The following is a 72,089-nucleotide window of genomic DNA, read 5'->3' on the forward strand; positions in this document are numbered from 1 at the left end:
CATGAGCATCGATCCACGCAATTGGGATCGATGACATGCATCAACCAAGTCAGCAAGTCAGTCAGTCGCCTCTTAAGACAAACACAGTCGCCTTTTACAGCAAGCATGGGTTGCTACCCCCGAATCTTCACTGGGCAGTTGGGATGTTTCCACATGGATGGCTTGATGAAATATGCATTACCAGATTTAGTGGTTGCTTTTACAAACGACTAGGGAATGAATTGGCATGGACTTTCTAATGAACAAAACAGTGTTGGTCATATTTGTGGTGGCATGTTTATTTCAAATCATCAATGAATATGAAATATACACTACAAAAAGCAATAAGCAATCATGGCCCCTAATTATTGCTGCTCGAGTTTGTTGTGATAAGTGCCGGTGTTTGAGCCACTCAGTTTCCTTAAAGGCAGGGCTAATGTTTTTTGTGTAATACTGTCAAACCTATCCACAATTTTGTGAAAGTAAAACAAATATTTAATAAAATGATGTTTGATTGAAGTAAAAGCTATTTCAACATTTTGTGCTCTTATATTTCAAACACTTTTTTGGGAAATTATTCTCAAATCAACTCTGATAACATATTTTTGTATTTTGCCTTTGGGTACATTGACCAAGAAAATTTTATAAAACAAAAAATTTAGTTTGGCCTGGCTTAATGTGTTTATATCACAGCAATAACACAAACCCAGAAAAATGAAAAAGAATCCATGGTCCAAATACGATTGAGCTGACAAGCCTCAAATCATTACTACTCAAAAGAACACCTGATTCGTTCATATTAGTACAGTTAATCTGCCATACATGAGTGAGTGAGTGAGTGAGAATGGTTTTCGTCGCTTTCGGGGACACCAGAAATGGGCCTCACACATTGTACCCATGTCGGGTATCGAAACTGGGTCTTTGGCGTGACGAGCGAACGCTTTAACCTCTCGGTGAATGAAAGAATCAGGAGTTCCTTAACTTGTTTTGAGTAGTACATAACCATAGACAAACTTCAGGGTATAACCTGCAATATTTCTTGCTATGTACAACTGCTCTACAAAATGTTGCTGACAAGGCTCAAGTGACATTTACCTTACACAACAAACATGATCAATGAAGCTCAGTTCATTGCAAATGGTCTTGTTAGAGCTGTATGACACATGTATATATATTTGACACATGTAATGTATTAGTAATCATTTATTTGTGATAAAAAACATATAAATAAGGACATATTTACATTATCAAATAATACTCCAGATTTGAATACATAAATATTTATCCTTAAGTCTGAATTTTGTGGTACATGTTTTCAGCATATTTCAGAAAAAGGTTGCTGGAACAGGTCATTAAGAGCATTGATATGTACTAGTTGGTTTCAATCACTGTCAGTTTTGTTTGTGAAAATGAAATACTGTAAATCGTGAAATTAATGCGTCTCCAAAAGAATGTGAACGCTGGCCCTGGCCCCCAAAATGCGACTAAATATGAACACCCCCCTCCTCTCAAGCATCAGTGGATATGTTATCTAAATAAAATGTCCTCTGTCAGGACATGCATGCGCGCTGGCTCATGTCGGCCTGTGACTCAGTCGCAAAGAACAAAGACAGTGTGTTGCGTGGGTGGTGTCTGTCTGGACTTGGTGTCTGTCTGGAGGTGTGATCAGTGATGTCGTAAGTGAGAAGAACTCTTGTCTTGACCCCAGTAGTGACAATTCACAGAATGTAATTAGTGTCTGAATGACATTGTTTATATACTTGTTACAAGTGCTGCTCATTAGACAGTGATGTGGAATACATAGTTGTTTGTTTCCAGCGTATGTCTATGTTGGTATTTCTGCTATCCAAAATGTCTTATTGTTGATATAAATGCGATGTTTAATAATGCGAGCCAAGACCACTCGCATTGTTCGCATTTAATTCACGCTCGCGTTAATTTCAAGATTTAAAGTATATGTACTTCCCACAATAATACAAAAATGTTTTCAAAGGAATAAACTTTGTACATGTGCTTCACAAACATTCCACAGTAAGCACATGGTAATAGCACAAAGATGGGGACCAGCAAGTCCTTAAAACACTTTTTTTCAAGCACATGATCTTAAACGAGGAAAAATAATCATGTTTAGCCCATGAAATTATAGTGAATGCTTAGCAGGTTAATCCATGTGGCAAATGTAAACTTTGAGATAAAGGTACAAGATTCTATATTAAAGTTTGGACCAAGTCCAAGGTTTGAGATGCGCTTTGTATTCTTATCTCGAATTTGAGTTAAGCTGTCAAGTTTATATACCCATTTATATAGTGAGGCGGTTAGGGCTGGAGAATAGGTTCAAAACATCGCTGCAATCGAGATAAAATATTTTGCGATAATGGTGTTTGACTGTATTCCACATTATGTACAATATCACTATCAATATTTATATACATGGACAAACAAATTTACACATTTACAAATTACACTTTCTCATAAAGAGAGTATTGTTTGTTTATTTGATGCTTATACACACTCAGCAATATTCCAGCTATGAGACGACAGTCTGTAAATAGTTCAATCTGGACCAGACAATCCAGTGTTTGACATCAAAAGCATCGATCTATAGAATTGAGATAAGATGAAATGCATCAACCAAGTCAGTGTGTCTGACCATCCTATCCAGTTGTCGCCTTTTACAAGAATCCTGTGTTGCCGAAGACCAACATTCAGTGAGTAATGAACATATGAGTTGAACAAGTTTTACGCATGCAACACAGAAAAAAACGGATTCCAAAATACCAATAACAGGAATTCTTTAAGCTTAAATAAGTGAGTTACAATTGAATAAAGCTATGGAATTGTTTCAGCCATGCAATCTCTTAAACTGAAACACCAATGACAAAGCAAACATCTAATAAATAAGGTAACCATCTGATAGTCATTTACATGTGATAAAAGATCGTAACTATCTTTACGTATTAATCATTTGGAGTTATGAATTACATCAAATCAAATTAATGAGATAAAAGAAGAAATCAAAATAGAAGTAAATTTACAGAAAATAAATACACACCAGAATTCCAGTTTGTTCTTGTGCTCATGTTCTTTTTGCAGAAAGGAAACATTACCTAAATGTTTTCCTTGAATATTTCTTTCATCACTTTGAGAAACTGATTTAATACTAAACATATGCAGTGATACAGGTCCCAAACTGTGTACCTTTCTTTTAAAAAATATGCCTGCTGCATATTTAAGATGTAATTTTTATTCACATCAGATGTAGCTAATTGTGACATAGTCCAAAGGCATTGTGTCTAGCCGCGAAGAAGGTCTTCATCGTCACTCTCATCAAAGTCATCCTCGTCAATTTCCCCATCAATTGACGACTTTCTTTTCTTTATCACAGCAATTATGAACCCAAGGACATATATCTGGATAAAGATAAAACAATCATTGCAGATTCATATATTTCTCGCATGGTCATTGAACAGTGCATTTTCTAGGATTCAAAACTGAGTACCCTTGTCAGATAAATTGGGATTATTGGGTTATTTTGTTCTAAATTGGAACTTTTTTAGTACTATTTTAACAATGTATTTTAACATTGCATCGATTGCACCACTGTAATGCAAACATGGCACAAAATAAGTATCGTGATTGTATTGTTTTGTCGTACACAAACTCCACAAGAGCAACAACAACACGTCTTGTCTGGACTTAATATAATCAGGGGTCTAGAGGTGCAGCGCAGACACAATGATGTCATCAGCTTGAGTCATGTGACTTGATAGTACGTAAACACAACAGCGATATGCATCGCTATGTGAGATAGACACGTGATGACATCCAGTTGCATACACATATTCTGCAACGCTTTGATATTTTGTCATTTTTGGCAAAACGGCCAAAAAAATCAACTTAAGTTGTTCTGGATACTCAGGCATGAGATGATCAAACATCACATGTCGTCATATGGTTTTGAACCTCATTTGATGTGTTTGGAGACAAGCACAAAAACATATCTTTTCTGACTTTGAGTTCAAGTTGATTATGCATTTTCATTGTGTTTCAACAGTGTTTAAAATTCTGCAATGTTTCAGTCAGACAACAATTGCAATGTTACCAGACCAGATAAAATGTTGCCAGTCCAGAATTTTCTAGATTAACGAACAAAAGTAACAAAAGGGTTAACATAAGAATCGTATGAGACCAGAAACTTGACATCAACATAAGTGGAAGTGACTAAATAATGTGCTTAATGTTTACAGTTAATTTAACCTTTACATTGAATTAAAACTAGAATGCTTAGGTAACCAAGTGAAAACTATAGTACCTCGACCATTGTGTGTGCAACTTTTCAAATTAGACCGTCTGGGACAGTCAGGTAGGCGCTACTTTAAACTCTTGTTTCAGTATAGTTACTGTGCATTGCGCACTGCTCTGTGTATACTGACCCCAAGGAAGACCCAGGTGCCCCAGTAGTAGGCTGCGCCAAAGAACCACATCTTGTAGAAGAACCGCGTCAGAAGCAGCGCCATCCTTGTCACCACACAGTCCTCTGAAGAACCACAAGCACATGCTGTCATGTTACAACTCTCTGAATCGAAGGTGACAGAATCATTCTCTAGATTTTTATGCTTGTTGAAAGAGGCAAATAGAAAGGGGATTTGATGGTCAAAATATCTGAATATTACTATGAGGGTGAGGGTGAAGTCAAAGTCTAAACTGCAACCTGAGCAAATGTACATTGTTGCTCACACTATCTACTACTTGTTTGTCACACGCTCTTTCTATGAGCCATCGTCAGCATCATACCCTTGCTCATAGGTTTCACATAAAGGGGTAAACGTCTTAAGACCTGCATCACTTTTCGGGCTTTCCTCCCACATCAAGCTGACACGATGTGATACAACTGGAATACTGTATAAACAAAAGTCACTCACTCATCCCTATCAGCCATCACACTCACCTGCCACCTCCGTTGTGCACTGATGCAATGGAGCAGATGTCGTGTTTGATGCTCCAGTCATGTTGCCCTTTAAACAGAAAGCAGTATTAATAAGTCTATTCAAACATGAATGCACCATTACACACTTTACACCCCCTCAAATATTAATCATTGAAACTATCTTACTCCAAGAAAGCTGGTTGTTACAAGAACGTATCACTCATTGTCTTCAGCCTAGGGGATGGTAAGAATGCAGGAGGCCAACTCCTAAACCAGAGGTGACACCATGCCTTCTCTTAAGCTCTGACTGGGCTAAATCTTTTAAGGACATCCTCTGGATGTTACGTCAACTATAATATCCATGCTTGGTTGGTTGGTTTCTTGTTTAACGCCGTGTGATTAATGTCGTGAGCATTGATCCACACAAATGGGACCAATGACAGGCATCAACCAAGTCAGCGAGCCTGACCACCCGATCCCATTAGTCGCCTCTTACGACAAGCATAGTCGCCTCTTACGACAAGCATAGTCGCCTCTTACGACAAGCATAGTCGCCTTTTACGACAAGCATGGGTTGCTGAAGACCTATTCTACCTGAGATCTTCACGGGTCTAATATCCATGCAATTTAACTGTGTATAAACTGTTCTTAAGATAATTTAGTATTGAAATAATTAGAAAAAAGAGTGGAACAGTGGAATAGCTATTGTAACAGAATTGTGATAGTAAGATGAGTACCTTTTGTTTCTCATAATACAGAATACTCGCATTATTCAACATTACAGAACAGAGGTTGTCAGGTATTATTGCTTTATGTAATTCATGAGTCATTCTAAATTATTATTTGTTTGTTTGTTTTTTAACACTGCATTCAGCAATATTCCTGCTATATCCTGTAAATCATCAAGTATGGACCAGATAATCCAGTGATAGATATTGTGAGCATTGATCCACACTGTCAGGGTACGAGGACACACAATCAACCAAGTCACTGAGCCTGACCACCAGGGCCCATCTCCTCAAAGCGATCTTAGCACTAAGGTGATCGTAAGTCCCATACTTTAACATAGGTTTACGATCATCGTAGCGCTAAGATTGCTTTGAGGAACAGGGCCCAGGTCCATTTGGTAGCCTCTTATGATCAGGATAGGTTGCTGTGGACCATTCTAACCAGGAATCCCCACAGGGATCTGAATGATTACTCACATGTCTGTTAGATAAGGTATCTTTTGATACAAACAAATGGAAAAGTTAATGACTGAAAGGTGAGGTGAGGTGAACTAGGGTTTAAAGTCGCACTCAAGATTTGTTCAATGCTGCACTTAACATTATTTCAGCTACATTAAAAGCTGTCGAGACTGGATCAGAATTTATTTTTTCATATCATGAGTAACGATACATCCAATCAACACTGACAAGCACAGGTTACTGTGAACCAATTCAATTCCAGGGTGGACTTCTCTAATGGAGAATCTCACCGTGTGAGTAACAAAAAACGGACTCACATATTTCTGGCTGCCAAAGGTGGAGTATTGTGGCGTGAGTTCGTACACGATGATGTTGATGGCCAACACGATGAACATCAGTATCATGCACAGCATCAGCAGCCCCTGGGGGCGTGTGCGACGGGGACGGATCTTGTACATCTGATACACCAAGACATGCTCGATTATTGGCAACACCTTAGGAATGTGTAGTTCAGGTACAGTTTGACCCTCATAAGGCCAATATAATTTCTTGTCTTAATCACCCTTTTGCTAAACATACCAAAAAAACATGAGGCAAATACGCAATGTTATATCTTTCTCCACATATTTACATTTTGCTTCCAATTAAAAGAATTTGTTTCTTTTGAGACACAAACATATCTACTTCAATAAAAGGGAATCAACTCACATTACATTTAAAGATAGATGCTCTTTACTTCAGCTCTATAGTAATTCAGTCTTAAATAAACTACTGTAATTTAATGGCGCTGCTTCTGAGTGATCTTTCTTCACATATAGGGAATATGAAGGAGGAAATGCTGACCCTGATCCACAGGAACCAGACGCCGATGTTGCGGATGCCGGACATGGAGCAGAAGACGAAGTACATGATGATGCCAGACATCAAGATGTAGTCCAGAGGGAACACCTGCAGAATAACAACAGCTAGTGTTGGTGACGTCATCTATCACGGACGTATTGATGCTTAAGGTAACTGGAATTCTAAGGTCTGAAGTCTGACTGTGAAGTACGTACCATCTGACAGAAGACCAGCACGATGTCTATGGGGTTAGGCAGCTTCCTCTGAGCCAGGGCGTAACCGATCTTGTACCCTTTACTGTGCATAGCTTTGTCAATACTGTAAAGAACATTGGTCATTGATTAATACATATGTGCCCCTTACGAAATAGCACCAAGCACCAAGGCATTGCTGCTCACCAGGTACAATCAAACTGAGCTGAATGCTGTGCATAGTGAAAGTTGTAGCCAACAAATAAGAGGTGATGTGATTTGAAATAGGTTAAATATCACATTCAAGATTACGGCACTTAAATAGTGACATACATGCACTTGTGTGTGGCTGCTTGTACTAGTCCGGACGGTTTAATAGAGCTAGCCCACTGAGACACCATGCTGCAGTTAAACATGAATACCCCACTCGGACACATTATCTGATTCCAACCAATCCTTGTTTTATGCCTATATCACTGAGTGCCAGGCAGGGTAACAATTACAATCTTTTAACGTCTGTGGGTAAGACACAGTGTGAGTAACACTTGTGTCTATTATGAATAAAGCATGTGTCCATTACGAGTAAAACTTGTGTCCATTACGAGTAAAACTTGTGTCTATTATGAGTAACACTTGTGTCTATTATGAATAAAGCATGTGTCCATTACGAGTAAAACTTGTGTCCATTACGAGTAAAACTTGTGTCTATTATGAGTAACACTTGTGTCTATTATGAATAAAGCATGTGTCCATTACGAGTAACACTTGTGTCCATTATGAGTAACACTTGTATCTATTATGAATAAACCTTGTTTCCATTATGAGTAACACTTGTGTCCATTATGAGTACCACTTGTGTCCATTATGAGTAACACTTGTATCTATTATGAATAAAGCATGTGTCCATTATGAGTAACACTTGTATCTATTATGAATAAAGCATGTGTCCATTATGAGTACCACTTGTGTCCATTATGAGTAACACTTGTATCTATTATGAATAAAGCATGTGTCCATTATGAGTAACACTTGTATCTATTATGAATAAAGCATGTGTCCATTATGAGTAACACTTGTATCTATTATGAATAAAGCATGTGTCCATTATGAGTACCACTTGTATCTATTATGAATAAAGCATGTGTCCATTATGAGTAACACTTGTATCTATTATGAATAAACCTTGTTTCCATTATGAGTAACACTTGTGTCCATTATGAGTAACACTTGTGTCTATTATGAATAAAGCATGTGTCCATTATGAGTACCACTTGTATCTATTATGAATAAAGCATGTGTGCATTATGAGTAACACTTGTATCTATTATGAATAAAGCATGTGTCCATTATGAGTACCACTTGTGTCCATTATGAGTAACACTTGTATCTATTATGAATAAAGCATGTGTCCATTATGAGTACCACTTGTGTCCATTATGAGTAACACTTGTATCTATTATGAATAAAGCATGTGTCCATTATGAGTAACACTTGTATCTATTATGAATAAAGCATGTGTCCATTTTGAGTAACACTTGTGTCTATTATGCGTAACACTTGTATCTATTATGAATAAAGCATGTGTCCATTATGAGTAACACTTGTATCTATTATGAATAAACCTTGTTTCCATTATGAGTAACACTTGTGTCCATTATGAGTACCACTTGTGTCCATTATGAGTACCACTTGTATCTATTATGAATAAACCTTGTTTCCATTATGAGTAACACTTGTGTCCATTATGAGTACCACTTGTGTCCATTATGAGTACCACTTGTATCTATTATGAATAAAGCATGTGTCCATTATGAGTACCACTTGTATCTATTATGAATAAAGCATGTGTGCATTATGAGTAACACTTGTATCTATTATGAATAAAGCATGTGTCCATTATGAGTAACACTTGTGTCCATTATGAGTAACACTTGTATCTATTATGAATAAAGCATGTGTCCATTATGAGTACCACTTGTGTCCATTATGAGTAACACTTGTATCTATTATGAATAAAGCATGTGTCCATTATGAGTAACACTTGTATCTATTATGCGTAACACTTGTATCTATTATGAATAAAGCATGTGTCCATTTTGAGTAACACTTGTGTCTATTATGCGTAACACTTGTATCTATTATGAATAAAGCATGTGTCCATTATGAGTAACACTTGTATCTATTATGAATAAACCTTGTTTCCATTATGAGTAACACTTGTGTCCATTATGAGTAACACTTGTGTCCATTATGAGTAACACTTGTATCTATTATGAATAAACCTTGTTTCCATTATGAGTAACACTTGTATCTATTATGAGTAACACTTGTATCTATTATGAATAAACCTTGTTTCCATTATGAGTAACACTTGTATCTATTATGAGTAACACTTGTATCTATTATGAATAAACCTTGTTTCCATTATGAGTAACACTTGTATCTATTATGAGTAACACTTGTATCTATTATGAATAAACCTTGTTTCCATTATGAGTAACACTTGTGTCCATTATGAGTAACACTTGTGTCCATTATGAGTAACACTTGTATCTATTATGAATAAACCTTGTTTCCATTATGAGTAACACTTGTGTCTATTATGAGTAACACTTGTATCTATTATGAATAAACCTTGTTTCCATTATGAGTAACACTTGTGTCCATTATGAGTAACACTTGTGTCTATTATGAATAAACCTTGTTTCCATTATGAGTAACACTTGTGTCCATTATGAGTAACACTTGTATCTATTATGAATAAACCTTGTTTCCATTATGAGTAACACTTGTGTCCATTATGAGTAACACTTGTATCTATTATGAGTAACACTTGTATCTATTATGAATAAACCTTGTTTCCATTATGAGTAACACTTGTGTCCATTATGAGTAACACTTGTATCTATTATGAATAAACCTTGTTTCCATTATGAGTAACACTTGTGTCCATTATGAGTAACACTTGTGTCCATTATGAGTAACACTTGTGTCCATTATGAGTACCACTTGTGTCCATTATGAGTAACACTTGTATCTATTATGAATAAAGCATGTGTCCATTATGAGTAACACTTGTATCTATTATGAATAAAGCATGTGTCCATTTTGAGTAACACTTGTGTCTATTATGAATAAACCTTGTTTCCATTATGAGTAACACTTGTGTCCATTATGAGTAACACTTGTGTCCATTATGAGTAACACTTGTGTCCATTATGAGTACCACTTGTGTCCATTATGAGTAACACTTGTATCTATTATGCGTAACACTTGTATCTATTATGAATAAAGCATGTGTCCATTTTGAGTAACACTTGTGTCTATTATGCGTAACACTTGTATCTATTATGAATAAAGCATGTGTCCATTATGAGTAACACTTGTATCTATTATGAATAAACCTTGTTTCCATTATGAGTAACACTTGTGTCCATTATGAGTAACACTTGTGTCCATTATGAGTAACACTTGTATCTATTATGAATAAACCTTGTTTCCATTATGAGTAACACTTGTGTCCATTATGAGTAACACTTGTATCTATTATGAATAAACCTTGTTTCCATTATGAGTAACACTTGTGTCCATTATGAGTAACACTTGTATCTATTATGAATAAACCTTGTTTCCATTATAAGTAACACTTGTGTCCATTATGAGTAACACTTGTGTCCATTATGAGTAACACTTGTGTCCATTATGAGTACCACTTGTGTCCATTATGAGTAACACTTGTATCTATTATGAATAAAGCATGTGTCCATTATGAGTAACACTTGTATCTATTATGAATAAAGCATGTGTCCATTTTGAGTAACACTTGTGTCTATTATGAATAAACCTTGTTTCCATTATGAGTAACACTTGTGTCCATTATGAGTAACACTTGTGTCCATTATGAGTACCACTTGTGTCCATTATGAGTAACACTTGTATCTATTATGAATAAAGCATGTGTCCATTTTGAGTAACACTTGTGTCTATTATGAATAAACCTTGTTTCCATTATGAGTAACACTTGTGTCCATTATGAGTAACACTTGTATCTATTATGAATAAACCTTGTTTCCATTATGAGTAACACTTGTGTCCATTATGAGTAACACTTGTTTCCATTATGAGTAACACTTGTGTCCATTATGAGTAACACTTGTGTCCATTATGAGTAACACTTGTGTCTATTATGAGTAACACTTGTATCTATTATGAATAAAGCATGTGTCCATTATGAGTAACACTTGTATCTATTATGAATAAAGCATGTGTCCATTATGAGTAACACTTGTGTCTATTATGCGTAACACTTGTATCTATTATGAATAAAGCATGTGTCCATTATGAGTAACACTTGTATCTATTATGAATAAAGCATGTGTCCATTATGAGTAACACTTGTGTCTATTATGCGTAACACTTGTATCTATTATGAATAAAGCATGTGTCCATTATGAGTAACACTTGTATCTATTATGAGTAACACTTGTATCTATTATGAATAAACCTTGTTTCCATTATGAGTAACACTTGTGTCCATTATGAGTACCACTTGTATCTATTATGAATAAACCTTGTTTCCATTATGAGTAACACTTGTGTCCATTATGAGTAACACTTGTTTCCATTATGAGTAACACTTGTGTCCATTATGAGTAACACTTGTGTCTATTATGAGTAACACTTGTATCTATTATGAATAAAGCATGTGTCCATTATGAGTAACACTTGTATCTATTATGAATAAAGCATGTGTCCATTATGAGTAACACTTGTGTCTATTATGCGTAACACTTGTATCTATTATGAATAAAGCATGTGTCCATTATGAGTAACACTTGTATCTATTATGAATAAAGCATGTGTCCATTATGAGTAACACTTGTGTCTATTATGCGTAACACTTGTATCTATTATGAATAAAGCATGTGTCCATTATGAGTAACACTTGTATCTATTATGAATAAAGCATGTGTGCATTATGAGTAACACTTGTGTCTATTATGCGTAACACTTGTGTCCATTATGAATAAAGCATGTGTCCATTACGAGTAACACTTGTGTCTATTATGAATAAAGCATGTGTCCATTATGAGTAACACTTGTCTCCATTATGAGTAACACTTGTGTCCATTATGAATAAAGCATGTGTCCATTATGAGTAACACTTGTGTCTATTATGAATAAAGCATGTGTCCATTACGAGTAACACTTGTGTCTATTATGAATAAAGCATGTGTCCATTACGAGTAACACTTGTGTCTATTATGCGTAACACTTGTGTCTATTATAAATAAAGCATGTGTCCATTATGAGTAACACTTGTGTCTATTATGAATAAAGCATGTGTCCATTACGAGTAACACTTGTGTCTATTATGCGTAACACTTGTGTCTATTATAAATAAAGCATGTGTCCATTATGAGTAACACTTGTGTCTATTATGAATAAAGCATGTGTCCATTATGAGTAACACTTGTGTCTATTATGAATAAAGCATGTGTCCATTACGATTAAAACCTACTTGGTCAGCAAGAGTGAGATGAAGATGAGCAAGGCCACAAGGAGAAACAAAAAGCCAAAGAGCATCTCAAACGGACGTAGCACCAGCAGACATTTCCGTATACAGCTTCTATCATTGGCTTCCAGGTGGCGCAGCTGTCTTTCCATCAAACGATCCTGCTCATCAGTATTTTGTTGGTCACGGTTGCCAAACCTTTTGCGACTTGAATACTGGAACAAAATTTCATCCATAAATATTTTCCGCATGACACCCCTGGGACGGCCCTGAGACACATGGCTCAAGGTCATCCTGGAAACTGGTACTTACTGGTATTTGTTTGGTTATTGCTTACAGTGCACTCAGCAACATTTCAGTTATATAACAGTGGCCTGTAAATTGTAGAATCAGGACCAGACAATCAATCCAGTGATTGACACTGTGAGCAACGATCCACAACACACTATCAACCAAGTCACCATGCATGAGGTTTCTGGGTAATGTAGAATCTGAATAACAAGTACATGCAGAATTTTACCAGAAACAAAATGTGGAATCCTATCTTGATATTTTGACAAATTCTTGATTAAAAATTTGAAAACTGAACAAAAAAATATTCTGGAATGGCTAATAGATGGTCTAGATTGTATGGTTTCAGGCGTCAAACCCGTAACTATCGTTCGGTATGGTAAAGTTTTCGAGATTGCATGATTAGAAATCACATTCCGAATGTCACTTTCATAATCTAGTAAGCGACACACTTATAGGTCGGATGAAAGGTCATTCTGACGTGACCCCGAATGGTCTTCAGATCTTTGTTTTGCGGTAGCAAGACATAAAGTCTGATTTTAATGAGATTGTGCAATGATAAGACATCAATACGATTCTTGGAAATCAAGTGAAGAATACCATGTGCTGTCAGTATGGAACCCCTTGGACAAAGATTTCTGATTCCCCTGGACTTGTAAATAGATCGACCCAGGCAAATTTGTGTTTATGTCTTATTTGTCTGGACCATGTGGACCAACAGAATGACACAGTGCACAATAAGGGGATGTAATGACACACCTTGTCATGATGCAATGTATGTGATGATAGTAAGGTTGCACTATCAAGCATGCTAGAATACAGATTCTATTAAGTGTAAGGATGAGCCAGTTGGTTTCCTGTTAGAGTTTCTGAATGTGGTGCTCTTGCTATAACCTTGGACAGTACAAATACAGCTGTGTCACTGTGATTACCTTGTCCAGTACAAATACAGCTGTGTCACTGTGACTACCTTGGCCAGTACAAATACAGCTGTGTGGCTGTGATTACCTTGTCCAGTACAAATACAGCTGTGTGGCTGTGATTACCTTGTCCAGTACAAATACAGCTGTGTGGCTGTGATTACCTTGGCCAGTACAAATACAGCTGTGTCACTGTGATTACCTTGGCCAGTACAAATTCAGCTGTTTGGCTGTGATTACCTTGTCCAGTACAAATACAGCTGTGTCACTGTGATTACCTTGTCCAGCTATGTGGCTGTGATTACCTCGGCCACTACAAATACAGCTGTGTGGCTGTGATTACCTTGGCCAGTACAAATACAGCTATGTCACTGTGATTACCTTGTCCAGTACAAATACAGCTGTGTCACTGTGATTACCTTGTCCAGTACAAATACAGCTATGTGGCTGTGATTACTTCGGCCAGTACAAATACAGCTGTGTGGCTGTGATTACCTTGGCCAGTACAAATACAGCTATGTCACTGTGATTACCTTGTCCAGTACAAATACAGCTGTGTGGCTGTGATTACCTTGTCCAGTACAAATACAGCTATGTCACTGTGATTACCTCGGCCAGTACAAATACAGCTGTGTGGCTGTGATTACCTTGGCCAGTACAAATACAGCTATGTCACTGTGATTACCTTGTCCAGTACAAATACAGCTGTGTCACTGTGATTACCTTGTCCAGTACAAATACAGCTATGTGGCTGTGATTACCTCGGCCAGTACAAATACAGCTGTGTGGCTGTGATTACCTTGGCCAGTACAAATACAGCTGTGGCACTGTGATTACCTTGGCCAGTACAAATACAGCTGTGTGGCTGTGATTACCTTGGCCAGTACAAATACAGCTTTGTGGCTGTGATTACCTTGGCCAGTACAAATACAGCTTTGTGGCTGTGATTACCTTGGCCAGTACAAATACAGCTGTGTCACTGTGATTACCTTGGCCAGTACAAATACAGCTGTGTGGCTGTGATTACCTTGGCCGGTACAAATACAGCTGTGTCACTGTGACTACCTTGTCCAGTACAAATACAGCTGTGTGGCTGTGATTACCTTGGCCAGTACAAATACAGCTGTGTGGCTGTGATTACCTAGACCAGTACAAATACAGCTGTGTCACTGTGATTACCTTGGCCAGTACAAATACAGCTTTGTGGCTGTGATTACCTTGGCCAGTACAAATACAGTTGTGTGGCTGTGATTACCTTGGCCAGTACAAATACAGCTGTGTCACTGTGATTACCTTGTCCAGTACAAATACAGCTGTGTGGCTGTGATTACCTTGTCCAGTACAAATACAGCTGTGTGGCTGTGATTACCTTGGCCAGTACAAATACAGCTGTGTGGCTGTGATTACCTTGGCCAGTACAAATACAGCTGTGTCACTGTGATTACCTTGGCCAGTACAAATACAGCTGTGTGGCTGTGATTACCTCGGCCACTACAAATACAGCTGTGTGGCTGTGATTACCTTGGCCAGTACAAATACAGCTATGTGGCTGTGATTACCTTGTCCAGTACAAATACAGCTGTGTGGCTGTGATTACCTTGTCCAGTACAAATACAGCTGTGTGGCTGTGATTACCTTGTCCAGTACAAATACAGCTGTGTGGCTGTGATTACCTTGTCCAGTACAAATACAGCTGTGTCACTGTGATTACCTTGTCCAGTACAAATACAGCCATGTCGCTGTGATTACCTTGTCCAGTACAAATACAGCTGTGTGGCTGTGATTACCTTGGCCAGTACAAATACAGCTGTGTGGCTGTGATTACCTTGGCCACTACAAATACAGCTGTGTCACTGTGATTACCTTGGCCAGTACAAATACAGCTGTGTGGCTGTGATTACTTCGGCCAGTACAAATACAGCTGTGTGGCTGTGATTACCTTGGCCAGTACAAATACAGCTGTGTGGCTGTGATTACCTTGTCCAGTACAAATACAGCTGTGTCACTGTGATTACCTTGGCCAGTACAAATACAGCTGTGTGGCTGTGATTACCTTGGCCAGTACAAATACAGCTGTGTCGCTGTGATTACCTTGGCCAGTACAAATACAGCTGTGTGGCTGTGATTACCTCGGCCACTACAAATACAGCTGTGTCACTGTGATTACCTTGGCCAGTACAAATACAGCTGTGTGGCTGTGATTACCTTGGCCAATACAAATACAGCTTTGTGGCTGTGATTACCTTCGCCCGTACAAATACAGCTGTGTCACTGTGATTACCTTGGCCAGTACAAATACAGCTGTGTCACTGTGATTACCTTGGCCAGTACAAATACAGCTGTGTGGCTGTGATTACCTTGGCCAGTACAAATACAGCTGTGTGGCTGTGATTACCTTGGCCAGTACAAATACAGCTGTGTCACTGTGATTACCTTGTCCAGTACAAATACAGCTTTGTGGCTGTGATTACCTTGTCCAGTACAAATACAGCTGTGTGGCTGTGATTACCTTGGCCAATACAAATACAGCTGTGTGGCTGTGATTACCTTGTCCAGTACAAATACAGCTGTGTGGCTGTGATTACCTTGTCCAGTACAAATACAGTTGTGTCGCTGTGATTACCTTGGCCAGTACAAATACAGCTGTGTCGCTGTGATTACCTTGTCCAGTACAAATACAGCTGTGTCACTGTGATTACCTTGGCCAGTACAAATACAGCTATGTGGCTGTGATTACCTTGTCCAGTACAAATACAGCTGTGTCACTGTGATTACCTTGGCCAGTACAAATACAGCTGTGTAGCTGTGATTACCTTGTCCAGTAAAAATACAGCTGTGTGGCTGTGATTACCTTGGCCAGTACAAATACAGCTATGTGGCTGTGATTACCTTGTCCAGTACAAATACAGCTGTGTCACTGTGATTACCTTGGCCAGTACAAATACAGTTGTGTGGCTGTGATTACCTTGTCCAGTACAAATACAGCTGTGTGGCTGTGATTACCTTGGCCAGTACAAATACAGCTGTGTGGCTGTGATTACCTTGTCCAGTACAAATACAGCTGTGTGGCTGTGATTACCTTGTCCAGTACAAATACAGCTTTGTGGCTGTGATTACCTTGGCCAGTACAAATACAGCTGTGTCACTGTGATTACCTTGTCCAGTACAAATACAGCCATGTCGCTGTGTTTACCTTGTCCTTGATAGCCTGTCGTCTCTCTGCCCTCTCTACCCTTTCCTCTCTCTGACCACGCACTTCCATTTTTTCCTTCCTGGCGCTCAGACGGCCCTTGATGAGGTCAATAGGCAGGGCCGACATACCATACGCCTGAAAATTGGAAAAATACAAGTAAATTTAATTATCTCTGCATTTGCATCAGTTCAAAGAATCAAAATCTCTAGGACAAGTGCCCTCACAGAACATTTGAGACAACAAAATAAAGACCTTTATAAGCATGATAAGCGACAAAATGAAATATTTTCTCAGATTTGTTAAATGAGCATGAAGTCTTTAGAATAATGCATATCAGGTATCACTTTCACAAACGAAGTTTCAATCATATCAGTTTAAAATTTGGGTGGAGTATCTGGGATATGACCCATGATCAGCAAAGCCTGCCTCGACCAAGGGATGGAGCTCTGCACAGGGAACAGTAGCAAGGTTTTACCTGGACATACTAAAGTAGGGAACCAAGGGACACCTAATAATTAATTATAAGGGTCCTTGCAGGCAATATGAGGGTCCTGTAAAGTAATGAAATGGTGTCATGTACTGTATGTTTTCATAACTACTTTAGAGCCTGGAATGAAACAATGATCATGTGGACAGTGATCATGACTAATGGGTTAAATGACAGACACTATTAACTGCTCTTGATGTGCTGCAGGTACAATGAATATTATTGTGCATCTTTTGGGATGCAGTACATTATTTTTCTGATTCCATTCTCAACATTTCTGCATCGCTTAAAACCCTGCAGTAGCATGAAAGATCAAAAAGAAGCCAACTCTGCCTCTCTCAAACTATGGATATCTGGATACTATGTGCGTGTTTTTTGCTCTCCAGGGCTGCACTCAGCAATATTCCAGCTATATGACAGCGGCCATTAAATAATGAAGTCTGGACCAGACAATCCAGGGACTGATATTATGAGTAACAATCCATGTCATCAACAAGAATGGCATGACATCAACTGAGCCTGATCACCTGACCAATCCATAAAGTCACCTCTTATGACAAGCATTGACTGTTGTGCACCAATTCTACAAATGCCCCAAGGGAGCCAACAGGACATACATTTGATGGTTCTCATGACCTTGACTTAACAATCTTGTGATTTCTTTCCACATACCGTATACATGATGAAAGCCATCATCCCCAGCAGGCTCAGCACACTGATGACGAAGGACAGTGAATCTTCCATCCCTGTCAATACACACATTCCGATCACAGTGAGTCATGGAGTCAAGTCTACACTAAAGATGCCACTGAATATCTAGAAGATGCAGATTGATTACTAGCCACAAAGCCAAAGAAATGATCTCTATACAGTAGGCCAGGGTTTGATGTATGCATATATTTCAGGGATTACTTAGGATTTTAAACTGAGTGCCTGAGGCAGGCAGATTGGGAAAACCATTCTTTTGTCTGTTTTGAATTCTTCTGTGTTAAACAAATGATTAACATTATTAAAGCCATGTACTCTTTATGGGCCCTGTTATCAGTGAAGTGCATGTCACCTTAGACATAAGACTACCAGATTCGATTACCATGATTACCATATTCGACATAATAAGCGCCCCGCTCTAATAAACACCCAGGGCGATATTTGGTAATATATTGGCTAGTGAACAATCCCAATCAGCACCCCTTCTGATTTATCAATGTATACAACACTTATTTATTTGTGTGTTATAATGCACCCTTAATTATGGGCAATTAAATTCTTGAAAAATATATCTGTCGTATGTAAACATTTCAGGCTGTTAGTATAAACCACAAAATTTACGATCTTTCAACTCAAAATAATATTCTAATAAGCACCCACTATTTCTAATTTGAGAGCGCCCTGTATGCTTATTACGTCGAATACGGTACTGTAAACAGAACTGGGGAAATTCTACAAAAACTAGTGTGTATCAGTTTATATAAGATAGCTACACAATAAACCACAAACACCAATGAAGAACGAAGGGTGGTTTATTTCACGATAAAACATTTTTCTATCATGACGTCATTTCTAGTGATTCGAACATGCGCTTGCAAACTGATGACATATGCTTGACAATGTTATTTTTGAAAGGGAAGAGCCCAGTGAGTTGTTCCCCATAGATGTAACTGGGCAACCCAGATAAACACTATGGCCAAATGATAGCATCCATAACTGTGAGAGATATGACAATCAGTATTGGGAGAAAAGGTATAGGTAATCGACGTGAGGATTGTGAGTATATATGGGAAACACCCACCTATGCATAAAATGGACGTGTACGACATTGCCAAGGTCGGATTCTATTGAGGGAGTCATCATTATACTCTTGACTGGATGAAAAATCTTTTTTTTTTGAATGCCATATAACATGCATAAAGTACATTCTGTATTACCAGGGTTCCTCTTGGAATTATCTGACATGGGCCTGTTACCTGAACATTTCAAATATCCTACAGGATATGGCCTGTACAACACCATGTTAAAATGCCCCTCTATAATGAGGGCCTGTTCTCAAATTTAGGGGCTAAAAGCACAAGGGCCGCTCCTAAAATTATCCCTGTACACGTATTACTAACATCCTAATGCCCATATTGATGAAACATATGCTCAAGACAATGTGCTTTCTATTTCTGACATAAGGTTGGAACTATGCAATGCTATACACGAAACAGACAAGTGAACTTACCATTGCTGGCCAGGTCCTTGAACAGAGCCTCTATCTGCTTCCACTCTGTAGAGTTAGCATTGGGTGCGCCCTTGGTGGGGACAAAAGCACTGAAATACAGCAGGAAAATAGTATTATAAAGAAGAAAAGCAGTACTGTCTTATAAAGCACACTAATTGAGTCATGAAAACAACTTTACTCATTTAACCATGAAAATCAGTCATTCAATGTGTCTTTATCAGAAGATATGAGTGCAATTAGTAAGCAATATACAATTCTGTTCAACTATTCTCATGTAATATCTATTCTTGAAGCTGCTTTTCTTGCCTTGCTGAGCCTTGCTCAACGCCGCTTAACTGAATTGAATTTACAAGCAGTATAACTTGTTTGTTTACAGATGGATCCTGCTCTATCTTGCTCTAGTTGAATGGATGCTAATTGGTACTTTCACTTCAACCCATAAATGACAACACACAAACATATACCCACCCAATCAACATGAGAGCAGCCACAACCAGGATGAACACGATTAGGTACTTCAGAGCAGTACAGCATCTCTGAATACACAAGTCTATTCACATAAGCATCCCTCAATACACAAGTCTATTCACATAAGCATCTCTGAATGCACAAGTCTATTCACATAAGGATCTCTGAATACACAAGTCTATTCACATAAGCATCTCTGAATACATAAGTCTATTCACATAAGCATCTCTGAATACACAAGTCTATTCACATAAGCATCTCTGAATACACAAGTCTATTCACAAAAGCATCTCTGAATACACAAGTCTATTCACATAAGCATCTCTGAATACACAAGTCTATTCACATAAGCATCTCTGAATACACAAGTATATTCACATAAGCATCTCTGAATACACAAGTCTATTCACATAAGCATCTCTGAATACATAAGTCTATTCACAAAAGCATCTCTGAATACACAAGTCTATTCACATAAGCATCTCTGAATACACAAGTCTATTCACATAAGCATCTCTGAATACACAAGTCTATTCACAAAAGCATCTCTGAATACACAAGTCTATTCACATAAGCATCTCTGAATACACAAGTCTATTCACATAAGCATCTCTGAATACACAAGTCTATTCACATGAGCATCTCTGAATACACAAGTCTATTCCAGATCTTCACGGGTCTGTTAGGCCTGTACTGATACACATTGTTGTGATGTGATACACAATATGTAACATTGTTTGTAAGGCCTGTATGATACATGTTGTCACGATGTGATACACAATATGTAACATTGTTTGTAAGGCCTGTATGATACATGTTGTCACGATGTGATACACAATATGTAACATTGTTTGTAAGGCCTGTATGATACATGTTGTCACGATGTGACACAAAATATGATACAAGAAAACTATAAAAAGCCACATTAAGAGATATATTCAATCATCAAAGACACTGAAAAGTCACCAAAACATATTTAGTAGATTTGAGTGATTGTGGGAATTGGTTATCGGAGAAGGAGACAAATATTTTGGGAGGAAAGCTAATTCCATCAATTTAGGTATTACTAATGTTTCACATGCAACACACAAGTGTTTTCCTCATGTAGGAATTCTGCAGATATGACACTCTTTGAAACATATTGATTTTGACAATGAACCCGCTACGTCACATTCTTTTAATATTAATTAACTCCCCACTCAGCATTATTTCAGCTTCATGATGGCAGCCTGTAAATAATCAAGTAAGGACAAGACAAACCAGTGATTGACGTTATGAGCAACGTCTCAAGCTGTTGGGTTTGGATGACAGGCAATGAACCAAGTCTCAGACTCACAATCCATATCATTTCCTCGCATAACAAGCCTTATTCCTAATCAAAATTCCCAAAGCAGTTTGTGATGTTAGCCACGAGTCCAAAGTCTGAAGTAACATTCTGTTCTGTTTAGTAAGCTAAGCTAATCTTATAGCAACATCAAAATAGCTGAAGTTAATCCTACTAGACTCAAAAGTATTTGGCACAGATTACAAAAGTGTTCAGTGCTCAGCATATATCAAAGATAGATATGAACAAAATAAATATTAACATTTCACTAATTTGCCATAGTCCCCGATTCCCAAACTGAATCAGATGCAAAATTACTGTGTGGTAGTCATGGTGAATCCCAGTTGGGAAAATCTGAAAGGGAGGGAGTAAGGATGGTTTTTCGCTGCTTTCAGCAAATATTCCAGCAATATCACGGTGGGTGACACCAGAAATGGGCTTCACACATTGTATCCATGTGGGGAATCGAACCCGTGTCTTCGGTGTGACAAGCAAACGCTATAACCATTGGGCTACCCACCGCCCCGAAACCTGAAATCATGCATCCTGACTGTAAGTTTGCAGCAAAAGACTTACGCTCTTGCATGATGAAGGGGAACCCTCATCCTTCTCCTCATAGAAGAAATAGAAGAAGGGTAGCAAGATGAACAGACAGAACGTCACCAGGGCATACAGAGCTGAAAATGAATGAGATTCCCAAAATGAAATCAAGTATAGACAGCAGGCTGCTCACCTAATGTATTCATGGCTACTTTTATAAAGTGATTCTATGAATAACACTTTGGGAAAGTAATGAGCCTAAAATCTAAATTGCTTGGCTTGGCTCAGAGCCTCTTAATGCTTTGCTCACTTGTACTGAGCATTTAGAAGCCTCGATGCTGATTGGCAAGTCAAAGATTTGAGTAATGGAGTGAATGAATTGGTTCTGATGCTGCTTTGAACAGTATTCCAGTTATATCACGGCGCGTCAGCTTAATGTGGGAGGAAAGCTCGTAATGATGCAGGTCTCAGACATTTACCACTTCCGTGAAATCCACAAGCACGAGTATGGTGCTGACAAACCTAGAAACATAATTGGGACAAACCAGAATTTGAACCAACAATCATAGGTTCCTGGCAAGCCTACGGGGAGCAACTCTGCATAGCGAATTGCAGCGCCTTCGATGACTGGGCCGCCTGTGACCCAGATAGGATTTGAATGAAACTGGATGTCCTAATGGTGACAGGAACCAAACATAACATTTTAACATCATATACTAGAGTCATCACACTATGACAAATCCGCCACGGGCCCCACAATAGCAAAAGACACCACTTCAGCCCCTTGTTAATACATGTACCAAGTTTGGATGAAATATCTATTATGGCTTTCAAGTAATGCTCTGGAAACGAAACATGGACGGACAGACCAGATGATGACTATATTCCCCAAAATTATATGCCAGGGGGATAATAATATTAACAAAATATCTTTACTCTTATATGATTACAAATTCTTAATTGCTTTTTGCTGCATCAGCATTATTACCCACCACAATTTGCAGCAACCGCTACAACAGCATATATCACTTACTGTAATAGCCATACAGGACTGACTGTTCAATTGACTCTCTGGAGGCAAGGTTGTTAGCCCAATCCTTTAACATGAAAAAACCCAAAAATGTTCAAGTCATGACTTGTTAATAACAATGACATCAACTACAACAATAATTACTTTGAGCTTGAACACAAATGATATATTTCTTATGCTTTATGTTAATTTAATCAACCTTCTTTAAGAATACCTATCCAAAATGAAATCAATTCTGATAAATGTTTGTAACTGTAAAGGCTAAAAAACGTAATAGTCTTGGTTCTCAGGCACTGCCCACATCATCATAAAGTTCATTGCACGTTTTGTTTTTGTTTCCATTTTCCTTATTTTTTTTTGCATTGTGTTTAAGTATTAGACTTTTTATATTTAAAAAAAAATGGAAATAAAAATAAAACGTGGGGCAGACTTTATTTTGATGCGGGTGGTGCTTGAGAGCCAAGACTATTATTTTTTTTATCCAAAAATAGAAAGGTTAAACATGATAATAATAAAACATTAATAAAAAATAACAATTATACTAAAATAACTTCATGTTCTGAAACTATATTACTTGTATTCATTTGGCACTAATTCTTACTCAACAGTCATGACATGACATGTGAAAAATGGATATAGATCTACACTCATCTAACTTTTGATAAAACTGTATTTTTGTCTGTTAACAATATGTCTTGATTCATTCCAATATGTACAATGCATTAAAAATGATTAATGTTTTCGAATTTCTAACCTAAACTTATTTTATGTTGCATCATGTATATTGTGTATCAAATAATTACACCAACTTTCAAAACAAATAATTTCATGACATGTGTCTTGTTTGTTGTTTACCCAACTCAGCAATATGTCAGCTTAATGATGGCAGCCATGTGATGAGGGCCTGTTTGTACTAAAGCCCGGTCTGGTCAGTTGGGTATAATGCCGTGAACAGTATTTTAGTTATATCACAGTATCAGCTTGAAGGGGCCTGTTTGTCCTGAAGCCCGGTCCGGTCAGTTGGGTTTAATGACGTGAACAGTATCTTAGTTATATCACAGTATCAGCTTGAAGGGGGCCTGTTTGTACTGAAGTCCGGTCCAGTCAGTTGGGTTTAACGCCGTGAACAGTATCTTAGTTATATCACAGTATCAGCTTGAAGGGGGCCTGTTTGTACTGAAGTCCGGTCCAGTCAGTTGGGTTTAATGACGTGAACAGTATTTTAGTTATATCACAGTATCAGCTTGAAGGGGGCCTGTTTGTACTGAATTCCGGTCCAGTCAGTTGGGTTTAACGCCGTGAACAGTATTTTAGTTATATCACAGTATCAGCTTCAAGGGGGTAGAAAGACTGGAGTGATGCAGGTCTTTGACCTTTACCACCCTGGTACTGACAAACCTTGAAGCACCATCAGGCAAACTGGGATTCAAACCCATTAACATATGTTTCTAGCATGACAAAGGGATAGACACTGGATCACCTGTGCCATCCTGGACCAACAAACTAGCAGTTAAAAGTATCAGTTAATAATAATATGATAATATCAGTTAAGTATAACCATCATAATGTCACCTTGAATGTTCCATCAGACGTTTTCATGTAGGACACGAGGAAGATGTCGACGGGAACAATGGCCGATGTGAGCAAGGTGATAGTCAGAGCAAAGATGGTGGCCAGCGTTGTCGACAGCTCACTATCATATTTGCTCATGTAATAACGGATGTATATTGCCGAAAACAACAAGGTCAGCTGAAATAAACATAAGTAAAATGGTCATTATTTGACATAACGTTTTATTTGTTTGTTTGTTTGTGGTTTAACGCCACACTCGGCAATATTCCAGCTGTATGACTGGGGTCTGAAAATAATCGAGTTTGGACCAGACAATCCAGTGACTGACATCACGAGCACTGATCCACGCAATTGGGATACAATGACATGCTTCAACCAAGTCAGCGTGTCTGACCACTCGATCCCGTTAGTCGCCTCATACGACAAGCATAGCCGCCTTTTACAGCAAGCATGGGTTGCTGAAGGCCTGTTCTACCCTGGATCTTCACAGGTCTGGTCATCCGTAGGAAGGAAGGATGGTGAAACAGCGCCATTTACGACAAGCATAGTCGCCTTTTATGGTAAGTGAGTGAACGCTTCAGGAAGCAATATTCCAATTCCACCAAGAAATCTTGTTATTGTCATAAGTCTATGTTCATGTATGGAAGTTTCAATTGTCTTTGCACTAAGACTGCTTTGTCAAACAGGAAAGGATCCTCAATGTCCACTTTTGAGTCTGGCCACCCAGCATGCTCAGAGAGCATTCCATCTAATCCTACAACAACCCTAACACTCATAGTACACCGGCCTACATTAACACTTGTCTGGTGGCCCCAGTCTAGAATTATTTCTCAGGAACCAGTGAACTGACTAAATGGTGGTCTGGCGGGCTAGTGGTTTTAAGGTTGCTGTTTCAGTTTTCGTGAACTTCGTAGTTTTGCACCTGCTTGACTTGTGGCAGACATTTTTAGGAGAAACTTATCCATGGCTAGAATGGCTTACTGAAGTGAATCTAAAGATCACTAGTGTAAGCATACGGACATGCAATTTCAGTAAGCAAAAATAATACAAAGTCAATTTAACTGCAAAACTAAATCAAATCCTGTGTACACCTTTAAATCAATCTTCTGACTCACATGTCAAAATTTGGTAGTGTATTTGACGATTTCTGCTGCAGATAAATGCCAAATTCTGCATAAGTTCTGGACAAAATATGAATTTCTACAAGATTGGTACATTTCTGCACCCAGTTGGCATTTCGGCAAAATATTCAACAACCGTGGAATACAACGGGGACTGATATAACAATTTAATTAAATATATGCTTGTTGCGGGCAGGACATTTCTATCTACTGGTCCTCTGGACTACCAGAAAATTATGATGTGCGGAACCCAAGGTCAACGGTGTGTGGAATGATACATTCTATAAGACAACACAATTAACCAAATAATTGCTGTCAAGGCCAAAAGACATTGAATAGGTGAGATGACAGACTGTGCCTGGGAAATAGGGTCCAAATGTATTACCCGGGTACCCAAATCCCTATTACCCAAACCCCTATTACCCAACCCTACCCAGGTACCCACTAGAGGTTTCAGATTGGGTACAAAATGTCAACAATATATCATGTGACTAGCCACAGGTCCTGGGCAGTCTTCTGGGTACCCGGTTCCTACTCAGGACCCACCTGACCCAAGTACCCGAGTTACCCATCCCAGGCCTAATGGGAAATTGACTTCTTTCACTTAATCTTCTTAAATCAATCACAGAAATTCATAGTTGTACACAAATAATATATTTTTAATGACCAACGTATCCTACAAGAATACTTCAATAATGATACCTCGCCCAAAGTGTAAGGAAACATTTCTGAGCAGATTCTATTAGCAATCCAGTGTTTATGGGGGAACTGGACAATCTGTACCCACTGAGACCCGTACCCAAACCATTTTGGCAGACTGGTACCCAAATGTTGGATAACCGTTACCCATTCGTATCTTATCAACTGGATGACTCGTACCAATCACTGACTGTGTAAACTTCTTACACTGGACAACTTCCAAGAATGTATTTTGTTTAAATACTAAAACAACAACGTGCCACCATTGAGTTAACTTAATTCCTACTTCACATTGATTGAGTTAATTGGTTGATTGTTCATTCTCCAACTAGTGACTGAAACTAATCAATGAGTGTTTGAAAAGTAAAATGAATGAATATTTGAAATGTATAATCAGGGAGTCTATATATAGACTTATCTAGTCTCCCTGTTAAAATGAATGAATGTTTGAGATAATAAATGAATAAACATTGGAAATGTCATAGTGCTATGAATACATTGCAATTAAAGTGCAGGTCAGAATATATGAGAATTTAGAGCTGAATAACTTATCAGAAACATATACATGTATTTCTTGTCGTTTTTAGGTCTATACTGGTTAAACCAATCCCAATTTGGACATGTTGCTTTTAAAAATAAATGGGTACGAGTCTCATTAATCTCATTAATCCCCTAATCTATGAGAAGTCACAGTTGTTTAACGTCTGTCCAATCTAATTAGATACAGATCATAGTTCTCGCTTCTGCTAAACAAAGATCTGAGGACATCCCATTACAAGTCCGTCAGAACGATCTGTCATCCGACAAATTAGAGCATTGCTAACAAGATCATGACAGTGACAGTCAGCATGTGATTTCTGATCATGCAACCTTGAAAGATTTAACCAGGGGTATTCCCAACAACAGAACCTTACAGCTTTATAATTGAATCCATACAATCTAGGCCATGTATGTTTGTTTGTTCCGTTTTCAAATTATTAATCAAGAATTTGTCAAGTGTTTCAAAGCATATTTGTCAGTTCGAAACTATTACTGTAAAGCACGAGAAAGCTGAAATCTGATGACCGATGTTGACTTCTTGTCAGTCATTCAATTGGTCGGTCAAAATATACAAAAGCTCGTTCTGACGTGTACCATAATGGGATGTCCTCAGATCTTTGGATAGCAGTAGTGAAAACTAAGAACTGATTTTAATGAGATTGGAGTCATACAAATTTTAGTATGGGTCCTCCAAATCAGGGTATGGGTGAGCCAAATAAGTATGAATGCTCCAAACCAGATGCGAATATGACGAGAATTTTAGGTACAGGTTAGCCATTTTCATTGGGTACGAATCTGTGAGTACAGATTGTCTAGTATCCGTTAGTGACAGTTTTACCCTGTCATTCATGAACATAAACTTCATTTTGAAGCAAAATCTTAATTCAAGAAAACGTTTACCTCATTAGATCTACAAAAAATGAAGAAAATCAGACTACGAATTTGTCTGGAAAATAACCTATTTTCATATTGATAGTTTCTTTATTTCGGAAATGTGCTATTGATATAATACACGACGACCGGGGAACAGACGATACGTAGTTTTGGGTATTATACTACCACTGACGTGATTTTCTACGCTCATGCATCAGTTGTTATCCCTGACCTGCTGAATGATAAACAGAAACGCATACTGTAGAAGAGCGACGTCCATGTCACAATGACTAATCTGCTATTCATCAACCACTGTCTATCTATGCGTCTTCTACAAATATGAATATTTTTATGAGTATTGCAACCTAATGCCGGAGGTGCACGGTCTGACATTCCATATTTAATGATATTTTAATAACACTTACGACAATAACAACAACAAACGGAATCCATCCTGCAGCCAAAACTGCACTTGGGATCGCCATTTTGTTATGTTTGTATCACATGATAAACGTTCATACTATTTAAAAGGGACTACTCTTACTCTACTTTAGTTGATTCATTTTCACGAGGAGAACGGTTTATTAAATTGTTTTCCTCAAACTATCAAAAAGTGTCAATCGATATAAAAACGATGTAAACATAAATACTATGTTGTTTTCCAATGTTGATCAAAGGAACACGAATAGTTGATAAGAATATATGATATTTCTGTCTCGTAAACCGGAAGGGAATCCCCAGTGTAAATAATTTGGCGGGAGTTTCTCCGTGCACGAAAGTTAGCTATGGAAATCATTAAGACTAGACAGCGACGGCCAGGTGGTATTAAGTCAGAAGTTAAGCAAAAATACGCACATCCGCTTCAGTTTTACTCACTGCCACCAGAAGAGACGATTTCACTTCAAGAATTTGAAGAATTTGCAGTAGAACGCTTAAAAGGTTGGTGCTGTCACAAAAGGCAGAAAGGTGTCATCTGGTTGTCCTTGTCAATGCATGTCAGTTGCATCCTTCTAACGTATTCGAAATACAGCGATTTATCTGGGATTTCAGACTGACTTTCCTTGTCAGGCAAATTCAACATAATAATATATTAAATTTCAACAAAACAACTTTCTCTGATTCTAACATTAAACGTCGGCAAATGTTACTATTCAACATTCTCACCCAACTGTAATTATCATCAGTTATATATTTTCGTGACTGACTTCATTTATTTCCTCCATGGGGATTCTTGGTTAGAATTTGTCCCCACCATCAGGTACTTGTTGTAAGAGTCGACCAAATGTACTTGGATTGGGTCAGTCACTGTCTTGGTCGGTGGTGTGTCATAGTACTCCAATGGCATGGCTTGTTGTTTACAATATCAATCACTGAATTGTTTGGTTCAGATGCAATTAATGACAGTTCGCTGTCATATAGTTTGAATCATGCTGAATCATGCGTAGTGAAACAATAAACTACAATGAATAAACTAAACATTGATTTATTATATAATAATCCAATCATCTGCGGAATCACTTTCCAGATACTCCTACTTATGTTTTTGAAAATGAATGTATCTAGTATGAACTTATTATACCCCCGTTTGCGAAGTAAATCGGGGTTATATAGCGTTCCGTCCGTCCGTCCTACCGTCCGAGCTTTTGTACGGCCCATAACCCTAGCTTCACTAAACTAGCCACTCCCATTTACCACAATGAGTACTTGTGCCTTTTGCTAGTTTGAAGATTCTGAACTATTTAATTTTTGCTGTTTCCATGGAAACATTAAGAAACTTAAACTTTAAGGGTGGGTGTTTTGTACAGCCCATATCTCTTTAACTATGTATCCTAGCTTTACCAAACTTGCTACACACATTAACCACAATGAGTACTTGTGCCTTTTGCTAGTTCGAAGATTCTGAATGTTTTTATTTTAGCCGTTTCCATGGACACTGATGAATCATGGTGAAGCATAGATTTTGGGTAGAGTTTTTGTACGATCCATGTTTACAATATTATGTATCCTTGCTTCAGCAAACTTGCTACATTAACCACTAGGATCGTTTTTTATCTTCTATAAGATTTTGAAAGTTTTCTCTTCTGCTGTTTTCATGGAAACATGATGGAATTTAGAAATTTTGATGACTGGTTTTGTATAGCTAATATATTTTCCAAAATTGTTTCCACACATGTAGATCATTATAAGTATCTGTGCTTTGTGTTAGTTTGAATTTATGAATTCTTTACAATATCTGTTAAGGCTAGATGTAAAATTATTAATTTATTGATTTTCTTATATGATATTGTTCCATTTTTTATGTTTTTCTATATCAAGTTTTGGGTCCTTTTGATAATTCTTCTTATTTAACTCCTCAATCAAATTTTTATTCAAAAGTGTTCATGGTGATCTACTTCCTCGTAGTGAACACTGATAGCATGGGAGATTTGATGGGGGGGGGGGGGTGTCAATTGTCACTGGAACTCTATCTTAGTTTTTAAAACATTGAAGTTAAAATCAGTTAGAAATATGTAATATTTCATTAATTAAGAAACTATTTACTATTTGTTGTTGACCAGCGGGGATAATGGGGGTATGTGAACTTTGCTCACTTCTTTCTTGTTTTTAACTGGGGGGCACGGGTGGCCCAGTCGCCTAATGTCCCGCGATTCGCCGTGCAGAGTTGCGTCTCTTGGGCACGCGAGTAACCTATGATTGTGGGTTCGAATCCCGGTTCGCCCAGATTATGTTTCTAGGTTTGTCAGCACCCTACCCCTGCTCGTGGGTTTCACTGAAGTGGTAAACGTCTCAGATTTGTATCACTTTGGGCTCTCCTCCCACTTAAAGCTGACACGCCGCGATGTAACTGCAATACCGTATTCGACGTAATAAGAGCCCATGGCGATATTTGCTAATATATTGGCTAGTGAACAATCCCAATTAGCACCCCTTCCAATTGATTAATGTACACAAGACTTATTTATTCGCGTATAATACACACTCATCTGTTATATGCACCCTTAAGTATGGGAATTTAATTCTGGAAAAATATATCTGTCGTACTTAAACATTTCAGGCGGTCAGCATAAACCACGAAATTTATCTTTCAACTTTTTTTTTTTACCCAAATAATATTCTAATAAGAGCCCCCTATTCCTAATTTTGAGAGCGCCCTGGGTGCTTATTAGGTCGAATACGGTATTGTTAAAAGCGGCGTTAAACCCAACTCACTCACTATTTTTAACTGGTGAGTCTACTCAATGCTTGGTTTCTTTCAGAGAAGTGAGGTTACAAGACACATTTGGGAATGAAGTTTCTTACTCTATCATCTCTGTTTCTTTATCTTCCATTGGGATAGTATGATTACAATACTCATTGTTGGAAATACAAAAATTATGTGAATCTGATACTTGCGTGTGTAGTATAAACAACTATCTCCGATATCCGTTTTAAAAAAAGGCCTCTTGAATATGTCTCTAGAATATTATACACCTAATTTTTCATTTTTAGCTAACCTGACTGAAAGTCTGTGAGCTTATGCTGTGGCATGTTTGTCCACTGTCTGTCCTCTGTCATAAACATCGTTTCCTCAGAAACCAATTAAGCTAAAGCTTCACTCCCTTATTCCCACCAATGATGACACCCTAATTTGTTGAAGAGGTTCGAGAAAATTTTTCAGTATGGCCACCACGGCAGCCATTTTAATAAACCTCTTTATGGCAATTTCTAAAAATATAGTATTGTTAAAAATGGTATGAAATTTGGTAAAAATGTAGTAAGTAATCAGGTTCAACATATATGTTTGATTTCCTTTTGTGATACTTTAAATTTTGACGTTGATTTGACTTTTGTACTTCGACCAATCTGTAAGTTGAAGCTTACTATGGCAATTGCTATGCCAATATCTTTCAAAATGGGAATCTATTAGCAGTGTCCAACCCAGGCCGCGAGATTGCGCGATTAAAAAAAAATCAAATCTCCCCTCATAAAAAAATCAAAGCACGATCTGTCACGGACAGTAATTTCTTGTACAGTCACTTACTTTATCAGCTGTTTATACCAGGGGTCCGGAAACCGTCATATGCGCCGGACATGTCCGATTGGGAATCTCAAATGTCCGGTTTAAAATATTGCTTACCGGACATTTAAATTTTTCCGTCCGGACATTTTAAAAAGTGTTGTCCGGACATTCTTAAATTTTGACCGGACATGATCAACAGTTAGGGCTGAGCAGTTTCTGTCTGCAGTTGTAACACAATGAAGATTATCTACACTGACAATCTTTGTTTGTTTTGATTGCTGTTAACACATCGTACCTACATGATAGTCCAATCGGTCAATCACTGTAATAGGCAATAAACTGAGTTGACACTGATTAATCGAGAATTAATTACTGAGAACATCTTGTTAATTTGAATAAAATGTGTTTACAACTGTACATAAATACCTTGCATCATCGATGTACCTCATTATCCTCACAATGCTACGAAAAACTTTTCCCGTGAGGTCACATGATAACAAAATATGGGATAATAGTCTCGATCCAAATGTTACAATGCGTACACTTGAGGAGACTCATGAATATTATTTAGACCGTTCACTACGTTAACAGAAACAAACGTATATCTTCCATATATATCTAAAATGATATTATTTGTTATTACTTGTCCGGTGAATTAAACAATTTAAATTGAAACAATTCATAATTCATTATATTATGAATACATAACAACTTGTAATGTGTGTGTGAAAAGTCGTACTAAAATACACTATTTGAAGGGGGCGTGGCCTAAATGCAAATGTCCGATTGGGATTTTAAATTTTCCTGACCCCTGGTTTATACCTACCTTTAGATTCAGTACTCACTAAATCTTTAATCAATTAACGAAGAAAGACAGTTCACAGCAAACATTGTAAACAACTGTCGAAGACCGATTGATAACAACCGGAAGTTCGAACACGAGTGAAGTCCCATGGGTTTGCTGAATAAATTATTGATAGGATTGGCACAGGAAACGAAATTTGATTTACTTCAGTAGAACATGTATCAAAACTTTGATCTAAATTATGTTGTGTTTTGTTGTTTAATAATCAAAAACCTTTGACAAGATGTTTAAAGACAATAGATATTCTATAGTTCTGAAAATATTTTTGAGCATTTTAGTTTGTTTTAGTTTCGTTTCTGAAATCACACAATATGAATCGCCGACTGTCATAGCAGACGATCTTTTGAATAGTGAATGACCATGAGAATGACCAAAAGAATTACAGACATTTTTTAATCAAAAAGCACAAAGCATTGTTATTCATTTCAGTTCTTCATTCTGATCTGTTACACTTTTATATGATGATGTTCCAGTACATAATACAAAATAAGACATTTTTGAAGAAAGCAATTATCCCCCCTACTTTTTCAAAATCCCCCCTATTTTCTACATGATGGGGGGACAAGTCCCCCCTTGATTTTCAATTCTGGGTTGGACAATGATTAGAAAACCACTGAGCATGATTAGAAAGGGGCGGTCGGGTAGCCTTGTGGTTTAAGCATTCACTCGTCACGCCGAAGACCCGGGTTCGATTCCCGACATGGGTACAATGTGTGAAGCCCATTTCTGGCGTCCCCTGCCGTGATATTGCTGGAATATTGCTAAAAGCTGCGTAAAACCATACTCATTCATTCATTCATTGATTAGAAAGCCCTGTCCCCTGTTAGCAAAAAAATGAAGATCATTTGCACAATCAGGGAGTTGCACGGAGATATGGTTAGTGTGGTGGCCAGGATCAAATTTCACTAGCATCTGTCCTGCTTGCCAGCACATTTGTCAAGCCCTGTTGTAGTGTATTCATTACTGTTTCAGTTCTGAAAGCTGTGGAGACTGCCTCTGTCCGGCATGTTCGAGGTTCAACTGAATATGTTGCATACTTGGAAAAGGAGATAAAGAATACCAAGTTCAAGTCACTACTAAAGGTAAAGATGTCAGAAAACTCCTCTCATGCTTTACCTATTAAAAAACACCTGGGACAAGAGAAAGGGTAACCTTTTGTTGCTTAGAATTGATGGATCCAATTTACTGTCTCATTAGTCCTAATGATTTCCACGGAATACTAAATAATTTAGTATTCTGTTGAAATCATTTGGACTAATGAGAGCTCTTTTGTAATGTGTCATTGATGATGTGTATAAAAGTGAAACTTGTTGCCAGTTTTATGTAGTCCTGAAAAAATTCAAATGAAATCATTTTTGGTACTGGTGGATTTTAAAGTTCACATCATCTTCTCGTCCAACGGGACACTCATTCGATGCGGTGTGAATAGAGACTTATTTTGAAAAGTCACTTGTCTTTGCATCCCTTTGAGTCTGAGCCTGATAATCCTGTGATTTATATTTTGAAGAACGATCCATGTCGCCATGGTATGACGACACTGTATCAACCAAGTCAGTAAGCCTAACCACCTGATCCATTTGGTTGCCTCTATCACAAGCATGGAGTACTTTAGACCAATTCTAACCCCATGGGTAAATTACTGTCACCTATTCCCTGCTGACAGTGTTGCTTAATTTCACCTTATTTGTGATCATACCATAATTGATATAATTAGTCTTGGTGTTTAACCAGGTCAGATGCAAAAGTGTTCAAGAACGTCTACAGTTATCTGGTCATTTCAACAGAGATATTATTTTGGTAGAAATCTTTGTAAATGCATGAGTTTTGCCGAAGCAGTTAGAAATAAAAGCTTTTCTGACATGAACTGACAGTGGTTTAACTAAATCTGCTTAGAGGCCGATATTCAGCCCAAAGTCAAAACAAACATCATCAAAATCAGATCTTAGTTCTGCATACTGCTAAACAATGATCTGTGGATATCCCAATTATTGACCGACCAATGAAATGAAAAAAACAAGAAGTCAACATTAGCCAGTTGAAAAGCAGCTTTCTTGAGCTTTTCAGCTCTAGTAAACAGAAAACTGAACATAAGAAATTTGTGATTGTCTAATCATGCTAACAGATGGCCGAGATTGTATGGCAGTACTACCCTCGGGCTATGGAAAGTCTCTTCCATTTATCCCATTGAAGCAAGAGAGAGACAATGATTTTGACGGAGTCAGTAGTACAGCCAGCAGCTGTCGTTAGGAATACACTATTTTACCTATACCTCCATATATAGGAAAATATGATTTTAAAAAAATCCCAGTTTTGAACAAAAAATGATTTTTTTTCCAATTTGTCAGCCATGTGCACTTAGTTTGGAATCCCAGATAAATCCCTGACAAATCCCTGACCGACATCTTTTTGTGTAGCATTTGCATGTTCCACAAGTTTCCCACACTGTCATTGTTGACAAGGGGTGGTTGGGTAGCCTAGTGGTTAAAGCGTTCACTCGTCATGCCGCAGGCCCGGATTCAATTCCCCTCATGGGTACAATGCGTGAAGCCCATTTCTGGTGTCCCCCGCTGTGATATTGCTGGAATATTGCTAAAAGCGGCATAAAGCCATACTCACTCACTCACTCATTGTTGTCAACGATGTGCTACTTTCCAACAGGTATCTTATGGCGGTGAGGTGAAGGAGGACGAGATGGATGCTCGTAGGCTGGACCACATCTCTCACTTCATCCTGAGGCTGGCATATTGTAGATCGTAAGTTTAACTTTGCATCCACACTGCATCCACAAGAAAGATGAAATGTAAAATTTCAAAGCAGGGTTAAACCCAACTCCCTCACTCACTCTTTAATATTTATTGTTGTACAGAATTTCTTGATCAGAATGTCAAGAGGCATGGGGATAAACAAATAACATGTTGATTTGGGGACAGATTTGTAAAACAAGTCTTTATCAAAGTTTTTACTATGTAAAAAAAGTACTATTTACCATATATTCTTGAGTATAGTGCGCACCCAAGTATAAATCGCACCCCCCTCTAGCGTATTCAGTATTTTGGAAAAAAGAAAATATTTGAATATTATGCACTAAAAAAAAATACACTGTTGCACTTCAGCGAATTCTGGTAAACGAACGGGTGATGAGAAAAATTTTCAGTACAAATTTAAAATTTGAGATAAGAAATCACCAGACATGTTGATTTACGGTTTAAATTGTATTTTTTGTTCTGCTAGGCATTGTTTTACATCCAGGGATTGAGATTACCTTGTGTATTTTCTCGTAAACAGCAATCGGAAACAGCAATCAGCTGTACACGTTTCCTTGGAATCTACCGGTGATTCGGTCAAGACGCACCCAATGATATAACTTTACAGGACTTTATTGCAAGGATCGGCCAAAATTGTATCTGAAACAATTTTTTTATCAGGAATAATATATTCCAATATCTTGTTATTTTAGTTGCAGCTTTTACTAAATATATATAAAATAATAATAACCCTAAGCGTAGCAGCTGATCGCTATTGCTAGTTATTATTTTTCACATGGAACCAGTTTGACCGGTCACTGCCGAGGCTCCTGGGCACATAATCGAGAGAACTACGTGTTGACATAGAATCGTCAAACTATAACAAATATGACTTTTAACGAGTTATGGCATTCAAGATATATGTATCCATTCTCTGTCAACTAAAGTTTGTTTCAAGGTGCCAATAGCGGTAATCTGACCGTGGTGGCTGTTAATAATGGTGAGTTGTGCGATATTCAGAACGTTTGACACAAGATTTCGCCGAAATTAATTAAAACAATATTAAAAGGAATTTTTAATAAAATTTATAGAATAAGTTACAAACATAAGTCCAGATATACAAAAAACACCAGACAGTGTATTACATGATTAATTTGCATACTTCAGTAAGGATTTGTTAACATGGTATTTTTGGTGTTACGTGCTCATGGTAAAGTCTGCATTGGGGGAAAATAACCCATCAAAACTCATTATGGCGTGCATAATGAGCACCCCCTTCTACACAGCTGTGTTTTCTGAAAAAAAGTGTGCACTATGCTCAAGAAAATACGGCATTAAATTATCCTGACTCACACTGCATTTCTTCTTTCCATCCTTATTTGGATCTTTGTGCTTCCAGCTTCTAAAAACATTTCACCCAATCACATCCCAGCATCACCATGGTCACCACCCAAACAAATGGGTCACGCACTGTAATCCCGTGCGTGTGACCTTTCACAACTTGATCACCTGGATACCTCTGCCACATCATTCTCTCGCCACCCCGTTGAGACATGTATTGAGTCCTCGTGATTGACACTCTTGAGTTCGACCTCTTATCTACTGATCGACCTCACAAATCTAAGATGATGTTTTGGACAGCTTTTGATGAAGATGTTGCTGTTAAAACATAGCTGTTGACTGTCACCTGTATGCCTGTTGCTACTACAGACATATGTACAGTTGGGCAATAGACAGTACCTCCTATCAGAGACCACAATCTCTCTCCCGACGCCTCATGTTGTATTGACCCCATCTTCCCAAGGCAAGAGCGTTAACTGACTTTAACAATCCAGTTACCACCATTTCCGAACTAGGCTGGAATTCCTGGCCTCGATCGTAGCGCCACCAGTGGTTATTACGAGTTATGTTCCTTCTAAGCCTCTCCTATGGACCAATCAGATTCCACCTCTCGTATCACTTGCCTTTGCTTCACACAAAATGGTGGCGCCCGGTCAAGATGATCTGATCGATAATCAAGCTCTATATTGTGATAAAATGGGTCTTACATCGCGAAATGCATCAAATTACGTGAGCACCTTGATTATAGACATGGAAAGATTTGGAAAATATCTGTTGACAACGAGTTGGCGGTGCACATGCTTTGCAAATCTTGCCATCGACTGAAATCTGTCCGACAGTTTACGAAACGGATTTCGATTTCGGTACACGATTTTGATTGGACTATACATAGACTCGTTAGTCCAGCCAAAATGTAAATCCATAATACCAGTCTAGTTCGGCAAGGGTGGAAACCAAACTTTCATAGTCAGTTAACTCTCTTGCCTCGGGAAGATGTCTGCTGTCGACAGCCAGTAGGATCGCCATCGCTTCGACCTATATCCCTCTCCTAGCCGTTTAGTAGATCAACATCGATACCAATCTTCTAAGGATCTACATCGATACTCATCACCTACGGAACAACATCGTGATCGACATCGATACCCTCCGCTTATGGATCAACATGTGGAGTGACAATGACACACCTCTCCTCGGGGTTGACATCAACATCGATATCGGGGCACAGGTTCTAATTATACACAATGTCTGCAATGTTACCAACTTTGAGATGGATTTATGACCTGACATCGCAATTGTCAAGCGTTAATTGGATCTGCGTTTCAAGGCTTTGTTGAAGAATTGTATACTATTGTCAGCCAAGAATCCTAAGTGAACAGGCACCCCATTGTTGACGTACCTCCCTCGTTTTTTTTCAAGACCACATCAGTGACTTCACTATCGATGGAGGAAGATGCACAATTGATCACTATTGACAAAAATCTTAACGTCATCCTTCGCCATCAAACCCCTGCTGTATGAACCACTTGCGGAGTAGAACTTTGAGTTGATCACCCTAAAGACCTTTTTTCTCCTGACCCTTAGAACTGCTGCTAGAGTGACTGAGATCCACACTTGCGATGTTAACAGGGTCCAGTTTGAGAGCAATTTCATTAAAAACAGATCTAAGTTCTCGCTGCCGCTAAACAAAGATTTGAGGACATCCCAATACGGGTCATGTCAGAACAACCTTTCGTGAACTTTGACCGACCACTTGATTTACAAGAAGTCGACACGAGCAAATTAGAAATCAGCTCTCTCGATCTTTATGGTATTCCTTTCAACCTGACGACTTCCATTTCAGACTACGCTTGAAGAATATTTTGACACAGTTCTACATTAAAATTTTGAAAACTGAACAAACAAACGTTCTGGAATGTCTAATATATAGTTGAGATTGTATGGCAGTGCTTTCCACGAATTGTGCAACATTTCCTCCATTCAAAGTTTATCCCACAGAAGCGAGAGATAGACGATAATTTTGACGGAATCTGTCTTGGGGTCCGTAACTTTGGAATACCCCGTGTTAACCTTTTTCGAGGTTGCATGATTAGAAAACACATTCCAACTGTCATTTTCATGATCTGGTTAGCGATACTCTGATTGGTCGGATGAAAGGTCGTTCTGATGTGACCCGTAATGGGATGTCCTCAGATCTGTGTTTAGCGATAACGAGGACTAAGATCTGATTTTAATGAGATTGGTTTGAGAGAATACACAAAAGGAGAAGGTCTTTCTGGGACTTCCCACAAGATTAGTGTGCCTGACCCATTCATTTGAGTGGTGACCATGGTGATCATGGTGATGCTGGGATGTGTTCGGGTGAAATGTTTTTAGTTCAAGCACGTTTCCACATAAGGATGGAAAGAAGAAGGAAGAAATGCATAGTGTGCGATACGATAAGTATATATGCAATTTAAAGTAAAATTTACAATTTTATCTGTTCATCTGACAGTCTATTGTGTGGTTTGATTTTGTTTCAGAGAGGATTTAAGACGATGGTTTCTGCAACAGGAGCTAGACCTTTTCCGTTTCCGATTCCAGAGACAGAAAAAAGACTCTCATCTTTCTTTCCTGAAAATCAACAATCTTGGTTACAAACCAGTAAGTATTCAACCAGATTTATAAAAACCCAAAGTACACGTGTTACAGTGTCCTTCCTTGTCTCAAGAGCTGACTGAAGATCGATAGGTAACAATGTGTGATTGTGTAGCATCGGATCCCAATGGCACGGATCCTTCCTCTTACTGTCAACAAGTGGTTTGCCTGGCCCAGACTTCATTATATACATTATTATTTAGGTGTAATCAGAGCTACAGATAAGCTGTATATTTGCATATAATAACCCCCCCCCCCCCAAACAAAAAATAAAATTAAATAAAATTATTCAAAACCCAATTGCTTTCAATTAACTTGCATACAGAAACGCGTGTATTAAATAGAAAACTCAGTCATTTGAAAACAGCACCAGTAAATACCCAACGAAGGTTTTGCAGCATGCGTACAACAGAGCTAATTTCAGAAACACAATTACGAGCTAAGTTACTTTCCGAGTCAAGCCTATAGTTAAAACCATTAGATACATCTTAAACATTATTTCATTTTTTTAAAATCTCCAAGTGCTTACTCATTTTGGGAAAAACCCAATAGACTGATGAATAGATGAGTGAAAAAATATTGGTTACCTAATGACAAATGTAATAACCCAATTCAAAGAGAAACCATCTTGTAAAAACTCATTTGCTCAAAAAGTTATCTGGAGCTGAGTATGGGATTGGGTGGTCAGGGTTGCTGACTTTGTTGATCGTATCCCAATTGTGTGGATCGATGCTCATAATGTCAGTCAGTGGACACTGTCCCGACGCGATTATTTGCGACCGCCGTAATATAGCTGGAATATTGCTGACTGCGGCGTTCAACAACAAACAAACAGTGTTTGTGTGCCTCAATTTCCTAACTGATCAGTATTTACTGACCAATATAGGCACCACATACATGAACTCTACTGCCGTGAATAATGCACAAAATAGTTACCTCACACTTATTGTGTCATAGATATATATCATTGTTGTGGTCTTGAAATGAGGATCACAAGATTTCATGTTTTGGAACAAGTGCATGATTTAAACACAGAAAATGTCTACCAAAAATCTGTTCCACAAACGGTGGCAAAATCCACCAAAAAGTATTACAATCAAAAGAAATGAGCTCTGTCAGTTGGCTTAGAATACAATAGACAACTTTTGTTAAAAATAACCAAATGGACTGCACCGAAAGGAGTAAGTATATTGAAAACTTCAAATCAAAAGATTATCTGCATGAAAATATTTCTTTATTGCCTATCTGCTGTATGTGCGATGAGGGATTACAATGTTAAGGCTAATTTACTTCTTCAGTATGTTCGAATGTGTTTATTTATTTATTTGAAAAATAATCTTTCTGTCAACAGATTCCTGATGAAGAAAAGACAAAAGTGTTGCCATACCTCGTGGCTTGTGACACACCTGCGCGAGTAGAGGTCAATGAGTACTACAAGGTACATGTTCAGCTTAGGATTCATAGCACAGCTTATACATAGCTTTCAGCCTTCATCAGAAAGATGAATTTTGGCACATATGGTTCTCTTTATGATGACTTGGTTCAAATCATTAGGATATTTACAGTGTTTTTCTGAAACTATTGGAAATATTGTATGGCATTAGAACAAATTGTTCTATTAGAAGGTTTATGAGTCTGGAGTTGAACTTAGTGTATAGTAAATGTATCTGTTGTGTATTGGACAATGATCGACAGTAGTACCTTCCTTCTTGGAGATTTAGAAACATTGTACATAGTTACTTGTTCTGTATTTGTTTATACCTTGGCTCTCAGTATTTATGCAGAAAATATTTGAATAGCACTGCTTACACAATCCCATTAAAATCAGATCTTAGTTCTCCCTATCGCTAAACAAAAATCTGAGGACATCCCATTACGTCACGTCATCCGACCAATCAAAGTGTCGCTTACCAGATCATGAAAGTGACAGTCGGAATGTGTTTTCTAGTCATGTAACCTTGAAAACGTTAACACAGTATATTCTGAACAACAGTTACGGCCCGTATGACTGATTCTGTCAAAATTATAGTCTATATCTCGCTTCCCTGGAAGTCGCCAGGTTGAAACGAGTGCCGTAAAGCTTGAGAAAGCTGCTAATTGGCTGATGTTGACTTCTTGTTAGTCATTTCAGTGCTCGGTCAAAGTTCACGAAAAAGTCGTTCTGACGTGACCTGTAATGGGATGTCCTCAGATCTTTGTTTAGTGGTAGCGAGAACTTAGAACTGATTTTAAGGAGATTGACTGCTCACAGGAACTTTATGTGCCTGCTTAGGTTGACATTTTTTACGGCTGATTACATACCTAGGTGAACTATTTCTTTCATGGTGATCAGTACTTATCCAGTGAAAAATAAATCTTGTTTTAAAATTAGTCTAGATTTTAAAAATACAGAAGCATTCTCTCCTTGTTTAAATGATGACTCTATTGTTGCTGGCATGTTTGACAAGTTTCTGCCTTCTGAGATGAAAGGACCTGTTTTGAAAATATGCTTTCACTCAAACTAAATATATGTTTGTATCAAGGTCCTTTACTCTGTCACAGGTTCATTTCACTGAAGCACTGGATTTAGTCCGAGGAAAGAGAGTATACTTGGAACGAGGTTTTGCGTTTGTTGCCCAGGATGACCTGGCTTCCATTTTGTTGTCTGTGTACAGGACGAGACTGTCACATGCCCTGGCTGTAAGTAGAACTGCTTTTCAAGAATACAGAATTGAGGGACATGCTCCAGTTAACATGGGGCGGTCGGGTAGCCTAGTGGTTAAAGCGTTCGCTCGTCACGCCGAAGACCCGGGTTTGATTCCCGACATGGGTACAATGTGTGAAGCCCATCATCAACCACTATCTAAAGACTTCCAGACATATTGTACATATTACATGGTTCCCTTACTGTCTCATCTAAGTAGGAAACACTGTTGTCAAACTGGAAATGCAGCCCCAATGCCATTGAACTCGCACCCAATTGAAATCTGAAGATTACAGACCTTAGAAACTTTTTAGATCTCTTCTGAAAACTCACCTGTTCAAAGCCTGTTGCTACTAACGTGCAAACAGTGATGTCCAAGTCCTTGCAAAACTGCAGACCCATCTCTTTAATGTGTCTTACATTACATTGCGTTCCTTAGCCATACCCAGGACAGTTCATTGCTCCAAAGCACTTCTGCGCAGTTATAATCAACTGGAAATAAGCTCTTAATAAATGTATAAGTTTTAAGTTATTCTTCTTATTATTTTTAAGTTATTATTTTTAAGTTGTTGTTGTTGTTGTTGTTGTTGTTGTTGTTGTTATTATTATTAATCACTGGATTGTGTGGCTCAGACTGAATTATTCACAGGTGATATAGTTGGACTATTAATGAGTGTGGCTTTTAACAAATAAAGATACAAACAAACTGAACTATTTAATCGTTGTAATGCAAAGTTCGTACACCAGCCAGATGACACAATTGTACGATGGTATTTGTCACACTTTCATATTTGATCTTGTAGCTGTTTTGTACTGACACAAAAACTTGGAATTAGTCTGAGCAACAATATCATGAAATCACCTTGGATATTTTTTCTGCAATTACTTCTGCAGTCATTTATGGATACAAATCACCTGCTGTTATAAACAAAGCCACAGGAGCCTCATTCTGGCTACTTAAAAAAACTTGTGACGACTTCCAGTTCAGACTAATACTCCCAATTAATTCTTTTTGATGATTACGAATCAGGTGACTTGTCGAGCCTTGCCGCATCTGGAGGAGGACGATCGCCTTCTGCCAATGTTGTGTGGTCTGAGCAAGCGCTACCTGGGTCAAGACTATAACAACAAGAAAACCAACGTAGGGCAGATCACTGCTGACATGATCGATTTGGTGAGTGTGTAAATCAGATAGACCCATCTTCCCGAGACAAGGACATTAACCCACTATAAAAGTGCAGTTTCCACGCTTGCCGAACTAGGCTCTATCGTAGCGGCACCAGTGACTACCGTATTCGACATAATAAGCGCCTAGGGCGCTCTCAAAATTAGAAATAGGGGGCTCTTATTAGAATTTTATTTTGGTGAAAAAAAACAGTTGAAAGATAAATTCTGTGGTTTAAGCTGACAGCCTGAAATGTTGATGTACGACAGATATATTTTCTCAAAATTAAATGCCCATAATTAAGGGTGCTTATAACACACAAGTGCGTATTATACGCGAATAAATAAGACTTGTGTACATTGATCAATTGGAAAGGGTGCTAATTGGGATTGTTCACTTGCCAATATTTTAGCAAATGTCGCTGGGGGCGCTTATTATAGCTTGGCGCTTATTACGTTGAATACGGTATTAAAAGTTATTTCCTTTCTATTTCCCTCCTATTGACCAGTCAGATTCCATCTCTCATATCACTTGCATTTGCGTCAAACAAAATGGCGGCGACCTGTCAAGAAGATCTGATCTATAATCAAGATCTGTATTGTAATAAAACAATGCCCAGTTAGCATACACCTGCTTTTCAAATCTTGCAGTCGACCGAAATCTGCACGTTGAAATCAGTGTTGTTTACGAACCAGATGTCTACTTCATAGCGCGATTTTGATTGGTATATGCATAGACATAGTCTAGCCAAAATGTAACTCCTGAATTCCAGCGTAGTTCAGCAAGGGTGAAAACTTGACTTTTATAGTCAGTTAATGCCCTTGCCTCAAGAAGATGGATAGCTCTACCAAGCTGATAAACTTTTCATGAAGTCTAGCCCCCCCCTGCGAAATATACACCACTCATTCTAGTCATGTATTGAATCCAAGTTCCACAGCATCATCAATACTGGTGGTGTATATCTACCGTAAATCATGAAATTAATGCATCACCAAATTAATGATCCATAATATAAAATGGATACTCAAATACTTTGTTTTTTTTCTTGTTTGTTCATGTATTGATGCTTAGGGCCCACAAATACTTATTGCTCCTCGTATATCATATATTGTGGAACATTGCTCTTGCTGTCAACCATAGGTTTGCCTGCCCAAGCTTCATATATTTACAAAATGGAATTTAACCCTTTGTTTTGCTAACTGTAATGAAAAAAGAACAGAGACACACACCAGTTCCTGTGAAATATGCCATTGCTTGAGTTTCGTAACAGAAGAGATCCTGATCGATGATGTTTCTTCCTTGTGCAGCTCTCGCGGACATCCTTTCCGCCTTGCATGCAGCAGCTGCACCAAGGCCTGCGCAGCAACCACCACCTGAAGCATGGCGGCAGGATGCAGTATGGACTCTTTCTCAAGGGCATCGGTCTATCTCTGGACGAGGCTATGAAGTTCTGGCGAGCTGAGTTTGTCAAGGGAATGGATCCTGATAAGGTTGGTTTTGTGGGTGGAGTTTAGCTTGGTGATCATTGGGTTGAGCCCTAGTTTATATTCTGATTTTGTTACTTGGTTTGTCCGCACCATACTTTTGAAACCATGCTGTGCAAAGTGGTGTTAAATCCAACTCTGTCACTGGTTGTTTAGCATTAGAAGTGCAGTGATACGGAAGGCTACGGTATCAGAGCTCCAGACAAGCTTTTGGTGTTGTGGGTATTTTACCCATGCATTTTAATATCATTGGGTATCAGTAATTCTATCTAGGTATTCAAATTTCTGTTACCCACTAGTTTTAACACATGTGGGTATTTAAGTTAAATATTTAAAAACACTATTCATCTAGTCCCTGCAAACTGGTGTCGTGTGGGTTTGAGAGGTTTATAGGACTCAAAAATACCACGATACTTCCACAAAAAAGTGTGATGTCAAATGATCATGATGTGACTGTCATCGTGTAGTTTGGCAAGTTGCTGATTTGCTAATCGAATATATAGGGTTACTTCACAATATTTTGATGATACACACAAGTTTTTATTTTTGTAGCGTATCTGTAATGTTTGTTGCGTATTTGATACGCTTGGATTTTAGTTTACTGCGTATTTCTGCATTTCTGATGCGTATTTTACGCAGAGACGCAGCTTATCTGGAGCTCTGCGTATGATACATATTTCGATACACTAGATATGTTATGTATCTTAATACGTCAGAAAAACAACGCAAAGGCCATGAATTGAACAGATTTGTTTAATTTTAAAGAGGAATAAAGCCACTTACATGACAACCACTTACCTTGATGAAGAAAATCCTGTCATAACCTCAATACATCCTTAAGACGAAGCTGACAAGTCATTTGGTCAAACAAAAAACAAAATAAACTGAACACTACTGTACCATATATAGAGTATTAACTAACCTCCAACTTTCCCTTTGAAATCCAAACTCAAATTAGATCCGCTGATCTGTTAACAAAGTCAATATTATTGAAATAGGTTTGTTTGGCCATGTTGCAGCTTAACTTCATTCCAAGGCTCCAGTTGGCCTTTTGAAAAACTCTTAGAACAGGGTATGAAGATATGATGGGGGCAAATAACGTACAGTATATGATTCAATGATTCAAGAAATGATTCAATAAACATGTTTATCGTCAGTTTGACAAGCAGTACTCGTACAACATCCGTCACAACTACGGCAAGGAAGGGAAGCGAGCAGACTATACCCCGTACAGCTGTATGAAGATCATCATGTCAAACACACCCGGACAGGGGGACTCGCATGGTGAGACATAAATCTACGGCATGAGATTGCAGGATTCCTGCAATGTCACTGTTCATTCTTGCAAAATTATAGGTGAGGTGAAATGGGGTTTAACGTCGCGTTCAAGATTATTGCACTTATATAGCGACGTGTATGTGTGTGTGTGTGGCTGCTTGTACTAGTCCGGTCTGATGCCGATTTATAGTGCTAGCACACTGAGATACCATGCCGCAGGTTAACATGAATACCCCACTCAGACACAGTATACTGACTCAGAGCCGACCAGTCCTTGTTTTAGCCCCTTAATGCTGAGCGCCAGACAGGGTAACAACAAGTACCATCTTTTAACGTCTTTTGGTATGACACGGCTGGGGATCGAACCCCGGACCTTCCACTCTCCGGGCGGACGCTCTACCTTTAGACCAAAGACTGACTCATTGATGCTCACAGGGGGTATGTAATAGCCTTGATCCCGGTTGGTTGGTTGGTTGGCAGGCACGCACCCACCCACCTACTCACTCACTCACTCACTCACTCACCCAGTCACCCATTAACTCACTCACTCACTCACTCACTCACTCACTCACTCCCCTGGCGCTCGGCATTAAGACTGGTCTGTTCAAAAGTCAGAATACTGTATCTGAGTGGGGTATCCATGTTAAACTAGCATGGTATCTCAGTGGGTTAGCACTATAAAACCAACATTAGTCCACACAAGTACAATCAGCCACACACATGTGCATGCACATCACAATATAAGTACCGTGATCTTGACTGCAGCGTTACACCCCATTTTCTCACACCTGACCTACAGCTGTATGCTGAGAGTATTTCTACACTTCCATATCTCACTTCAGGTTGTCCCTTCCGACACTGTGATGGCGACTTGCTCAGACAGAAACTAAGAGCCCAGAATATTGCTAAGGATGCCATTGATGAGGTAATATTGATTTGTGCATGTCAGAAAGATTTAGAGAATAAGCAGTAAACTACAAGGAATTATGGATTATCTATTCCGATTGAATTAATTTTGTAAATGCAGAGTTTGTTGTTTGTTTCTTGTTTAACGCCACACTTAGCAATATTCCAGCTATATGATGGTGGTCTGTAAATAATTGAGTCTGGACCAGACAATCCAGTGATTGACAACATTAGCATCGACCCATGCAATTGGGATCGATGACATGCATCAACCAAGTCAGCGAGTCTGACCACCCGATCCCATTAGTTGCCTCCTACAAGCATAGTCAACTTTTACGGCAATCATGGGTTGCTGAAGACCTCGTCTACCCCGGATCTTCACAGGCTGGTAACTCCAGAGCCTGGGTGGTGGGGACAAGATTGTTTCAAGGGGGACTCATCATCCATAATCAGGGATGAGAATCTTCCGCGGATCCGCGAAATTTAGTGACCACAAATTTGTTAAAATGTGATGGCTTCCCCATAAACACCCCCAGATTATGGACCATGCTCCATTGCAAAGAAGTTTCAGCTGAAAAGGGAAATATCCATTCTCATCCCTGCATAATTCTTATTTGCGAGGAGGTTATTCTATATATTATCCAGTGTTGTTTTTAATCTGAGAAATGAAGAAAAATGTGTGTTTCTAATCACAAGTGGAGACAAATAGTTGATCTATTGTTGTGAAACAAGGTCACATAAAGCTGTCTGTGACATGTACAATGGATGCCGTCATGATTAATTTTTCACAATAACGATTTAATGATAAATAATTATAAGTGTGTTTGTCAGGCGCTGTTTTCCATCCACTATGTGGTTGCTCAAAGCGCACTTCTTACCCTGGTCAATGGATCAGTTTGCACGCAACAATCATTCTCGGCTCCATGGGGAGTATGCACCCCGAGCTGCCTGTGAGGCGATAGAACAGCCACATTGCCTTCTCATCGTACCGTGTACCCATTCACTGCTGGGTGAACAGAGGCATCTTGCAAACAAAGTCACATGCCCAAGGAGACACCACATGTGTTACATGTGCTTCAGGGTAGGGCAGGACCGAAGCTCTAGAAACTCTCAGGAGCTAAGCTGCCGAGCACTGTCACCCATCCTGTTACATCGATTAAATGTCGCTGCACGTCAGAAATTGAGGGAAATATGACAAAATGCTTATGTTTTATCCATTTGCTCTTATTTGTGCACCTTGCCCAAATTTATATTAAAATATACTATTCCAGTTTTTATAGTTATTTATATCTTTCCATGATGCACAAACATGATTCTAATATGTCAAGTTTTAATTTGAACGACATATCTGATTATCCCTCTCAAATGTTCATAACATTTTTATTAGTTAAATTCTGGGTTTTACCTTGTCTTTCAAAAGTGTGGGTCCAGGCAACCCCCAATACTTAATTTTAAGGGTCCTTGCAGGAAATATGAGGGTCCTGTGAAGGAATGAAATGATGTAGTGTACTGTACATTGAGATGATTACTTCGGAGCTTGGAATGAGGCAAATGATCGTGTGGACAGTGGTCATGATTGATGGATGAAACGGCAGAGGCCCACATCTGGTCTTGATGTGATGTTGATACAATGAATACTATTCTGCATCTTCGGGACGAAATTATTAATTTTTATCTGCATCCATTCTTTTACATTTGTTTGTTGTGAAGGCTTTCCTTCTGATTTAAGCTGATATAACTGGAATACTGTTCAAAGTGGCATAAAAAACGAAAATTCTAACATACTTACTCAACTTCAGACAAAATGGTTGATGTCACTATACGTTTGTAATTATCATAAACGAATGGGGATGCAACACACATAACTGAATATGGAAAATTTGCATGTATGGTATCATGTACAATGTTTCTGTATCATTGTCTTTCCAGATATCCAAGTTTGCAAAGGAAGGTCACTATCAGTTAGCATGTGGGCGATACTTCGATGCATCTCACAACATTTCTGGGGACAATGTTGAAACAAGCATCAACCATCCCAACCAGTACTTCGAAGAGAGTCAAAACATACGCAAGGATGGGGGAAAGAAACTAAGTTAGTATTTTCACTATTTTTGAGTACTTGAGCAATATTAATGAAATAGACAAGCCATTACATTATCAAATACTATACAACACATGGGCGGATACAGCTTTTTTTAAAAGGGGTGGGGGGGGGTGGGGGGTGCACAATTAAGATCGATTTATTGTCTTTGGTGGTTATTTATACAGAAATAAAGATTTTTTTCGAAATAAAAAAGGGGGGTGCGCACCCCTGTTCCCCCCCCCCCCCCCCCCCCCCCCTCTGAATCCGCCCACGCAACATCTCCTAACAGTCAGTCACATTGTTCCTGTCTGGGCACTTGAAACCTCAGGGCACTGGTCTCCCAGTCTTTTTAGGAGCTATGAATAGTTTGGCATGGTTGCAGCCCTGAGAAGTGCCAAGATCTGATGTTTGTGGTTTGAAACCTGGATTTATCCTGATTGTGGTTCTGGCTTTGTCAGCATGCTAGAGTGTCATGGTCGAAATGCATGACTTGGGCTTTTTCCCACATCAAGAAGACCTGTGATATAACTTTGGTACTGTTCAAAGTGGATTTACACACTCACTTAGAATGTCCCTATTGGCATGATTAGAATTTAGGTCGTATATATTCATGATAAATCTTTGTACCTATTTTGATGCATCTTCCTGAGGCAAGGGCGTTAACTGACTATAATGAAGTCCAGTTTCCACCCTTGCCAAACTAGGCTGGAATTTCCAGGCTTGATCATAGAGCCACCAGTGGGTAATACAAATTATGTCCCTTCTAATACTGCAGTCGACTGAAATCTGTACGTTGAAATCCATGCTGTTTACAAACCGAATGTCTAGTTCGTTACACGATTTTGATTGCACTTTGCGTAGACTCGTTAGTCCAGCCAAAATGTAACTCCATAATTGCAGCCTAGTTCGGCAAGGGTGGAACCTGAATTTTTACAGTCAGTCAACTCCCTTGCCTCGGGAAGATGATTTTGATGAGACTTGTTATAATGCAACCATTTTTGAAAATATATATATAATTTGTTGCAATGTTTGTATCACTTTTCATAATAACTGGAGTAACTAAAATATAGTGTTCATGTGAAATCACTTATTTCATTAAATCTTTACAAGATGAAAGGATTTTTCTTGTGCACTTCATGCACTGATCATGGTAAAGTACTGGTCATGAACTAATCTGTCCAATCCTGTAATTAAATATTACTTGACATGAGCATCAGGCAATTGTAATTTTTAGCCCCTGCATCAATGTCTTCAATCATCTTTTGCAGACACCCCTAATCCTGGTAGGGTCATTCGGGTCAGCGCATCTCAGAATTCTCAGGCTGTGAAAACTGCAAGTCAGCTGACAGACACACAGAACACTGGTCTGGATGAAATGGAGGATGATTTTCCCATGGAGGAATTAGATTCAATGCTTCAAGAAACTCAATAATCCTAGTTCTACAAGGTTTCCAGTTAGGAAGCACTGTACATTACATAGAAGTAATTATTTATGGACTAAATTTTGACAAAGCAAGCATTTATCTGGACCGTTCGATGGCTGATATTTGGCCCCAACACGCTTAGTTATTCATGTTTTACCTTACCTGGCGCAACACAGTGCTTTTGCTTCCCTACCGTCACAAACAGACTATAACAGCCCACGCCTCGATCCCCCGGAGGTATCCACCTTGGCCCATGCTCCCTCATATTCCTCTCCATCTGCCTACACGACAGATGTGCTTACAGTGAACTGAGACTCACCTCTGATACTTTTAAGTTGATTCCTGACGGATGTTCGATGTTTTTCCTTGAGTATATCCTTCCGCTGACATATATTCTTTTCTCTTTTTGCTGTTTTTCCCAAGCAAAAAACAGCGAGAGTACCTCAGCACTTTTTCATGTCAAGGTCGCCATTTCGTGGGTTGCGTTGAACTCTCTATTACAAATAATAATAAATCTCTCATATATTTTGTGGACGGTCGGGTAGCCTAATGCTTAAATTGTTCGCTCGTCTCGCCAAAGATCCGGGTTCGATTCCCGACATGGGTACAATGTGAGAAGCCCATTTCTGGTGTCCCCCGCCGTGATATTGCTGGAATATTGCTAAAAGTGATGTAAAACCATACTCACTCACTGGCTCTCATTTATTTTCCTTTAAATTAATTTTTTTTCATGTTTCGTATTATAAAGGTGGGATATGATTGTTGCCTGGTTTGCACTGTCCACACTAAAGTGGTGTTTGGGTGCATGGTTCCACATGTTTACTTTTTGATCACATATGGCAGGAAAGGGCAAGGGCTATAGTCTGTTTCAACTGTCTCTCTGTTCCAGTAGGGGGCACGGGTGGCCCAGTCGTCTAAGGCGTCGCGATTCGCTGTGCAGAGTTGCGTCCCTTGGGCACGCCAGAAACCTATGATTGTGGGTTTGAATCCCGGTTGGCCCGATTATGTTTCTAGGTTTGTCAGCACCATACCCATGCTCGTGGGTTTCACCGAAGTGGTAAACGTCTGAGACCTGCATCACTTCGGGCTTTCCTCCCACATTAAGCTGACACACCGTGATATAACTGGAATACTGTTGAAAGCGGCTTAAACCCAACTCACTCACTCACTCACTCTGTTCCAGTACTGTCTCTTAGTAAAGGTAGGGAGGGAAGCTAAAGCAGTGTGTAGCGTCAGGTAAGTATAAAAACATTGCATTTATCACAAAATGCTCATTATTGCATTGAATGAATGTGAAATATGTCTGAATTTATGTAAATAAGAACTAACGAAGCAGCAACAGTTGGGAACACTAGATAAATTCCTGTAATGGTCATAGTGTAAATAGGACTCAGATCGAACATAATTTTAGAGTGCTTATGTTGTGTGATGCGGATATTGTGTCATCATAACCCATGGCATGGAAAGTGCTCAGGCTATCAACCACTGGTTTGTCTGATCCAGGTGTGATTAGTGACAGAATGCTATCAGTTTGACATGGCTGGAATGTAGTAAACTACGGTTATAACGAACACGCTTATAATGAACTGAAGGATATAACAAACTTACTTTTTTGTCCCGACTACTTGCTGTAGTCATGCTGTATATGCACTTATAACGAACTACGGTTATAACGAACTAAAATTAGTAGTCCCTTTGAGTTCGTTATAACCATAGTTTACTGTAACTGGTCTATGAAAACTTTCCTTGCTTCTACCGAATTATAAGAAACCACAGCCATGCAACTATTTCTTGTTAAATTCTGCTGTTGTACACTGTATATCTTCTGTCTACAATGTCTCATTGCAATGAAGTAAAGAAAAGTGAAATAAAAAAAATGCTGTCATGTTGTCATTCATGTATTCATCTAAACAAAAAACCCAAAGACATATAGTTAATACCATCATTTAATATACTGAGATGGCCTGAGATTAAAGTTACAGACAGAATATTTTTTGGGTTCCATTTTCACATGGTTTTTTTTGCAAAACAAATGACATGCCTATGCACGTATTTGCATGAATATGGGCGCCTTTTTTTGCAAAACACCTGGTATCGTCACTATTTAATAGTTATTCATAAACACATCTTTACTAAATAGTTTGAATGGACTTCGCTTTCAGAAGAAATTTATTATGATTATACATATTTTCTTTCTTTGAGAAGAGGAATTGAAAATTTTAGGGTTTTTTGTTCACAAAACCTAAGATATCATGTAAAGAATATAGTTAGGGGGTATCCATGGACAAGTGACATATTTCCAGTTTTTGTAAGGAACAACTTCTTTAACTTCTCAATGAAACTTTAATTTACAAGCATTTGTTTACAACAATTAGAGATTGGGGGCTAGTTTTTTAAACCTTCCAGTATTATTATCCCCAGCCAGGCTAGAATTATGTTGTGGCGCAGTCCGTCCGTCTGTCTGTCCGACCCACAGAGGGTACTAAGCTTGTGAAATCAACTCCTCCTACAGTTTCCAGAGAATATCCCTGACACTCTACTCACAAGATGTTGACATGTTGATGATACGCATATCGCAGTCCCGTTTCATTTCGACAAATTTTGACCGAGTTACTACCCCTGTTTCACGGAATTTCATTTGCCTAATTGTGAGAGAGTGTAAGTATTAAGCTTGTGAAATCAGCTCCTACAGTTAAAATGTGCACATGTTTAATATATCCATATCACCGTCACGTTTCATTTCTTTTCATGTTGAGAGAGTTACTGCCCTTGGTTTATGAAGCTCGATTTGCACAACTGTGAGAGAGGGTACTGTTTTTGTGATGTCAACTCCCACATTTTTCAGGGAATATCCCTGACCCTCTAAACACATGCCGCTCTACACACAACATGTGTTATTGATACACATATCGCAGTTGTTATAGATTTGATTTATTTTAACAGAGTTACTACCCTGGTTTATGATCCTCATTTTGTCACCTGATACAGGTACAACTTTGCCAGGGTAACAACCATTAGAAAACAATGTCATTTAGTCTCTGTTGTGAAAATGTCACAATATCTAACTATAGTTAGTTTCCTTGTATAAGGATATTGTTGGGAGAGCTACATCCTTATGGCATTAGCATTCAGACTGGATTACTCCCAACAAAATGTTCTGCACAATTTGGTTCAAATGCAGTGCCATCTACTGTTGTTATTTCATAAAATACAAAGAAAATATAAACTCGTTAAAAATGCGGGGGATGTTGTGCTCTCAGAGCACTCTTGTTAAAAAGGGTGTGGTACAAACCGTGACAACAAAGTTCTATTTGTTTGGTATTTTTAGAATAATATTTTATTATTTGTTTGTTGCCATGGTTTTAGTGAACATTTCCCTACATAACACCGATCTGTCTGTCTATCTTATGTGTTAACATTCTGTCATACTGACTGTAACTCTGGCAACTGGTGACAGGGTTTTGTGAAAATGAAAACATTTCCACCATCCCACTTTCTGACAAAGAAAATAGTAAATCAAACTTCTAAAAGGTACAATTGAATTTTTGAATTTTCATACTTTGAAATATTTATTGAAGTATGTATGGTCTGTTTTGTAAATCAATATAGCATCAAAGCAGTTTTAGGGATATTAAAACGAATAAGAAATTATTAATGATCTGAATTTGATATTTATATATTCTAAAGTGAGTGGGTTGGGTTTAACACCGCTTTTAACAGTATTCCAGTTATATCACGGCGTGTTAGCTAAATGTGGGAGGAAAGCCCGAAGTGATGCAGGTGTCAGACGTTTACCACTTCGCTGAAACTCACGAGCACAGGTACGGTGCTGACAAACCTAGAAACATAATCGGGGCGAACCGGGATTCGAACCCACAATCATAGGTTTCTGGCGTGCCCAAGGGACGCATCTCTGCACAGCGACTCGCAACGCCTTAGACGACTGGGCCACCAGTGCCCCCGTTTGTGCGGGAAGTGTCTTGTGAGTTGACTGGGCCATACATCATTGAAGCAGTGTTTGATATTAACACAGAAGAAAATTATATTTTCACCTCTACCAGCACAGTTCAAGAGGCAAACCTTTTATTTATCCCCAAACCTGAACCTGAACCAAATCCCTCTTCTACAAACTCTTAAATACCGTATTCGACGTAATAAGCGCCCACGGCGATATTTGTTAATTTATTGGCAAGTGAACAATCCCAATTACCACCCCTTCCGATTGATCAATGTACACAAGACTTATCTATTCGTGTATAATACGCACTCATGGGTTATATGCACTCTTAATTATGGGCAATTAAATTATATTAAATATATCTGTTGTTTATAAACAGTTGAGGCTGTCAGCATAATCCTCGAAATTGATCTTTCAACTCTGTTTTTTTCCACCAAAATAATTTTCTAATAAGAGACCCCTATTTCTAATTTTGAGAACGCACTGGGCGCTTATTACGTCGAATACGGTACTCAGTATCCTATAACACCATGTGTCCTATTGATGCAACCAATTGCTCTCCCCTACCAGTCGTCTCCTCTGGACCTCTAACAGAAGGACCTCTGGGCATTCAGGGTAAGGAAACCGATCCCCAGCAACCTATGCCTATGGAATTGTTGTTTTGTTTGTTTGTTGTTTAACGCCGCACTCAGCAATATTCCACCAATTTTCCACCGGTGGTCTGTAAATAATCGAGTCTGGACCAGACAATCCATTGATTTACATTATCAGCATTGATCCACGCAATTGGGATGCGCTGACATGCATTAACCAAGGCAGCGAGCCTGACGATCCGATCCTGTTAGTCGCCTCTTACGACAAGCATAGTCGCCTTTTACGGCAAGAATAGGTTGCTGAAGACCTATTCTATCCCGGATCTACACGGGTCGGAAAGGCATGGGCGAATCTATATAGATCAAAGGTGGTGAGGTGAAATGGGTTTTAACGTCGCGTCCAAGATTATTGCACATATATAGCGACGTGCATGTGTGTGTGTGTGTGTGTGTGTGTGTGTGTGTGTGTGTGCGTGCGCGCGCGCGCTTGTACTAGTCCGGACTAAAGTCTTTTGGTATGACGCGGCCGGGGATCGACCTTCCGCTCTCCGGGCGGGAATACGACCAGCAGACCTCGGAGGCGTTCCATATTAACCAAAATGCGCAGATGTCATCTTGGTTCGTCAGGAGCCCCAAAATGTCCACATTCTCAACACACATTGAGGGGAAAGCCGATGACCGGAGGACGTATGGCACTGTCATTTGAAGCAGTTTTTTTTAATTCTATGATTTCATGCTGTTCTCTGAATGGTGCCATTTTGATTGCATCCATCATTACTATACTTTTTTTGCCATGAAATTCCTGGTGATCGAAGACACTTAAAGCTTTCACACAACGCAGAAAACCAAATTACCAGCGTGTGATACCCGGAGAAGAGGATCTCGATCTAAGGAATGCATTAACCTTTGACCATAGTAAGCCAGGTTCCTTTGTCAGAAAAAAGTTCCATTTATTAAAGATCAGATCTCGTAGCCCCATAGGTCAAATACCCACCCGGACATAGTCTCCGAAGGATAAGAGCACCACTTGGATAAAATAACCAACAACCTTCTTAAGCAAAAAACTAAAATATGTTGAAATCAAACACCTTTTTTTTTTCAACATTCTATCATCAACACGATTATTATGCCAACATAAATCACCAGTTTTTTGGGATCCGCTTGAAGATTCCACTGATGAAGGTGTGCTTGACCATCAAGCATACCAATAAAATGTTTGAGAAATTAAGTCAGTTAACTTAACTATATCTCCCTGAAGCCAGCTAACCAGCTGTGTTTGGCAGAAAATTGCAAGATAGAAGAAAAGTCATTTCTATGATTCATAATGGATTTTAATATCTTGAGATGACAAATCAAAGTACATTTCATTCAAAACAAAAGCAAATGTTAAAAACAATGGCAATTTCTCTAACTTATCGATACAATTGATTTTGTGTTGTATTAAACTACAACCTTCCGTACATTCTTGTCAGTCATACACCTGGAAGTATTACAAGAAGAGTTCCACAACTGGTTGTAAATGTACCAATCGGAACATGTCTAAACAACCTTCAGTCGCATTTAATGTTCAAAGCAATGCCACAATGAAACTGCATCTTAAATGTCATCTGCCACCAAAGGCGAATAAGAAGCCGGTTGCCTTTTCCTCAGTCTCGGCATCACTGGGATAAAAAGATTTGAAGACCTTCGCCTCGGATGCCTGTGAATCGGTTCAATGTAGTGCACATTTTCTAAGTCGGAATCACTGTGATCTGCCCAATGCACAGAAAGCTGTTTGCCACGACGCGGTGAAGAATAATCTGACATGTAGCAATCCGAACTTGTTTTCTTCGAAATCCCTGAAGGATGTTTTCGCCGTGAGGTACATTTGTTGTTTTCTGATATACACGGTAGAAGAGGGACCTTGGAAGCCTCGGTAGTTAAATCATAGACCTTTGAATCTGATGAATACTCACAGTCTTTTGGTGAACCTTTTTCACATCTTTCCATAAAAAGACGATGTATTTCTGTCCCGCTTCTGGTTGTATGTTTAGATCTGCGCTGAACACGTTTCGATCTGGTAGAGGATTTGACAGTGGTATGCAATCTTTGCCTTTGAGATATTGTTGTAGTCATTTCAGAGTTGTACCCTTCCACAAGAATCCTAGTGTGATTGGATTCCTCAATGATAACTTCTTCTTGTCCAAGGTAAACATCAAGAACCGTCAGGTTTCGTTCGTTAAAACACATGCTAGGAAATAATTTCGTTTTCATTTGTTTCTCACTTTACTCTGTTTTTCTAGAAGCCAACCTCGTGTTAGACTGCACCGTCTGTGTTGACCAGTGTCGTCTGTTCGGTTGGTCTGAACGTTAACGCTTGCCTACCTATCTCTGTTTGGATATCATCGACTGTTGGCGAGTCTCTTATAAACACGTTAATCTTCTGTACGTCTGCTTGGAGACTTGTCTTCTGATGTGCTGTCGGCAGGAATGTGACGAGGCTTGTCACGTGTCTTAATTTATGGCAACACATTTCAGATGCAGACGTCATTTATCTTCCAGGAGGTGTGTATTTTTGTGTTAACAACACGTCTCCTGGACTCCTGGGCCCCGTTCATCCAAGCGATCTTAACGCCAAGGTGATCGTAAGTCCCATACTTAACATAGACTTATGGTCATCGTAGCGCTGAGATTACTTTGAGGAACGGGGCCCTGGACTTAACAAACAAGTACTCAGGGGAAAAACGCTGTCATGCCAAACCGAACGTTGGTAGGTGGCAACTACAATTTTGAAATTGTGATTTCAACCGAGCACACTGAGCATTATGTTTTAGTTTTAGCGCTTCTTATTTGACATTTTAAACTAACTCTAACTTATATCTTGCACCAAGGGCAATCTGACATTAATCGAAAGCTAGGTACTTTTCAGCGTGAAAACGACATTATCATGTCATACTTGCCTACTTTTGTGTCAATTTTACCTTCATTGGGCTGTTTTAGGATTGGTATCAATGTATTACCTTCGTATTCCGAGATGTGTAACCAAATAGAAATGTACGAGATGATGGTAGTTGGTTTAGCACTGTTAGGTTATTTGATAAGCAGCCTGTCTTGTAATTTAAAGCTTGACAACATCTCATTTATACCTTTGTCCTGCCTTTAATATTGCCCATCAGCCAATTATTTTAAGGATATATATGCTGTCCTTATAGGAAAAACTGGAAGCCTTTTCGTGATTGATATACTTATTTCAGTGAATTCTTTTCACACCGTGTGAGGGGCCATATTTAGATTATTTCGTCCTTCGACATGATTCACACATTAAATCGTTTCCTTTTGACGTGGATGCTTGAAGCTAATGGATCACCTGTAAAATGACTCACATGACTAATCAATTCCCTCCATGTCCATGATTCTGAAAGAAAAAGAATAATGTCAAATTGGTACCAAAGACGCATGAAAAAACTTGGTAAAAGCGACATACCAAATAATACTATCAAATAATACAATATACTATAGTACTATCATCTTGACTTGACTTGACTCTAAAACCTGTACAAGATTTCAAATCATCATAATATTGCTATATTGATATATTGCTGGTTCCACTACATGTACCTCCAAAACCCTGTCTCAAAGATTAACCATAATCCTTAATACAATCAAGGAAGGACTTCCCGATCTTTCGATATATATCCACAGAAAGTATTTGAGACAAGCGGAATTAATATAAGGCATCAGATTATTAAAAAATTCATAGGTTGTGCTTGGTTTTGTAACAATCTCAGAAAAGAACCAAGGGCAGTTAATTGTGTCAAAACATTTGATTTTACATCTTTGTACGCCCCCTACATCCCACAGGACAAATAAAAGTAACACATTCATTAATTCCTTGACCCATCAATGGGGCATTTGTTAATGACCATAGTTACAAACATACAGAAATCAAACATACTACAAGTGTTCCGGATGCCCTTCGGTGCATGATAAAAGTTAGATTTAGTTCAAAATATATATTAAAAGCATTAAAAACTTGCCCAAAACACACACACACACACACACACACACACACACACTATCTGAAATTCGTTCACCGGAGGTAAACTTGGGCGATATCCATTATATAATAATGCATACATAATAGCAAAGCTGACGGGTCTGCAAGTAGCCAATGGGCGTCATTTGTAGTACAATTATGTCCCAATAACGTACCCCTAGCTTACATTTTAAAAGCCAGTGCTGCCCTGGTCGCATGCACACCGATAATAACAGACAGATGCCTGTGCCTTGAGTGGAAAGTAAAATGTGTCGTTTGCGAGAGCTGTTTAGTATTTACGCGGATGAGCTATCGGTGGATCGGCTGTTTTTATCAGTACTCCAAAACGGATAGAGGACACCTGACTGTACTTTATCGGGATAAAGAAACTGTTGTAAAAGCAATAGAACAAAACTTTGTTCTCGCAAATGTATCTTTAGATCTATCCCGATTTAGTATTATTACGAGTCATCTACTACCAAGACCTGAGTTCCTAACAAGACATAAGCTTCGTTTGTCAGAGTCCACTGCTAATCATGTCACTGTAAAGTACATTTTTAAAGGTATGTATCGAATGCAAAACATGGATACAGTTGCCTATGTATGATAAAGTATGGACTACAATTCAACTGGAATACAAATCTATCTCAGTTAAAATTGTAGTTAAAGAGTATCGTAATGGATTTCCTCTTCCTACTTGTGAGCAGAGAAAAGAAAATAACCTTGACCTGACTGTTGACCCTGGTAAATATACCTGGATGGCAATGTCTATTATATTCCGGGTGTGATGGGTATAGATTAGTACATTGGGTATATGTTAGCTTTACCAGTAGCTTGTTAAAGTATCACAGCAACCAGCACATTAAGCAATGAATGCGGTTCGATGTTCAGTGAAATATTATGATAGTTTAGGAGCGAGTATCGCGCAAGAGTGACTGACGCCTGTATGCACAGACGCAGCCCGAGGCTGTCACGTGATCATAAGTAGCTCGTGGATATTCCAACCAAGTCCGCATTCTTCTGCGACCTCGATCTCAGCATGCGACTCTCGCACAGGTTAGAGACGCTTGTGTTTGGCAGTAAATTGCAAGATAGAAGAAAAGTCATTTCTATGATTCATAATGGATTTTAATTCTTGATAATTATGATAAATCAAAGTACATTTCATTCAAAACAAAAGCAAATGTTAAAAACAATGGCAATTTCTCTAACTTATCGATACAATTGATTTTGTGTTGTATTAAACTACAACCTTCCGTACATTCTTGTCAGTCATACACCTGGAAGTATTACAAGAAGAGTTCCACAACTGGTTGTAAATGTACCAATCAGAACATGTCTAAACAACCTTCAGTCGCATTTAATGTTCAAAGCAATGCCACAATGAAACTGCATCTTAAATGTCATCTGCCACCAAAGGCGAATAAGAAGCCGGTTGCCTTTTCCTCAGTCTCGGCATCACTGGGATAAAAAGATTTGAAGACCTTCGCCTCGGATGCCTGTGAATCGGTTCAATGTAGTGCACATTTTCTAAGTCGGAATCACTGTGATCTGCCCAATGCACAGAAAGCTGTTTGCCACGACGCGGTGAAGAATAATCTGACATGTAGCAATCCGAACTTGTTTTCTTCGAAATCCCTGAAGGATGTTTTCGCCGTGAGGTACATTTGTTGTTTTCTGATATACACGGTAGAAGAGGGACCTTGGAAGCCTCGGTAGTTAAATCATAGACCTTTGAATCTGATGAATACTCACAGTCTTTTGGTGAACCTTTTTCACATCTTTCCATAAAAAGACGATGTATTTCTGTCCCGCTTCTGGTTGTATGTTTAGATCTGCGCTGAACACGTTTCGATCTGGTAGAGGATTTGACAGTGGTATGCAATCTTTGCCTTTGAGATATTGTTGTAGTCATTTCAGAGTTGTACCCTTCCACAAGAATCCTAGTGTGATTGGATTCCTCAATGATAACTTCTTCTTGTCCAAGGTAAACATCAAGAACCGTCAGGTTTCGTTCGTTAAAACACATGCTAGGAAATAATTTCGTTTTCATTTGTTTCTCACTTTACTCTGTTTTTCTAGAAGCCAACCTCGTGTTAGACTGCACCGTCTGTGTTGACCAGTGTCGTCTGTTCGGTTGGTCTGAACGTTAACGCTTGCCTACCTATCTCTGTTTGGATATCATCGACTGTTGGCGAGTCTCTTATAAACACGTTAATCTTCTGTACGTCTGCTTGGAGACTTGTCTTCTGATGTGCTGTCGGCAGGAATGTGACGAGGCTTGTCACGTGTCTTAATTTATGGCAACACATTTCAGATGCAGACGTCATTTATCTTCCAGGAGGTGTGTATTTTTGTGTTAACAACACGTCTCCTGGACTCCTGGGCCCCGTTCATCCAAGCGATCTTAACGCCAAGGTGATCGTAAGTCCCATACTTAACATAGACTTATGGTCATCGTAGCGCTGAGATTACTTTGAGGAACGGGGCCCTGGACTTAACAAACAAGTACTCAGGGGAAAAACGCTGTCATGCCAAACCGAACGTTGGTAGGTGGCAACTACAATTTTGAAATTGTGATTTCAACCGAGCACACTGAGCATTATGTTTTAGTTTTAGCGCTTCTTATTTGACATTTTAAACTAACTCTAACTTATATCTTGCACCAAGGGCAATCTGACATTAATCGAAAGCTAGGTACTTTTCAGCGTGAAAACGACATTATCATGTCATACTTGCCTACTTTTGTGTCAATTTTACCTTCATTGGGCTGTTTTAGGATTGGTATCAATGTATTACCTTCGTATTCCGAGATGTGTAACCAAATAGAAATGTACGAGATGATGGTAGTTGGTTTAGCACTGTTAGGTTATTTGATAAGCAGCCTGTCTTGTAATTTAAAGCTTGACAACATCTCATTTATACCTTTGTCCTGCCTTTAATATTGCCCATCAGCCAATTATTTTAAGGATATATATGCTGTCCTTATAGGAAAAACTGGAAGCCTTTTCGTGATTGATATACTTATTTCAGTGAATTCTTTTCACACCGTGTGAGGGGCCATATTTAGATTATTTCGTCCTTCGACATGATTCACACATTAAATCGTTTCCTTTTGACGTGGATGCTTGAAGCTAATGGATCACCTGTAAAATGACTCACATGACTAATCAATTCCCTCCATGTCCATGATTCTGAAAGAAAAAGAATAATGTCAAATTGGTACCAAAGACGCATGAAAAAACTTGGTAAAAGCGACATACCAAATAATACTATCAAATAATACAATATACTATAGTACTATCATCTTGACTTGACTTGACTCTAAAACCTGTACAAGATTTCAAATCATCATAATATTGCTATATTGATATATTGCTGGTTCCACTACATGTACCTCCAAAACCCTGTCTCAAAGATTAACCATAATCCTTAATACAATCAAGGAAGGACTTCCCGATCTTTCGATATATATCCACAGAAAGTATTTGAGACAAGCGGAATTAATATAAGGCATCAGATTATTAAAAAATTCATAGGTTGTGCTTGGTTTTGTAACAATCTCAGAAAAGAACCAAGGGCAGTTAATTGTGTCAAAACATTTGATTTTACATCTTTGTACGCCCCCTACATCCCACAGGACAAATAAAAGTAACACATTCATTAATTCCTTGACCCATCAATGGGGCATTTGTTAATGACCATAGTTACAAACATACAGAAATCAAACATACTACAAGTGTTCCGGATGCCCTTCGGTGCATGATAAAAGTTAGATTTAGTTCAAAATATATATTAAAAGCATTAAAAACTTGCCCAAAACACACACACACACACACACACACACACACACACTATCTGAAATTCGTTCACCGGAGGTAAACTTGGGCGATATCCATTATATAATAATGCATACATAATAGCAAAGCTGACGGGTCTGCAAGTAGCCAATGGGCGTCATTTGTAGTACAATTATGTCCCAATAACGTACCCCTAGCTTACATTTTAAAAGCCAGTGCTGCCCTGGTCGCATGCACACCGATAATAACAGACAGATGCCTGTGCCTTGAGTGGAAAGTAAAATGTGTCGTTTGCGAGAGCTGTTTAGTATTTACGCGGATGAGCTATCGGTGGATCGGCTGTTTTTATCAGTACTCCAAAACGGATAGAGGACACCTGACTGTACTTTATCGGGATAAAGAAACTGTTGTAAAAGCAATAGAACAAAACTTTGTTCTCGCAAATGTATCTTTAGATCTATCCCGATTTAGTATTATTACGAGTCATCTACTACCAAGACCTGAGTTCCTAACAAGACATAAGCTTCGTTTGTCAGAGTCCACTGCTAATCATGTCACTGTAAAGTACATTTTTAAAGGTATGTATCGAATGCAAAACATGGATACAGTTGCCTATGTATGATAAAGTATGGACTACAATTCAACTGGAATACAAATCTATCTCAGTTAAAATTGTAGTTAAAGAGTATCGTAATGGATTTCCTCTTCCTACTTGTGAGCAGAGAAAAGAAAATAACCTTGACCTGACTGTTGACCCTGGTAAATATACCTGGATGGCAATGTCTATTATATTCCGGGTGTGATGGGTATAGATTAGTACATTGGGTATATGTTAGCTTTACCAGTAGCTTGTTAAAGTATCACAGCAACCAGCACATTAAGCAATGAATGCGGTTCGATGTTCAGTGAAATATTATGATAGTTTAGGAGCGAGTATCGCGCAAGAGTGACTGACGCCTGTATGCACAGACGCAGCCCGAGGCTGTCACGTGATCATAAGTAGCTCGTGGATATTCCAACCAAGTCCGCATTCTTCTGCGACCTCGATCTCAGCATGCGACTCTCGCACAGGTTAGAGACGCTTGTGTTTGGCAGTAAATTGCAAGATAGAAGAAAAGTCATTTCTATGATTCATAATGGATTTTAATTCTTGATAATTATGATAAATCAAAGTGCATTTCATTCAAAACAAAAGCAAATGTTAAAAACAATGGCAATTTCTCTAACTTACCGATACAATTAATTTTGTGTTGTATTAAACTACAACCTTCCGTATATTCTAGTCAGTCATACATCTAGAAGTATAACAAGAAGAGTTCCACAACTGGTTGTAAATGTACAAATCAGAACATGTCTAAACAACCTTCAGTCGCATTTAATGTTCAAAGCAATGCCACAATGAAACTGCATCTTAAATGTCATCTGCCACAAAAGGCGAATAAGAAGCCAGTTGCCTTTTCCCCAGTCTCGGCATCACTGGGATAAACAGATTTGAAGACCGTCACCTCGGATGCCTGTGAATCGGTTCAATGTAGTGCACATTTTCTAAGTCGGAATCACTGTGATCTGCCCAATGCACAGAAAGCTGTTTGCCATGACGCGGTGAAGAATAATCTGACATGTAGCAATCCGAACTTGTCTTCTTCGAAATCCCTGAAGGATGTTTTCGCCGTGAGGTACATTTGTTGTTTTCTGATATACACGGTAGAAGAGGGACCTTGGAAGCCTCGGTAGTTAAATCATAGTCCTTTGAATCTGTTGAATACTCAGAGTCTGTTGATGGACCTTTTTCACATCTTTCTATCATATGACGATGTATTTCTGTCCCGCTTCTGGTTGTATGTTTTTTTACGTCTGCGCTGAACACGTTTCGATCTGGTAGAGGATTTGACAGTGGTATGCAATCTTTGCCTTTGAGATATTGTTGTAGTCATTTCAGAGTTGTACCCTTCTACGAGAATCCTAGTGTGATTGGATTCCTCAATGATAACTTCTTCTTGTCCAAGGTAAACATCAAGAACCGTCAGGTTTCGTTCGTTAAAACACATGCTAGGAAATAATTTCGTTTTCATTTGTTCCTCACTTAACTCTGTTTTTCTAGAAGCCAACCTCGTGTTAGACTGCACCGTCTGTGATGATCAGTGTCGTCTGTTCGGTTGGTCTGAACGTTAACGCCTGCCTACCTATCTCTGTTTGGATATCATCGACTGTTGGCCAGTCTCTTATAAACACGTTAATCTTCTGTACGTCTGCTTGGAGACTTGTCTTCTGATGTGCTGTCGACAGGAATGTGACGAGGCTTGTCACGTGTCCTAATTTATAGCAACACATTTCAGATGCAGGCGTCATTTATCTTCCAGGAGGTGTGTATTTTTTGTGAAAACACGTCTCCTGGACTTAACAAACAAGTACTCAGGGGAAAAACGCTGTCATGCCATACCGAACGTTGGTAGATATCACCTACATTTTTGAAATTGTGATTTCAACCGAGCACACTGAGCATTATGTTTTTTTGTGTTTAGCGCTTTTTATTTGATATTTTAAACTAACTCTAACTTATATCGTGCACCAAGGGCAATCTGACATTAATGGAAAGCTAGGTACTTTTCAGCGTAAAAACGACATTATCATGTAATACTAGCCTACTTTTGTGTCAATTTTACCTTCATTGGGCTGTTTTAGGATTGGTATCAATGTATTACCTTCGTGTGGTGTATATATTCCAAGATATTTAACCAAATGAAAATTTCCGAGTTGATGGTAGTTGGTTTAGCAGTGTTAGTTTGTTTATTTTCCAGATAAGGATATCTTAGAGAACTAGATATACATTTATACCAATTAAATCCGTTTTGAATATATTGCCACTACCCTCATTGTGATATTTATAATCCATCTACACGAATCCACCTGTTTATATGCTAATATAGCAAAGTTAAACATCATTGTCAAAGCACTAGTTATGGAAGTGGATTGTCTCTATAGATGTCAGTGTCGCAATTTAACATACATATTCCACTAAGACACAGACACAGTATACTGACTCCGAGTCATTAGCCCCTTAATGCCGAGCGCCAGACAGGGTAACAACAAGTACCATTTTTTAACGTCTTTGGCATGACGCGGCCGGGGATCGAACCCCCGAACTTCCGCTCTACCACTAGACTAGACTACGGAGGTGGTCATTTATGTAAAAGATACACTCCATCTTAAACACAAGGCAGACTTGGATTTACCTGGTTTAGAAGCTGTATTGGGTCAGATCATTTATAAAAACACTATTTATTTAATTAGCACAGTTTCTAGAGCAGCTTAGTGGTGAACTGGTCCCTTTTGATGAATTGGGATTTTAATTTTTGATCTTTTCTTGTTTTCATGACGACAAGTTGGACTTATACTGAAAATAAGGGTGGTGCTCGTATCCCGTGCAGAACTCCAAAACCATTGACTATTTCTGGATGAAACTTGCTATACAGATCAGTCTAGTGGTGAAGTGCCTTTTGATGATTTGGGATATTGAAAAATACTAAACAGCATTATTTTTTCTTCAGTGAACTAATGGTATCAATTGGCAACGAACCAAAAGTGGGGTATAAGTAGCCAAACACCAATTCCGAATTGTACCAGATTGGGGGCACCTGTTATCTCCTGATGACTCTTGTTTAGAAAAAGTAGTTAAAGTAACACCCATGTCGTCAACACTAATAGATTTAATTTTTGTATCGTTTGTAGTGATCACTATTCGGTTAATAGTATCTTATAATCAGGAAATTCAGCATGAAAGGCATATTCTAGTATTATTAATAATTATACTAATACAGACATATTATTATTTAAAGAAAATTCGAACAATGTAGATCGGCAAATTATTACAGATAATGAAGATATTGATAAATCTTCCACAATATTAGTATTTATCATATAATGGGTAGGTTTCTCGGCAGGATAAAGCCAACGGATAAAAACGATATCCGTTGGGGTCATATGCGGATAGAGATGCAAATGTCAAAGGTCAAGTAGGACTACTTTCGCTGTTTATAAACAAACATGGCGTCGCCCTCGTCATTCGGCGATCCAGTCAGAATTAACCATCGGGAATCTGGATAAACTACAGGGATAATTGCTATCATTATCAAAAAACCACTCAAATATACTGAAAATCAGTGTCTAACTGTGACGTAGCTAAGGCATTTTATAAGTTTTGGCAACTTTGGAGATATAAATTTCGAAACAATTTTGCGAGGGCACGAGGCCTAGCCAAGAGGGATCAGTAGCCATATCTGTGCTTGTAGACCTCTGCGACTTAAAACTTTCTCCACAAATTAAAGTAGTTGGATTTTGCCGAAATATGTTTGAATTGTTACCTTGTTTCGTTTAGTCGCTGTGTGTACATCTGACTACACTTCTTAACGTTATAACAGGACAGACCGACTGTCAACAACGTCTGACCGTGGCCGTGACGTTTCATTGACTAAGGTTAGAGTAGCTTCCCTTTGACAAAGGGCAGTTACTCTAGCGGACAGACCGATGGATTGCCGCGAAAGGCAATTAAAAACAACAGTTGTTTTGCGTATATGTTGTTCACCACTGTATAAGAAACAGATTTCAGTTGGAACTATATTGGCTACTGTCACTGTCCGACTGACACATCACTTACCCTGTGACGTAATAAATATTAATGCGCCCATTCCAGGAAAACTCGCAATATTTCGGTAACGTTTGTGAGAGAGGGAAAGCGATTTTAAAGCACAGAATTAAAGAATGACATTATATGATAAAGAGGTTATCACGCTTGTGTGTTTGGGGATGGTAAATATCCTGTATCAGGAATAAACACTATGTATTTTGCTCGCCAAGGCTCGCTAAATACAATGTTTATTCCTAATGCAGGATATTTACCATCCCCAAACACACTCGCGTGATAACCTCTATATACTTAAAAGAAGTTATGTAAATCAAACATTCTTAATAAAACTGATACGTAAGAGAAAGATAATTCACTGGAAACCAACTGTTAACATTACCCGGGTGCATGGCTAAATTAAAAAAAACCTCCTCAAATTTAGTAATAGCAAAAAAAACGAGGAAAATGTAAGTTAATACTAACAGAAAAACTAGATAATATTATTAATACAGAACTGGGTAGCTAACACCTGGTGGCGTAATGTGAAAACTTATCTTAAACAAACTAATAAGAGAGGTGCAAATTTTCCACATACCGATCAAAATAATGCTGTAACAAGTCATTAATATAATAGCTTTATCATTATATGAAATGGATAATGATAAAGCTATTATATTAATGATTTGTTTGTCACTCATCTCAAACTAATGAGATTGCCTTAATCGTTTGTTTGCAAACATTTGAACTTAAAAGGTGAGATGAGATGCAATTTGGTTGAACGTCGCGTCCAAGATTATTGCACTTATATAGTGTGTCAGTGTGTGTGGCTGCTTGTACTAGTCCGGAGTAATGCCGATTTTTAGTGCCAGTTCACTGAGATACCATGCCGCAGTTTAACACCAGTCCTACCCGACCAGTCCTTGTTTTAGCCCCTTTAATGCCGAGAGCCAGACAGGGTAACAACAAGTACCATATTTTAAGGTCTCTTGGTAAGACGCGCCCGGGGATCGAACCCCGGACCTTCCGCTGTCCGGGCGAACGCTCTACCACTAGACCACGGAGGCGGTCTTGAAATTAGAGGTATCATTTCGTTACTAGATGCTTCAAAATCATCTGGGTCACATTCTATTAGAAGTCTAGCTGTCAGAATCGTTGTGTAATTTATTTAATATGTCCTCATTAGATTCAATCTTTTCTTGTGTCTGGAAAGTTTCTGCTATAGTATATAGTATACAATACATAAAAACGACTATGTTTATGATTGCACAAATTATAGACCTGTAGCCCTAACTAGTTGGTTGTCCAAAGTGTTTGAGAAGTGTGTGTTTTAACGTGTAAGGCATTTCTTTTTGGAAAAGAGAACAATTACTTCATTTCAATCTAGATTTACAGCGGGACATTCAACATCATAACCCTGTCTCAAAGATTAACCATAATCCTTAATACAATCAATGAAGAACTTCCCGATCTTTCGATATATATCCACAGAAAGTATTTGAGACAAGTGGAATATAACGCATCAGATTATTAAAAAATTCCGAGGTTGTGCTTGGTTTTGCAACAATCTCAGAAAAGAACCAAGTGCAATTAATTGTGTCAAAACATTTGATTTTACATCTTTGTACGCCCCCTACATCCCACAGGACAAATAAAAGTAACACATTCATTAATTCCTTGACCCATCCATGGGGCATTTGTTAATGACCATAGTTACAAACATACAGACATCAAACATACTACAAGACAGTATACTACAAGTGGCCCGGATGCCCTTCGGTGCATGATAAAAGTTAGATTTAGTTCAAAATATATAATAAAAGCATAAAAAACGTGCCCAAATCTTGCTCCTTGTGCTCTGTTGAAATGCCATTTTTTACTCCCCAGCAAGAAAATAATATTTATTTCATTAAGTTTTCATGAACAATATCTGTCAGTATTTAAGGCTAATCATTTTATGGTAGCTTTCTTTTCGTTTACAAATTCGAAATAAGTCGTTCATCATATGGCTGCGAATGTTGATTGAGGAATCCATTTTTCTTCTTGCAACCTGTATTTTTAATAATTGTAATAAAGGTATGTAATACACATATAACACAGAGGTGTGTGTGTGTGTGTGTGTGTGTGTGTGTGTGTGTGTGTGTGTGTGTGTTTGTGTGTGTGTGTGTGTGTGTGTTTAGGGATATCTTAGAGAACCAGATAAACTCCCAAATATACATTAAAACCAATTAAATCCGTTTTAAATATATTATCAGTACCCTTAATTTGATATTTATTTTGCTTTTGGTAAGAGGAGACTAACGGGATCGGGTAGTCAGGCTCGCTGATTTGGTTGATGCATGTCATCGTATCTCAGTTGCGTGGATCGATGCTGGATTATCTGGTCCAGAGCGATTGTTTACAGACTGCCGTTATATAGCTGGAATTTTGTTGTGTGTGGCGTTCAGCAACAAACAAACATGTCCCGACGCGCATTCTGATTGGATTACGCCATTTCGTCGCATGGCGGCCTTCTTGCCTCATTGTAACCCGCGAGTGGAGACGTATGCGTCATAGCCTTGTATTAACTGCTCCACACATTGCTTCAATGTCAGGCAACGGTAGGGTTCGCGCAGAGGTCTTGTATGGAGCGTGAAGTTTAAATGATATTAGCAGCCCGCATCCGAATCAAACTCGGGGCTCTCATTTCATTGCAATTCCATATTTCTGTTTTTCATGTTTTTATATTTCCACAATATCATTTTTCTTAATATGCAGGATGTCTTAGGCAGCCTTTATATGAACAAATCAACTTGGATTTTTGTAAGATACAGGACATACGTTTTCGGTTTCTTCTTCAAAATACGCAGCTATAATCTGTGATTGTTCACAACACATTTCTGTTGAGGACACCTCGCATATCCAGCCACAAATACACTCATCGTCAAAGGAAAGGCGAACTATAGAAACATATAGAGAAGTATGTACGTTAAGAAGAGATGTTTCCAATGTGGACCAATTAATGACAATACTAACAATCAGTCAAGTGTTACCACAGAGTGTCTTTATTCTTATCACGATATGTTGCGCGTGATTTAAATTTACACCCTAATCCTGCACGAGACAAATGGTGCATCCCGAGTCATGGATCTATGACGTCACATGTGATGCCTTCATGAACATCTGTTCACACAACATACCAGTATGTTCCTTTTCGCATTTAATTAATCTAATATCTCTTGAATATCAGTAAGTCGTCCTATGTTAACCAACATGTATGGTATTCGCTTTTCAGTATATATTGGTAAAGAATGAGGGCAATTATGTTTTTACGTTAATATTTTTTTTCAAAACATCCACCGATACAAAATTGTAGTTAAAGAGTACCGTAATGGATTTCCTCTTCCTACTGGTGAGCGAGAAAAGAAAATAACCTTGACCTGACTGTTGACCCTGGTAAATATACCTGGATGGCAATGTCTGTTATATTCCGGGTGTGATGGGTATAGATTAGTACACTGAGTATATGTTAGCTTTACCAGTAGCTTGTTAAAGTATCACAGCAACCAGCACGTTAAGCAATGAATACGTTCGATGTTCAGTGAAATATTATGATAGTTTAGGAGCGTGTATCGCGCAAGAGTGACTGACGCCTGTATGCACAGACGTAGCCCGAGGCTGTCACGTGATCATAAGTAGCTCGTGGATATTCCAACCAAGTCCGCATTCTTCTGCGACCTCGATCTCAGCATGCGACTCTCGCACAGGTTAGAGACGCTTGTGTTTGGCAGTAAATTGCAAGATAGAAGAAAAGTCATTTCTAAAATTCATAATGAATTTTAATTCTTGATATGATAAATCAAAATGCATTTCATTCAAAACAAAAGCAAATGTTAAAAACAATGGCAATTTCTCTAACTTACCGATACAATTGATTTTGTGTTGTATTAAACTACAACCTTCCGTATATTCTATTCAGTCTTACATCTAGAAGTATAACAAGAAGAGTTCCACAACTGGTTGTAAATGTACAAATCAGAACATGTCTAAACAACCTTCAGTCGCATTTAATGTTCAAAGCAATGCCACAATGAAACTGCATCTTAAATGTCATCTGCCACCAAAGGCGAATAAGAAGCCGGTTGCCTTTTCCTCAGTCTCGGCATCACTGGGATAAACAGATTTGAAGACCTTCGCCTCGGATGCCTGTGAATAGGTTCAATGTAGTGCACATTTTCTAAGTCGGAATCACTGTGATCTGCCCAATGCACAGAAAGCTGTTTGCCACGACGCGGTGAAGAATAATCTGACATGTAGCAATCCGAACTTGTCTTCTTCGAAATCCCTGAAGGATGTTTTCGCCGTGAGGTACATTTGTCGTTTTCTGATATACACGGTAGAAGAGGGACCTTGGAAGCCTCGGCAGTTAAATCATAGTCCTTTGAATCTGTTGAATACTCAGAGTCTGTTGATGGACCTTTTTCACATCTTTCTATCATATGACGATGTATTTCTGTCCCGCTTCTGGTTGTATGTTTAGATCTGCGCTGAACACGTTTCGATCTGGTAGAGGATTTGACAGTGGTATGCAATCTTTGCCTTTG

The 72,089-nt window shown here is 38.6% G+C and overlaps 2 protein-coding genes across 2 annotated transcripts; one reads left to right on the forward strand and one right to left on the reverse strand.

The window, feature by feature from the left end:
• Positions 1-262: 262 nt before the first annotated feature.
• LOC139479066 (probable lysosomal cobalamin transporter) lies at positions 263-28,429 on the reverse strand. Its single transcript, XM_071261819.1, has 15 exons — positions 28,341-28,429; positions 24,683-24,859; positions 23,114-23,177; positions 22,117-22,217; positions 20,217-20,284; positions 19,749-19,837; positions 18,203-18,276; positions 17,044-17,178; positions 12,646-12,854; positions 7,149-7,251; positions 6,937-7,041; positions 6,411-6,551; positions 4,928-4,994; positions 4,413-4,516; positions 263-3,389 (listed from the first exon to the last, which is right to left on the reverse strand). The coding sequence occupies exons 1-15, from the start codon at positions 28,398-28,400 to the stop codon at positions 3,273-3,275; spliced, it is 1,614 nt and encodes a 537-aa protein (XP_071117920.1). The 5' UTR covers positions 28,401-28,429; the 3' UTR covers positions 263-3,272.
• Positions 28,430-28,679: 250 nt separating this feature from the next.
• On the forward strand, positions 28,680-52,331 carry LOC139479146 (DNA primase large subunit-like). Its single transcript, XM_071261926.1, has 12 exons — positions 28,680-28,854; positions 33,753-33,862; positions 35,439-35,533; positions 39,385-39,505; positions 40,851-40,937; positions 42,041-42,178; positions 43,213-43,356; positions 44,655-44,837; positions 45,989-46,115; positions 46,952-47,034; positions 48,945-49,107; positions 50,367-52,331. The coding sequence occupies exons 1-12, from the start codon at positions 28,701-28,703 to the stop codon at positions 50,528-50,530; spliced, it is 1,569 nt and encodes a 522-aa protein (XP_071118027.1). The 5' UTR covers positions 28,680-28,700; the 3' UTR covers positions 50,531-52,331.
• The last annotated feature ends 19,758 nt before the right edge of the window (positions 52,332-72,089 follow it).

The sequence above is a fragment of the Haliotis cracherodii genome, unplaced genomic scaffold, assembly GCF_022045235.1.
Source record: "Haliotis cracherodii isolate W230 unplaced genomic scaffold, xgHalCrac1.p SCAF_4, whole genome shotgun sequence".
Classification (NCBI taxonomy): domain Eukaryota; kingdom Metazoa; phylum Mollusca; class Gastropoda; order Lepetellida; family Haliotidae; genus Haliotis; species Haliotis cracherodii.

Bases quoted from the DNA above. Each gene is read 5' to 3' on its own strand.
- LOC139479066 (XM_071261819.1), bottom strand. From the start codon at position 28,400: ATGGCGATCCCAAGTGCAGTTTTGGCTGCAGGATGGATTCCGTTTGTT. The intron at 12,855-17,043 runs GTAAACACAGCG...ATTTTGTTCCAG, and splicing joins GACAGGCTATCAAGGACAAG to TATTCAAGTCGCAAAAGGTT. The intron at 6,552-6,936 runs GTCAGCATTTCC...TTGGTGTATCAG, and splicing joins TCTGGTTCCTGTGGATCAGG to ATGTACAAGATCCGTCCCCG.
- LOC139479146 (XM_071261926.1), top strand. From the start codon at position 28,701: ATGGAAATCATTAAGACTAGACAGCGACGGCCAGGTGGTATTAAGTCA. The intron at 28,855-33,752 runs GTTGGTGCTGTC...TTACTGTTTCAG, and splicing joins TGCAGTAGAACGCTTAAAAG to TTCTGAAAGCTGTGGAGACT. The intron at 46,116-46,951 runs GTGAGACATAAA...ATCTCACTTCAG, and splicing joins CGGACAGGGGGACTCGCATG to GTTGTCCCTTCCGACACTGT.